Consider the following 54,981-nt stretch of genomic DNA (forward strand, 5'->3'; position numbering starts at 1 on the left):
ATTAGGTACGATGTACTCTTTTTTAGAATTAAACACATCAATAAACCCAAAATAGAGATCTGACTGATCATTATGCTGCTTTTGGCTTTTAATTAATGATGAGAATTTGTGCCCACTCAAGAGAGGTGGCTGTACATTTCATATGTAAGCAAAGGCAAACAAGAGTTAGGCAAGCTTCAAAACTTTAATACAGAAAAAAAAGACACTTCCAAAAATAAATGTCACACAAATAAAAGGTTTTTAAAATGTGAAAGATATTCATGAAACAAAACCCTTTATTATCAAAATATACTAAATACTTAAATTTAATGATGTTGAGTGTTCAAATTCTGGGCCAACATAGCTTATAATAACATAGTAAAGTAGTGTTTTTCATGATAAGGCTGTTTTAAGACATCACATAATATAGTTACTTTTTAAACCTATGTTTTCTTAAACATCCATTTCACAATTCATTTACTTATTTTACATTCATTTGTAAAAACACATTTTCTAACACTGGGTTATCTTGTGCTTTAATAATAATGAACCATGGTAAAATACTTCAGTGATTTAAAATCTTTGCTAATGACTATACCCATCACAGATTTTTTGGACACATACAGCTACTGCAATAATCAGAAGAGCTACAACTCTTCTTAAAAATGACACTCAAGTTTGGTAAGCATGCTAATAATTAGAGATGTATTTTTTTCTAAGTTAAATCATCAGGATTTTCTAGTTTTCTTTAAAATCTGCAAAGATAATCTGCTCATTTAAGTTACTTTAAACTGACAAATTATAAAACAGAGGAAAAGTGTCATTTTAGAATTTTCTTTATAATTTCTATGGTTAAAACAAGGATGTCCTCTTTCAAACTGTGATAGCACTAAAATTCTATTTTTGAAATTCTAGACTTTAAAATGTTAAGAAATACAATGCTAGTTACATCTAGAGGGGTATTTTAATGAATTGACCTAATTATTCTTCAGGTCTATAAAGACTTTTCTTCAGTGTGGGTGACATTGCCTTATATTCATCTCAGTACTCTAGAAAATAATTCATTTTATATGTGATCCAAGACAAACCCCGACATATTCTAAATTCTCTTCTATAACAAAGGACTAATGTATATCATCCTTTAGATTGACAATTTAGTAGACAGATACAAATCTAAAGCAAAATTTATATAAATAATGATGCTTAAGTTGGACACAACTGAGAGACTAAGCACGCACTCAATGCCAAGTATAACAGACTTCATCCTCAGAATATAGAATTAATTTTCATGCAAAATTTTATATAGAGTATTGATCCTTACTTGTAGATAAGGCAATTTTTTATCTTTCAAAGTAATCAAGACAAATAGTAGAAAAAGCATTTTATTTAAATGGAAAAAGCTACATTAAGATCTGTAAAAGGTGTCAATATAATATTGCCTATACAGAAAAAAATTCAGATGTGAATAGCAACAAATAAAAGTTATACATCTTTCTACTTAGCAGTGCAATTAATTCACATTGTAATAAAGTTAAGTCAAGTATAACAAAATCAAAACAAGTGTTTCTCCATAATCAGTATACTGAGAATTACAGTGTAAAGATCATTTCAGGTTTAAGAAATCTGCAGTCAATCTACAGAATACCCCAAGACAAGGGAGACAGTTAATTCATTTCATTATCAGCTGTTGGGTTTTTTCAATACTGTTCACAGGAAAAAAGTAACAAGTTGACATACATGTAAATAGAATATATTTAGTCTATACAGTAAAAAAATACAAATTATAAAGTGAGCTAACAAAGAATGAAATCTGAATACAGATTTATAAAACTGACAACATCTTAGATAACACATACAGTATTTTTCATGTAAAAACATCTAGTTTCAGCAAAAAATAATTTGGTTGCTTTTCAGATGCATTGTAGATCTTGTAAGCTGAAGATGCAGATGTCCAAGTATCTTAAAAACCATAATAAATGTCTTTCTCAATGCATACAAAATGATAAATGCTCTCATCACAGTCTCAAGAATATTTTTGGAAGTTTGTTTTGTCTTGCTTCAGAAATACATTTAAAATGGGTAAAAATCAAAGGATTTCATGGTACAATGAAACAGTAAACAGTGCTCAATTTACTGCTAATGTTGAAAAAACCTAGATTTTACAGTACTCTGGTATATATGAAATATTTTTTGATTTTACATTGCATATTTCTGAGTCCATTCTCTTGCATGTCTGTTGTATCTGTAGATATACAAAAGGGATACAGTAAAAACATACAAATTAAATGTTTTAGAAGATCTGTCTATGTAAAACTGTTTAACTTTTTATATTTAATCACAATAATCATACATATACCAATTACTGGGTCAATGTGACTGTAGTTCATACATAAATAAAACAGAAAACATAAGGGATTTCTTAAACTAATAGATCTCTTTACAACCTATATGAAAATGTACCTAAGTTATAAATAACAAAATAAAGAAGTCAATTTCTAATACAAATCTATAAAAGTCAACCCTGAATGGTCATTATCTGTAAAATGCAAATGAATCAATGGTACCAGCAAGATGTAGGTCAGTTTAGGGGTAGTTAGGGATAACTTCTCCTCCTGGGAGAAAGTAAGGAATATGATATTCAGTACTTTCCAATTACCAACTTCTTAAATTTTAAATTTACTATGTAGAATCAAAAAACATGCATATTATGCAAAGGCAAAATAAGTACTATTAAATAGTAAAGGATGAAACAATAAGTGGGAAGGGGTGAGATTTTTTTGTAAAAAGAGTAACAAAGTTTAAAAAGAAAAAGATCTACTCCTTTGGAAAGATAAATTTAACAAAAATAATAAGCTTAACTAAATGTACTTAAATACACTGATAATACTTATGTTTTGGCAGACTACATAGAAATGCACAGAAACCAATATAAGCAAACACTTACTTTTCTTTGTCTGATTTATAGATTTGTGCAATATCTGGTACTAAGGGATCATCTGGATTAGGGTCACAAAGCAGAGAACATATGGACAATAAAACTAGATTTAAAAGAGAACACCATATTAGGTAATGAGTTTTCTACTTTATACAAAAGTACATATGTAAAAATAATTTTAATGAACAGACGATAAACTTATAAAGAAAAAAAGAAAAATGAACACATTAAATTACATTTGAGATTAAAACACACAGACTCCAAATACACAGCTGGAAAAAATTAGAATAGCATCCTAACCTCAGATGTTTCTTAGAGATACTTTTTTACTTTAACAAGAAAACTGTCCACTTTTTATTCTATTTTAATGCAAAAAATCTGTGTTCGAATCAATTCAAGGTAAAGCAATCAAATTATAGTTAATAATTCAAACTATTTTGGGAGACTGAGCTCATGCACTTTTTATTTGGACTTAGACCTAAAGGGGGAAGATTTGTAAATTATTTTCAATGAAATTTTTTATTACATGTACATTATTGCATCAAATGCACTTAAAAATAATATGTGCAGCTATCATTACATAACTTGTATATTTTACAATGTAAATTAAAATTGAAAAAATATAGTAGCTGTCTCTTGCCATGTTGAGTCCAAATACTAATGCAAATAGCTATACTTTAAAAAGGAAAAACAAACAAACAAAAAACCTAAGTATCTGAAAAAGAGGGGAACAAGGACTCTGGCTCCTCATTTGTCTGCTTCCATGCCACCACTTACAAGGGGATACATGGAGTCTTTGGAACAATCTTCCATCTTCACCTTCCTCTACTATGTTCCTTTATCTTTTCCTACTGTTACACATCCAAAGGTGAATTTATAAGGCAGAGGTGATCCTTAAATGACCTGGAAAGGTGGCGATAAGGGCTAAGAAAAACTAACATTTCATTCCTCTTTTATCTTCCATCTACCCAATGACATTTTAAGTCTGTATATTAAACAAACAGGGTAAATAATCTGGGCTCATGTCTCCAGAAAGTTTCCAAACTGAACTCATGGTAAAAAGTGAAATAAAACATTAAAAATATTAAGAAGTGAAAAATGAACACATATAAGGAAAATACAAGCTACTTTATAAACTAAGCAAGAGGGAGGTTCCTCATCTCCCCCCTCCTGCTAACAAGAACCCTGTACCCTGATTTCACTATTATGCACACAAAACAAATGTTTAAAGGGAAAAGGTAACAGTAGTTAAAGTTCATTTGAGGCCACAGGACTGGAAAAGGTCAGTTTTCATTCCAATCCCAAAGAAAGGCAATGCCAAAGAATGCTCAACTACTACACAATTGCACTCATCTCACACACTAGTAAAGTAATGCTCAAAATTCTCCAAGCCAGGCTTCAGCAATACATGAACCGTGAACTTCCAGATGTTCCAGTTGGATTTAGAAAAGCCAGAGGAACCAGAGATCAAATTGCCAACATCTGCTGGATCATCAAAAAAGCAACAGAGTTCCAGGAAAACATCTATTTCTGCTTTATTGACTATGCCAAAGCCTTTGACTGTGTGGATCACAACAAACTGTGGAAAATTCTGAAAGAGACGGGAATACCAGACCACTTGACTTGCCTCTTGAGAAATCTGTATGCAGGTCAGGAAGCAACAGTTAGAACTGGACATGGAACACAGACTGGTTCCAAATAGGAAAAGGAGTACGTCAAGGCTGTATATTGTCACCCTGCTTATTTAACTTATATGCAGAGTACATCATGAGAAACGCTGGGCTGGATGAAACACAAGCTGGAATCAAGATTGCTGGGAGAAATATCAATAACCTCAGATAATGCAGATGACATCACCCTTATGGCAGAAAGTGAAGAAGAATTAAAGAGCCTTTTGATGAAAGTGAAAGAGGAGAGTGGAAAAGTTGGCTTAAAGCTCAACATTCAGAAAACTAAGATCATGGCATCCGGTCCCATCACTTCATGGCAAATAGATGGGGAAACAGTGGAAACAGTGGCTGACTTTATTTTTCTGGGCTCCAAAATCACTGCAGATGGTGACTGCAGCCATGAAATTAAAAGACGCTTACTCCTTGGAAGGAAAGTTATGACCAACCTAGACAGCATATTAAAAAGCAGAGATATTACTTTTCCAACAAAGGTCCGTCTGGTCAAGGCTATGGTTTTTCCAGTAGTCATGTATGGATGTGAGAGTTGGACTATAAAGAAAGCTGAGCGCCAAAGAATTGATGCTTTTGAACTGTGGTGTTGGAGAAGACTCTTGAGAGTCCCTTGGACAGCAAGGAGATCCAACCAGTCCATCCTAAAGGAAATCAGTCCTGCGTGTTCACTGGAAGGACTGATATTAAAGCTGAAACTCCAATACTTTGGCCACCTGATGCAAAGAACTGACTCACTGGAAAAGACCCTGATGCTGGGAAAGATTGAAGGCAGGAGGAGAAGGGGATGACAGAGGATGAGACGGTTAGATGGCATCACCGACTCAATGGACATGAGTTTCGGTAAACTCCGGGAGTTGGTGATGGACAGGGAGGCCTGCCGTGCTGTGGTCCATGGGGTTGCAAAGAGTCGGACACAACTGAGCGACTGAACTGACCTGAACTGAGTGCTTTACTATGTGCTAGTTGCATAGTGACCATATGTGGTAACACTATCATAATTCTCATTTGACATATGAGGAAACTAAGGCTACGTGAAACTGTTTCTGAAGGACAGCTTCTAAGCTACCTAACGAGAATCGACTGTGCAGCACAGGGAATTCTCCTCAGTGCTCTACGGTGACCTAAACGGGAAGGCAATCCAACAGAGGGGGGTACATATGTATGTAAAGCTGATTCACTTTGCTGTGAAACAAACAGCAGAAACTAACACAATACTGTAAAGCAACTATACTCCAACAATTCTTTTTTTTGTTTCTAGAAGGTGACAAAATGAATTGTTTTTTATAAAAAGCTACCAATATCAGAGGGTGAGTATTTAACACCTAGCAGTCTGCACTTTCTCTAATAAGTATTTAGTTGCATAGTTCACTCAGTTCAGTCGTTCAGTTGTGTCCAACTCTTTGCAACTCCATGGACTGCAGCACGCCAGGCTTCCCTGTCCTTTACCAACTCCTGGAGTTTGCTCAAACTCATGTCCATCGAGTCAGTGATGCCATCCAACCATCTCATCCTCTGTTGCCCCCTTCTCTTCCTGCATAAGCTAACTGAATTTCATTTTGTGATACTATTCCAGGAAAGTTTATTAATTTGAATAACCTTATGACAGTTACTTTTCCTATATCTAGTATATAACAGTTATGTGAAAGATTTTTTAAAAAACACTAGAATCTACACAAACATTTTATAGGGACATTTTAGGTCAGAAAAATTGCCATTCATAGATACCTAAATGATCCGAAGGGCTGTTACTTATCTAATACTTGAAATAATCATGGCTGTGGACACTGTTCCTATAAAGCTTATCAATTTTTACACAAGTTATGTAATCAGGTAGCATTTATTTAAAAAAAAATGTTAATGATCATTGATTCTTCCTCTAAATTCTTCAAGAGAAATAGTTTTCTTAAATTTTATGAAAAGGGAAAACTACCAAGTTACTTTGAGGGGCAGACATTTCTAAATCAAAATAGTAACTCAGGCTCTCTTATGTTAGAGACAAGACAAAACTAAGAGGGTGACAAAGCAAACAGCATTAGTGAATAAAACAAACAACTTCAGATGCCCTATATACACATCTCATAATTTAGCAAAGAATAATGCTATATTATATAACTGTGAAAGTTGAGAATCTGCATGGAGTATTTATCAGTCCATACAATGATGCTATTGATTGCTTGAAGTTTAGACTAACATGCTACATGTACTGCATTATTCTAAAGTGTGAATATGTCTTTCACTTTTTTTTTTTTTTGGCCATACCATGAGGCTTGTTCCCTGACCAGAGACTGAACCTGGAGCCGTTGGCAGTGAAAAGTCTGGGTCCTACCCATTGGACTGCAAGGGAATTCCTATCTTTTTAAATTATTTACTTTATCTGCCTGGTTTGCCATTACTTCTTAGATGAAGTAAAAGAGAGGTAAAGCTTTATTATGTCAATAAATAATTCCATTTAATGAATGGGACAACTGGTCCTAAAATCTTACTTTCACTTCTGTATGTGTATCTCTTTCTGAGTCCCTGTCTGTTTTTAAAGATAAAGCCCAAACTAAAGGAATGAAATGTCAACAGTCTTATCCCCAAATTTCTAGTTCTACCATTTTAAATTTCTCTCACTTCATCATTTAGATCAGCCCATCAACACCCCCAAGCAAGAGTAATATAAAAGCTATGAAAGGAAAGCAAAAGCAAAGCAGAAGAAAACACAGTAGATTGGTTTTTTGTTTCAAACTTTGGTCCCTAAGACATTTTTGCTGTATTTTTTCTGTCTCACTGTTATTAACTGTTTTAAATCTGATAAATGAAATTACCTTTTGACACAGTCAGAGCTGGTGACCACTGTGACCTCAGGATATCAAGACAAATACTTCCATTACTGTTTATGTTTGGATGGTAAATTTTTGTTGTGAAAGCAATCTAAACATAAAACAAAACAAAACTGTTGATAATCCATGAACTATGAAAGCAAACAGAACCAATTTGCTCTAGGGTAAAATGTCCTCAATTTCAAATAACCTTAGAGGAGAAATGTATTCAACGCAAACTGGATGAGCATCTACTTTATCCAAATGTATCTTTAGCTACTGATAATGTGAAAGCAAATAAATTCAGTTTCCTACGCTTCCTAATGCCAAGCAACTGAGAAGTATTTTAGAAAGTGTAATAAATAAGTCTGTACTAGCTGGTATGACTAGTTGAGTAGCACCTGAGACAATTAACCATGGCTTTCATCACCCCTCAAAGTGATCCTTTCCTTAATTTGATTATCAACTGAAACCTGGGTCTAGAAATAGAATGCTGACCCTATTCTGGAGGAAAGTTGAGGGGCCCCAGCTTATTACCTGTCCTAAGAAATCTACCAAGAATTCTAATCTTTCACAAGAATTGTTATGTCATTTCATATATAAAGTTAATCAGATGTTTTTAAAAATCTAAAGTAATTATCTCGTGAGTGACAGGATTTGTTAATGATTCGCTCCCTCACTGACACCCCATCATCTGTTGGTTTCCTCTTTAGAGCTAAGCTAAATTTAATAAGAATGTGTTTTAATCTTTGCTGTTTTTGTGCTGAGTTGCTCAGTTGTGTCCAGCTCTTTGTGACCCTGTGAACCGCAGCTCTCCAGGCTCCTCTGTCTGGAGATTCTCGAGGCAAGAACGCTTGAGCGGGTTGCCGTGCCCTCCTCTAGGGGATCTTCCCAACCCAGGGATCAAACCCAGGTCTCTCACATTGCAAGTGGATTCTTTACCTTCTGAGCCACCAGGGAAGCCCAAGAATACTGGAGTGGGTAGCCTATCCCCTCTCCAGGGGAACTTCCCAGCCCAGGAATCAAACCGGGGTCTCTTGTATTGCAGGCAGTTTCTTTACCAGCTTAGCTAGCTACCAGGGAAGCCCTTAATCCTTCCTATACTAAATATAATAAAAGGACTGTATCTTATTTATTATATTTTGTATTCCCCAGTGCAACAGCATATAGTAGGTGCTCAATAAATGTTGGCTGACTACTTAAAAACTGAGAAAGAAAGATCAGCCTTGGAAAAAAAAATCCCCTGAAAGGAAAAGTCTAATTCTTGACTATAAAAACTTCCAAACTACACATATGTAATGAGGAAGGTAAGACAGGTTAGGGAAGCTAATTTCTAACCTAATAGATACTGCTTTTTGTTTACAGACATAGTAAAATATTTGATGAGGAAATATATTTTAGATTCAGTGGCTTTATATAAAAGTTTGGACACGCCAACCCACCCACAGTCTTTTGACATCACGAAAATATCTCTGGATAGAGAATAAATTCTCTGACACAGGGGTGACATCAATGATAAAAATAAAAATACCTTTGGTGGTTTAAAAGGATAGTCTGTCGGAAAATGTACAGTGAGAAAGAAGACTCCACCTTGATATGCGCTATCAGGCTGAAATTACAAAACAATTATATCAGTGTCTGACTGCTATATTTGTTAGTAATCCAAGATGATTCCCTCCAAATATAACGGTTTGAAAAAGAAAATGCCATCATTTTGTCGTAAGTTCAAATCATTTACCTTGAAAACAGGTTTCTCTTTGTAGGCATGAAGGAGGATTTTCCAGCAATCATGCCGAAATCATAGTTTAAAACAAAACAAAAATAGGACACACACAGTGGAGTGGTGTGATTTGCCCAAACAAACCTGTTTGTGAGAACAGATTGTTAAAGGTAAGTATACACACAAGACTGTGAGAAAAGAATGATGATTCGCAGCAGTAATCAGTATGAAAGAAAAGGGCTGAGGCTAGTATATTTCTTCTGAATTATAAAACCTAAGTTTTTGTGCTCCTTCCCTTAAAGGGGCAAGAATAGAGATAAATTGAAATGACCAATTTATGAAAAGAAAAGGCTAAGTGACACTGTTACATAATTTAAACCTCAAATCTTCACTTAGTAACAGTTTACAAAATAATGTGGAAAATGCGAAAGAGCTGCAAATGAAACTAGAGAAATTCAATTTCATAGAATTATCAAATTAGGAATCAACTTTACAAGAGGAATTTAAATTTGGCCATATGTCTTTATAGAAATTAGGAAATATTTATGGTACAAGCAAGAGAAAAAAAAGGATGATTTAAAAAAGGGGGAAAGGGGCAAAATAGCAAAAATACCTTTAAATTCTATTTTAATTCATTTATTTTAATTAAATGTATCATGCTATACTCTGTCAACATGTTGGTAAGAACAGAAGGCTATCATTGATTCCTCCTTAAGTTTCTACATAGATATTAGAGGACTGTACTGTATAATTATTCTTACTATGTACATTGTTTAATTCTAGTTTAGAAAAAATTATAAGGAATGTAGAAAATATAAGTTAATTACAATCAACAGATATGATCTTCTGAGATACTCAATTATACTATACAGCAGCATATTTACATTACTAAAATAAAGACGGGTATGAGTAACATAAATTGCTACATGTGATTCACCTGAGAAATATTTGTGGAGGGCTATAATTCATAAGGGTGAGAGGTGATATTATTTTGAAAGTTCTTGGTAAGCAATGAAAAAAGATTCCTATCAAAGTAGTTAAATAAATATGTTGCACTTCACCCTTTAAAAAACTAACTTAATGTAACAATTTAGTGATTTAAAACATTTGCCTAGGACTCCTGCTCTGAAAATTCAGTAACTGGTATACGTTTTAAAAGTTAAGCATGAGGCAATATGATTAAAAACTCTATGGCTTCCTGGATAAAGCTCTTTCAAAGGGGGGAGGATAGAATGATGCTCATGGAAACATGTTACTAATATACTCGTATCCAGAAGCAGACCTGAGCTGTCAGTGCCCATTCTCACACAATCACATTTTTGCCCACAAAAAGAAAAGTCACAACTGCTTCTCAGGTGTAGAAAGAAATAATCTTAACAAAGGCAGTAAGTATAAAGAGAAGCCAGTTACAGAACAGCAGGTGATTCTGAATTCAGGACAATGCAACAAAAGAGGCAAGCTCATGAGATGGCAACAGAGCCGCTGCAAAGTTGAATCTGATCTGTCACACCGTGATGAGACACTGCAATGAAACTTACTGCTTGTTACTTGTAGGAGTTCCATTATTGGGTTAATTAGACTTATATCTAACCTACTAAAACGTGGAGAGTAATTATGCTTAGTTCCAAACAACTTTCTGTGTTTAAAAAAAGATAAAGCAAACACAAAGCCTGGTTGCAAATTGTGTGTGATCCATTATTATGCATAATGATCAAGGATTTGGCAAAGCACTGTAAATGTGCTTTGCCACCAGGGCTCTGGAAAATCATCATAAATCCTTTACTTGTATTTTGCTTTCTGAGTGACTCAGAGTACAAGAAAATTCAACCCTAGCCACAAACATCTGATCAAAGATGAAATGGTAAGAATGAAGGATGGCCGAAGGGATTAATTTCACATATATGAATCATACTTACAGGCCCCATAATAGTTGCTTGCCAGTGGAACACTGAAACAAACAAAGGAGTTTGGAGTCATTAACAAGAGTTCAAACCTGTACTACTAATGGTAGCAAAATCCTAGCAAGAGAGTAAAGCTTACAGTCATCTCCCACAGGTCCAGCCGAACAGTGAGCAGGTGGGTCACGTTGTAGATCACTTAATTCCTGAAGCAAAGCAAAAATACTTCGGATTAATTCTTTTTCAGTGAAACAAGCCCAATAATCCATGAAGACACAAACAATTCATTTAAATATCATTTTAGGCAGTTCTATTCAAAATATGGACACATAACATGTACTATGTCACTAATGGATAGAAGAATGTGGAATAAGGTATTAAATTCCTTCATAAGACAGCTCCAAACTTTAAAAAAAATAAATGAATTAAAATACTGTTTTTCTTTAGCATCCCTAATACAAAATACTTTTGAGTATCTACTGTATACAGGGTAACTTAGGATTTTTTTCCCCTCAAATCTATATTATGCCCCTAGTGCTTATATGGGTACTAGGTGTATGCTGCTGCTGTTGCTAAGTCACTTCAGTCGTGTCCAACTCTGTGCGACCCCATAGACAGCAGACCACCAGGCTCCCCCGTCCCTGGGATTCTCCAGGCAAGAACACTGGAGTGGGTTGCCATTTCCTTCTCCAACGCATGAAAGTGAAAAATGAAAGTGCAATCGCTCAGTCATGTCCAACTCTTCGCAACCCCATGGACTGCAGCCTACCAGGCTCCTCCGTCCATGGGATTTTCCAGGCAAGAGTACTGGAGTGGGGTGCCGTTGCCTTCTCCAACTAGGTGTATAATATAGATTTAAAAAAAAAACACAGATCCTACTTCAACAAGTTTATAATCTAATTTGGGAGAGTGAAGGCTCACAGACAGATGGATATTTAAGGAACAACATGAAGGTCAAATGGAAAGAAAGGAGAGCAGCTGGGCCATATCTTAAAGCCAAGCACATTGATTCATATGCTCTTTTCTGCTTTCAAGGAAGCAAAAGATCATGGAAATGGCACAGTTGTAGCTGGTCAGCCCTAGGTTCGCATTCCAGTTCTACCATAACTAACGCTATGACCGTGGGGAAGTAATTTACCTTCAGTTGGGAAGGAAATGACCACCACTAACTATGAAAGGTGTAAATTCAATACAAAAGATTGTAAATTAGGACTGAAGAACCTAATTTAGTTAGGCAATCAGTTAGGGAATGTCTTTGAGAAAGTGACATTTCAGCTTGAATCTAAAGGGATGAGTAGAAGTTAGTTTCGGGAGAAGTGAGTGATACTGTCAGGCATGGCAGCATAAGATGCACTGATACAGCAGGCAGAGGCCAGGCAGAAAACAGAACAATATACACCATATGAAGGATTTGGGGCTTTATACCAAGTGCATTGGGAGGGGTTTTAAGAAGTGGCATAATCTGATTTAAAAGATGGCTCTGACTATGTACTGAATGGATCAGAGATGGGAAAAAGGGGAAACTACAAAATTAACTGCTACAGGCAATAAGAGGGGCTTGGACTAGAGAAGAGGTAGGTCAAAGAGGATGGATTTGGGATATTGTGAAAAGACTACTTATGACAGGATTGATGATGAATTATGTGTATAGAGAAAGGAGAAAAGTCATAAATATATATGATGAAAACAAGCAGCAGCTAATATTTACTCAATGTTTTATCATCTTAATAATCCTGTCAGGTAGGTGTTGTTATGCTTCCCATTTTACAAATGAAGAATAAAAGAGACATGGTTCACTCTGTGCTCAGAGAACTAGTATGGGGGGAACTGGGGTTCAGACCCTGGCAGTAGACCTTCTACAGGTGTAGACACCATTTACTGAGATGTGGGAATGTACTAGATTATGTTGATCTGGAAAGTAGATACACCGTATCTGTGATCCCTGAGATATCAAAGAAAAATTTATTCAATATACAAGGCTACAGCTTAAAAGAGGATGATACTGGAAATCAGAAAATCATTGTATATACTCTGTATTTGAAAACTTTGGGGATGATGTGAACAATTTCATAGGAACACATGTAAATAAATACTGCACTCATCAAATCTAAGATGCTGTCAATGGTAAATCACATCCTTATAAATCAATAATTAAGAAGAAATGTTGCTGATTAATTTTAAGACACCATCAATTACAAGACACATCCAGATTTTAGAAATGTTAAAATGAAAAAGATGGGCATCTTAGCATCATTGCAATGAGTTTAGTACTCTAATAGAGACAAACAAGAAAGAGGATGTGGTAAGGAAAAGCTTTCCTAAGAAACTGATACATGAACATCAGCAGATGAATGGATAAGGAAGCTTTGGTACATATACACAATGCAATATTACTCAGCCATTAAAAAGAATTCATTTGAATCAGTTCTAATGAGGTGGATGAAACTGGAGCCCATTATGCAGGGTGAAGTAAGCCAGAAAGAAAAACACCAATACAGTATACTAATGTATATATATGGAATTCAGAAAGATGGTAACGATAACCCTATATGAAGGACAGAAAAAGAGACACAGATGTATAGAACAGACTTTTGGACTCTGTGGGAGAAGAAGAGGGTGGGATGATCTGAGAGAATAGCACTGAAACATGTATATTATCAATTGTGAAACAGATCACCAGTCCAGGTTTGATGCGTGAGACAAGTGCTCAGGGCTGGTGCACTAGGATGACCCAGAGGGATGGGATGGGGAGGGAGGTGGGAGGGGTTTCAGCATGGGTGGTCAGGATGGGGAACACATGTAAATCCATGGCTGATTCATATCAATGTATGGCAAAAACCACTAAAATATTGTAAAGTAATTAGCCTCCAACTAATATAAATTAATGAAAAAAATAAACAGAAAAAAAAAAAAGAAACTGATACATGAGCTAAGTAAGTAACCAAGCCAAGTGCAAACTCAGGTCTCCTTCCAAGTTTCCTAGTCCCTTCCAGCATAACTCGGTACTTTCCTTTTTGTTCTTGTTGTTTCCTCCCCACAGCTTGTGCTGTGCTTCTCTTCCTAACAAGAATTAACTAACAGAGTTAGCAGCTTCTTTGGTCCCAGTATAGTTCAACGATAAAGTGGAAGATTTCAGTGATAGTGTTAAAAAAACAAGGCTTTGAAGTTTTCAGTACAGACGGGGGAGCCTGGTGGGCTGCCGTCTATGGGGTCGCACAGGGTCAGACACGACTGAAGCGACGCAGCAGCACCATCAGTTATTTGCCACATGATTGTGGCAAAATCTCTTTTTCCCTCTACAAGTAGCTTGAGGAATCAGTTCCCCATCCAGGGATCAAACTTGGGGCCCCAAAAGTGGAAGCACAGAGTCCTTACCACTGGACCTCCAGGAATTACCCATAGCCTCATTTTAGAATGACTGCTTTATTTAACCATTTTCTAATTTGGGCTTTTAAAGGAGATTGCTTTTAAAAAGATTCATCCCATTGAGTTTTCTAAACATTAGTGTAAATGAATAAATGGAACTTCTTGGCCCTTATTTTAACTAGAAAACTAGTTAAATAAAAAATTACAGTGTCTTATGAAACTGAAATAGAATCACACACATAGCTGGAAGAGGGGTGGAATGGGAGGTTGGGGTTAGCAGATGTAAGCTTTTAAATATAGAATGGATAAACAACACAGCCCTACTGTATACCATAGAGAACGATATTCAATATTCCTATCATAAACCATAATAGAAAGGAAAATATACATAAGGATGTATGTGTGTATATGTATATATACATGTATAACTGAATCACTTTGCTGTATAGTAGTAATTAACAACATTGTAAATCAACCACACTTTAATTAAAAAATAATTTAAAAAAGAAGAAAATAGCCTCTAATTGAGATTTTAAAAACTGTTAATGATTTGCATGTATATATTTTACAGAGTAATGCATATGTGAATAAATCATACAGAAATACATACAAATTAATTTTGTTTACTAACAAAAAACCCCAAACCATATTTTACTTGGAATAGCCTTGAATAGTGTTCAAATTTCAAATGTTAGATTGCTCTTTCAAATCCCTTCAAAATAGTATATAAAAATAGTCGTTATCATGTTCTTAAATTTTTGTGCCCTGATTCCACCTCCTGTTGGAACTGAGAGCTAAGGATAAGAAAGATAAAATCTCACAAGTGAACTCCTGCAAAGGTCAGGTTCTTAAGCTGTCTATTTAAAGCTGACATTATAGGAAAGCTCACTTATTATAGAAAAGAAGCAGCTGATGGTACATCAAACATTCGTAACAGTCACATCAATCATTAGTTACTACTAAAAACTACACAAGTGCTTTGGTGAGAGACTTACACATCCTAGAATTTTTAGGAGGGTTTTGAGAGTCCCTTGGACTGCAAGGAGATCCAACCAGTCCATCCTAAAGGAAATCAGTCCTGGGTGTTCACTGGAAGGACTGATGTTGAAGCTGAAACTCCAATACTTTGGCCACCTGATGCGAAGAGCTGACTCATTTGAAAAGACCCTGATGCTGGGAAAGACTGAGGGCAGGAGGAGGAGAGGGGATGACAGAGGATGAGATGGTTGGGATGGCATAACTGACTCAATGGACCTGTGTTTGGGTAAGCTCAGGGAGTTGGTGATGGACAGGGAGGCCTGGCATGCTGCGGTTCATGGGGTCGCAGAGTCAGACACGACTGAGCGACTGAAATGAACTGAAATTTCTAATGTTCTATCCCTTTATCAAAATATGTATCTGGAAATATGCCCTGTTACACTGTTTGGAAATATGTTACTGAAACTATGGTATATATGCACAGACAGAGTGACCAACAAAAAACACTATATATACCCTCCCCTGCCTGCAAAAAGACAGCCCTCAAATTTGAGAAAGGAAAACTTCTGAGATATCCTAAGGAGGTGAAAATATAAAACAAAAAACTATAACCAGACATATCAAAACTGCACCTTTTTGCTCTAAGTCTATTCAGAGGCCAGTGCACTTTAGATAAACACAAAAAATCAAAGACTACTTATACTTTTCCCATTTGATTTAGTTTACTCAAAGTTTTCCAGAAACTGCCCTGTTACCTGATTTATGCTTTCTCTATCATAACTGGAATTCTTATGTATCTACTTCAAGCATTGCAGCCACATATGGAGTATTAAAAATAATTTAATGATTCTTATTTTTAAAGGAAATGCCAGGGTCAGTAATCTCTTCCTTTGCTCTTCTCTCCACTGTTTAAGAATAAATACTGAACTACTGTCTTGTGAATTATACAAGTTGCTCAAGTCCATAAGATCCTCATAAGATCCAATGTATTCCATGCTGATCAAAAGCAAAAGATCTCAAAGACAACGCATTTAGAATCATTCATTTTAATTATTGTGTGTGTGTGTACAAAAGCAAATCAAAGCAAAATAATGCTTTGTAGGGAAAAATAAGATAAAGCAATGCATAAACTGTGAGACACCCATAAGGTTATTACCCAAATCAAACCACTATCACTCTATTAGAATAACACCATTATGACTGGCAGGAAATAAGCATGTCACTTGCTGCTGGAGGGAGCATAAGTTGAGATAGTACTTTCTGGAGGGAAATTTAGCAATAATCATCAAAGTGCAAAATGCATACAGTCTCTGATCCAGGAGCTTCACCTCATAGTAATAATCATCCACACAAAGATACGCATATAAAGATGTTTAGTCAGGCATTTTGTATAATTATGAAAAACTGAGATAACCTAAAGGCCCATCACAAAAGGAATGGTTCCATGATACAGCCATATTATCAGATACTACAGCTGTTAAAAAGAATGAGAGAGGGATTTCCCTGGTAGTCCAGTGGTGAAGAATATGCCTTGCCAAGCAGGAAACAAGAGTTCAATCCCTGGTTGGGGAACTAAGATCCCATGTGTGGAGCAACTAAGCCCACATGCCTCAAGGAAAGGTCCCAAATGACTTGAGTGCCACAACTAAGACCTGACGCAGCCAAATAAATAAATGTTTAAAAAAAAAAAAAATGAGAGGACTTCCCTGATGGTCCAATGGTTAAGTCTCTGTGCTTTCACTGCAAAGGGTATAGGTTCAAATCCTGGCCAGGGAACTAAGATCCCACATATTACAGAGCCCCCCCCCCCCAAAAAAATAGGATGAGAAATGTATGTTGACATCAAACAATGTTGTGTGAAAATAATAGTTTTTGAGTGAAAAATATACGTGGCAGAAGTATGCCCAAGAGATTCCATAATACTATACATGCATAGAAAATAAACTAAAAGAACATACACCAAGCTCTTAATAGTAGTTATCTCTAGGGGTGGTTTGTCACCTTTTATTTTTTTTACATTGTTTTAAATTTTTACAATAATTTTTCAACTTTTTTAAATTTTAAAGATAACTGCTTTACAATATTGTGTTGGTTTCTGTCATACAACACGAATTAGTTATAATTTTTATATATATAATAATATATATAATTTATTATATATAGTAAATTTATATATAATTCATATATACATAATTTATATATGTATAAAATTTTACATATATATCCCCTCCCTCTTGAGCCTCCCCTCCCACTCTCCCTAATTTTTCAACTTTTTAGAGGAAAAAAATGCTGTTTTACTCAGCTCCTTACGCATTTTAAGAGAGATTAAATGACACTTTTCTCCCCCACTACATATAAGCATCTTCTTTTTCTTTTAAGGTCACTAACTTCTTTGTTTATTTGGTTGCCCTGGGTCTTCGGTGCCGTGCACCAGCTTTCTCTAGTTGAAGTGAGGCAGGGCTGCTCTCTGCTGAGATGCGTGGGCTTCCCGTTGCACTGGCTCTTCTTCTCATGGAGCACAGGCTCTAGGCACACAGACTTCAGTGGTTGCAACATCTGGGCTCAGTAGTTTGGTGCATGGGCTTAGATGCTCCCTTCCTGGATCAGGGATCAAACCTGTGTCCCCTGCATTAGCAGGCAGATTCTTACTCACTGCGCCACGAGGGAAGTCCTCCTGTCATTTTTTTTTTTTTAATTAAAAATTTTTACAAGACAAGGAAAGGCTGAGGAACTGTCACAGATTAAAGTACATACAAATACACACACACAAAGAGGGTACAACAACTAATCCTGGGATCCCAGATTGGATCCTGGGACAGGAAAGGATCCCAGACTGGATCCTTGGGCAGGAAAACAACAGTGAAAAACTGAATGGTAAAATCTGAATTAGGTCAGTAGTTTAGTTTACAATATTGTATCAATGTTCCTTTCTTTATTTTGATAACTGTACTGTAATTAAAGTGAAAGTTGCTCAGTTGTGTCCAACTCTTTGTGACCCCATGGACTATACAATCTGTAGAATTCTCCAAGCCAGAATACTGGAGTGGGTAGCCTTTCCCTTCTCCAGGGGATCTTCCCAAGTCAGGGATCAAACTGGGGTCTCCTGCACTGTAGGCAGATTCTTTACCAACTATGGTTATGTAAGTTGTAAATAATAGGGGAAATTAAATGAAGGATTTATGAGAACTTTCTGTACTAATTCGGCAAATTTTCTATAAGACTAAATTATTTCAGAATAAAAATAATGAAAAATATTTTTTATATATTCTAAAACTTAATTCACAATTTTCCTTCCCAAGCTTCCTTCTTTTCATGTGTTCCCTTTATTTATTAATGGAATTATTAGTCTCCTAGTCACCAGGCTCATTTTGACTCCCCTTTTTCTTGTTCACCTTGTCAGACAAACAAAATAATATATTCTACCCCAACACCTATTTGTTGCTGTTGTGCAGTCACTAAGTTATGGCTGACTCTTTTGTGACCCCGTGGACTATAGCCCGCCGGCCTTCTCTGTCCGTGGGATTTCCCAGGCAAGAATACTTAGGTAGGTTGCCATTTCCTTCTCCAGGGGATCTTTCTGACCCAAGGATTGAACCCTGCTTGGCAGACAGATTCTTTACCACTGAGCCACCTAGGAAGCTCCCAGTAACTATTACCTCAAAAACCTATTACAGTTCAATTATAATTGCTTCTCAATACTCTATGAATTACTTGTATAACAGTCTTCTAAAAGCACAGTTCGATTTATTTCATTTTTCTATTTAGAAAATGTCAGTGGCTCCCTACTACTTATTAAAGACCAAATTCAAACAATGAAGGTCTTTTCATTTTCTAGTCCTATCCCTACTCTTTCAATAGAGTTCCCATTCACAAACATGTCCAATAATTCTCCAAAGAATGCCCTTGGGTTTTCTAAAACATGTTCAGGAGATCCATGAAGTCAAAATTAATTTCATAATAAGACTAAAATATTTGTATTTTTCACTCTCAGTTATCTCATGGGTATATAGTAGAATTTTCCAGGTTAAAGATAAGTAATACTGTGACAGACTGAATGCACGAGATATGAGAATTCAACTATCATTTATAAGCCTGACTATAATGAGATCTGAACATGTATAAAACAGTGGCACTTTATTCTTGCTGTTGCTGTTTTCAAATATATAGTTATTTTTAATAAAAATGTTATTTATGTTAATACATAATGTTCAGTTCAGTTCAATTCAGTCGCTCAGTCGTGTCCAACTCTTTGCGACCCCATGAACTGCAGCACGCCAGGCCTCCCTGTTTATCACCAACTCCTGGAGTTTACCCAAACTCATGTCCATTGAGTCGGTGATGCCATCCAACCATTTCATCCTCTGTCATCCCCTTCTCCTCTGGCCTTCAATCTTTCCCAGCATCAGGGTCTTTTCAAATGAGTCAGCTCTCTGCACCAGGTGGCCAAAGTATTGGAGTTTCAGCTTCAATTTCAGTCCTTCCAGTGAACACCCAGGACTGATTTCCTTTAGGATGGACTGGTTGGATCTCCTTGCAGTCCAAGGGACTCTCAAGAGTCTTCTCCAACACCACAGTTCAAAAGCATCAATTCTTCTGCACTCAGCTTTCTTTATGGTCCAATTCTCACATTCATACATGACTACTGGAAAAACTATAGCCTTGATTAGACAGACCTTTGTTGGCAAAGTAATATCTCTGCTTTTTAATATGCTGTCTAGGTTGGTCATAACTTTTCTTTCAAGGAGTAAGCGTCTTTTAATTTCATGGCTGCAGTCACCATCTGCAGTGATTTTGGAGCCCAGAAAAATAAAGTCAGCCACTGTTTCCACTGTTTCCCCATCTATTTGCCATAAAGTGATGGGACCAGATGCCATGATCTTTGTTTTATGAATGTTGAACTTTAAGTCAACTTTTTCACTCTCCTATTTCACTTTCATCAAGAGGCTCTTTAGCTCTTCTTCACTTTCTGCCATAAGGGTGGTGTCATCTGCATATCTGAGGTTATTGATATTTCTCCCAGCAATCTTGATTCCAGCTTGTGCTTTCTCCAGCCCAGCATTTCTCTTGATGTACTCTGCATATAAGTTAAATAAGCAGGGTGACAATATACAGCCTTGATGTACTCCTTTTCCTATTTGAAACCAGTCTGTTGCTCCATGTCCAGTTCTAACTGGGTGAGTTTATTGTTATTTTTAAATTGCTAAGTATTTTCATATTTCTGTTTTAATTTCTCACGTGGTAAATATTAATAGATACAGCCTATACAAACAAAAGCTCATTGAGGCACTCAATGCTTTTAATATAAGGGGGTCCTGAGACCAAAAAGTTTGAGAACCATGTAGTCAGGTCTGGCCTGAGTACCTGGATGTTCACTGAACATGGCTAAGTTTTCTGGCCTTCAAAATTTTCCCTCTCCTAAAACAACCTTCTATCTGTCTCCCTATGCCCAAATTTTACCCCTTCTTCTTAACAGTAACAGTGGCTGTCTTCTCAATGGGTACTTTAAAAACAAGAGGCTTGGAGTCAGATCTGGCCTTACTACTGACCCTTACTAGCTATGTGACCTGAGGCAACTCCCTTAACCTCTTGCTCAAAGGCCTCACATGAGGACATCACTGGAAGAATTATATTGGGAATTAAATGAAAACATGTAAGTGAAGAAGCTTAATGCCTAGCATGTGTAATAGAACCTTAAGAAATACTAATTTCCTCCTTCCCTCTCCTCTTCTACCAGAATATTATTTTAACACTAGGAATTTTTTTGCATTTATTCATGATCTCCTCCACCATACTTAGCACAATGCCTTTCATATAATGTGCTTGATATTGTTTGAGTTAATACAGTGGAAGAAACAGTGTGATCAGCAAAGCATAGATCTCTCAAATTTCTATTTTTTTCAAAATGCAAATAATTAGATTTAACAACAGAATCAGAATCAATACTCTCTTTTGTAGATTGCATATAATAAAAAAAATCTTAAAAACAGGTATTAGAGAATAGTGCAGGTCACTTTAAAAGGCTGGGGTAGCCTTTTAAATAACATATAACAACATCTAGAAATGCATCTCTAAAGAATATTCATCATTAAGTTATCAAAAACATATGCTGCCGTGACAACTATTTTCAATTTACAGAATGTATGATATTCTAGCAAAGTGTCTAAAGCCACACAAAATTTCTGTTAGACATTTTCTGTTGTGGTTCTTCTGATTTGGAAGACCTCAAAAGTTTAAATATTCCATCCTTATTGTTTATTTAAGATGCTGCTGACCTACTTTCAGAACATAGCTTTGGGCTGCCTTTCCAAGATGAGTTAGGGTTTGTGCTGAGCTGACCGAGTCTCAAAGTTGCCAGTCACCAGTGATCCTTGGTGGCGGAGATACCCATAGACAGAGCTGCAGTCTGCGGCACCGACAGAGGTTTTTTTTCTTACTTGTAACAAGCTCAATTTAACCAGCTGAACTTAACCCAGCAGGAGTGAAGCACTTCCACATCCTTCCTAACAGGGGTCATGATTCTGACTTTACATTCTCATCCCAACTCCACTCCCAATGTTTTCAAGATTTCTTTTAATGGTATAAGATTATGATGTTAATAAAAAAAAATCCTCACAAGTCACTGGTCAGGCACATTTGCTGATGATTAAAACCAGGGCATGAAATTTGAGGAGAACTTATTTGTGGAGAAAAGTAACTTCATTAGATATAGCTTAAAAGATATAGGAAAGAGTTCCTCTGGAACCTTACATGTCTCCAGGAAAATACTTATAACAGCAGCTACAGGCCCCAAGGGTCACCTCCTGAATGTGTCCATTAAAGTTTCGATCACTCAAGGGAGTCCTGGAAAGTTTCTCCTAGGACAGAAAGTGTGATCTAGAAAGGAGCGGGTATAAAATATTTTGGCTGACACAAACTGCTTTCTAGATAAAAAATAAACTCAAATGTGAAACATTAAAAAAGTTGTAAGAGCTATCAGCTCAGAGCTTTGTTTGCTTTTTTCACTCCACTTCTTTAAAATTGTGGCACACCACAATACTTGAACACAAATGACACCCATGTGTTAAAAATGTGGATTGCTGGAGCACACGAAAAGGTAATGGTTTTTCTTTTTTAATTTGCCAGTTACTAAACACAGCACTCAGGGCTGCTGCATTCTGCCCCACAGGCCCTGTGCACCAACTCTAAGCGGCACCATTCACATAGATTTCAATGTGAATGGAGTTCCCCAGGGCTCTGCAAAACTTCACTACAGAAAGCTGCACGTTTAAAAACTGGAAAGCGTATCTTTCAGACCCAACTTCGGATATGATCTGTTTTGAATAAACAAATAACACTTTTGATGTAGAAGCAAAAGAGATGGTGTTTGACATCTGAGTGGTACTACTAGCACTTACTTTAACTTCAACAATGTGCTGAAAATGGAAAGAAGATAGCAAGCTTGGAATTCAAAAATTAAAAGTGAAGACAGTGACATTCTAGTGGAGGGAAAAGGAAAGTTTTTTTTGCTAAGTGCTGCCAGGTCAACTGGGGGAAAAAATGTAGGGAAAAAAAAAAAAAGAAACTTGATCTCCTCCACTTCAAACTTATCAAAAAAACCCAACCAACTGTAAATAGATCATAGATTTAAATATGGAAGGTAAAGTAGTAGTGCTTTAAAAAGAAAACATAAAATGTATTCATGACCTTGGGGGAGGCACAGATTTCTTAAATAAGACACACAGAGCATTAACCATAAGAGAAAAAGAGAAAAACGTGAACTTGATTAAAATAAAGAACATCTATCTGTTCATAGAAAAGACACATTAAAAGTGTGAAAAGGTAAACCATGAAATAAAAGATATTTGTAATATATATATCTGACAAGAGGCTTGAATGCAGAATGCATTAAAAAAAATATTCCTACAGATCAATTTTTCAAAGACAGACAAATAAGCACATTACAAAAGAGAGTATCCAACTGGCCAACATGCACCAGCTTCATTTATCATCGAGGAAATGCAAATTAAAACAAAAATGCTACGTCACTATAACCCTCAAAGGATGGTGAAAATAAAAGTACAAATGATACCAAAGATGCGAAGGAACTGGAACTCTCATATGCCACTAGTAAAAAAGTCTGACAGTAACCATTAAAGGTGAACACAGGAATATACCATGATCCAGAATTCTACTGCTAGTTACAAAGACAGAAATCATATAATGTAAAAGATGGTCATCAAATAATGAGACTATAGCTGTAAGTCTATATATGAAAAGAACTCATTATAGTTAACAGACTGTGTATACATATATTTTGTGTGTGTATCTTTCAATTTCATTTCTGGTGGCTTTTTAAATTGAAAACTGAAATACATAGTTTCAACTTTTGTCTTCTTTGAGACAAAGTAAGCGTAAAACAAACTAATGTTATATTTAAACAGAGACTATGCAATAAATATCAAAGTGGTGAATGTACACCCCAAAATAGTCCATGTCGATGAAGCATTTTTCTATTCCAATCTGACACTCAAATTAAAAAAAAAAATTAATTAGGGTATTTAAATTTCAAAAAAAATACAAGATACAGTGATGAAAGGCAGATTACAAAATACTGTTCCTGTATTATGACCACCACTATAAAAGCACTATGAGTCCACAAAAACATGTACTTAATGAATTTATATAGCCTTACATGGCTAAGCGCCTCTACTTTAGTTCAGATTTCTATATCCAACCAGACACAAAGAGAAGTACTGAGCGGCCTGAAGCTGAATTTTAAATTGGCACAGATGGCATGTTTATAACATCCCTACAATATGCTGAGTGTTCTCCATAAAACCAACCTAGACACAGTCCCTGCCTCTAGGGGACTTAAAATCTAAAAGTAGATGAGGCAGCCTAATTCAAAGAGAGTAAACAAATAAAAGGAAACAAGGGAATGTAAGAGAAGAGAAGCCTCATTAATCTCTCAGCTCCCAGAAGGGTAAGAGCCCAATCTGAACGGTGGAGAAGGAAAGCTGACAAGTCAGAGATTCCTTATTTACCATCATCCTTAATATGGCAGGATGCAGTAAATATTCTCCAACCAATTGTGCTGACCAGACTGAAAATGCTTTGTTGTTCTCCAGTCTCAACATTCAGAAGGTCTCAATCTCCATAATAGATAAAATATATACCCCAATGGGTATGCATAAAAGACATTAGCAGCCCATGCACAGGAACTGATTTACAGTCCAAAATCTAAATTACTGAATCCAAAGCATATGAAAATGTTATTTAAAAAATCCTGGCTCAACAGGCAATTAATTAATGTGACACAACCATCTTTATCTCAAAACTCCGAAAACAAGACAGCAATTCTTACTGGATTGCATTTTTGATGTTGTCTCTAAAGGGATATATGAGCTATATTTGGTTTGTCTGTAAATAAACATTTCATGGGCTTACAGTTCAGACTCTGATCTCCTTATCCAGTTGACTAGAGCTATTTCAATAAGGAGATGTCAAACAATTCTCAGAAATGTCTCTGAATACAGAACCTCTCTAAGCCCTTGAATTAAAAAGAAAAGAAAAAAAAAAGTATTTTAGACCATGAAAATTCCTTCTGGAAGACTTCAAAATGCTGATGACATCCAATTAATTAAGTTAGAGGAACCAAATTCACTTCAATAAAAAGGTCCTGGCTGCTTCACTGTCTCTTTGGTTCAGGTATCTCTGGCAAAGACTGTCTATTAAAAATGATGATATCGCAGCCAAACCCCACACAAAAAGATGATGAAGAAAGAAATGACACTATTGACTTTGCTGCATCAAAGTAATATTGATTGAGTCTGAAGTCCTATAAAGAGCACAGTTTAGAATAAATGTTGGAGGTCACTTAGGGACATTATCTAGCCAGTGTCTCAAATCTGTAACCACTTTCCCCCAGTGCTCTCCACAGTACCACAATATGATGACTTTCAATTTCCCAAAATGTTATTTTGCCTCTAGTTTAAAACATGACTTCCTTTTAAAGAAAAGACTCAAAAATCTCCCTTTATACATAATATTTCCCCGGTAGCTCAGCTGGTAAAAAAAAATCCACCTGCAATGAGGAGACCCCAGTTCAATTCCTGGGTCAGGAAGATCCGCTGTGTAGGGATAGGCTACCCACTCCAGTGTTCTTGGGCTTCCCTGGTGGTTCAGCTGGTAAAGAATCCGCCTGCAGTGTGGGAGGCCTGGGTTCCATCCCTGGGTTGGGAAGATCCCCTGGAGAAGGGAACAGCTACCCACTGCAGTATTCTGGCCTAGAGAATTTCACAGAGAGCGGAGCCTTGCAGGCTCCAGTCCACGGGGTTAGAAGACCGGGACATGACTGAGTGACTTTAGCTGAGCGACTTTCACTTCATACATAATACTTCCTCAGGAAGATCTCCTGGAGAAGGGAATGGCAACCCACTCCAGCATCCTTAACTGGGAAATCCCATGGACAGAGGAACCTGGCAGGCTACAGTTCATGGGGCCCTGAGAGTCGGACACAACTTAGTGACTAAACCACCACCATATGTAATATTTCCACCATAGGACTTACATAAATAAAAATATATCTTGACAAATTCAAGGTATCCCAGTAAAAATTGTGTTTGAGTCCATCTTATGAAGATTATGGTAAAAATGCACTTATTCCAATAACTTGAACTCTAAACCTTGGGATCACCATGATTCCTTCCTTCCTGCACACCCTATCCCCCTCTACACTAACCAGTAACAAGCTGTTCAGATTCCCCTTTAGTCCAAATCCTCCCACTGAAAGGGTCCCAGGAGGAGGCCCATCATGTAGAAAAACTGAGGTCCAAAGGGCAGAAGAGTCTGAGAAAAGTCAGAGAGACATTTCAGAATAACAAGCCAAAGGTTTGAACCAGGGAGACACTATTAAAGACTCTGGGATCAGACTGGGCAGTAGACCAAAGAGTCTGTAGAGACTCTAAGGCCCAGAGCCTGAGATGTGACTTGAAGGGCCAAGCACAGAGGGGTGTGGTGGGTCAGACCAACCCAAAAAGGCCAGGTGGTACAATCATCCTACAACTCTTCTCATATACCCCTCTTTCCAAATGTCCCCTGCCATCAGGCTAGCTCAGACCCTCCTGGACCTCACTTGAACAAGTGCAATAATGTCTTAACTAACCTATTTCTCTACCAACACTCTGTGGTCAAAGTATCTGAAAGTACCCTGTCAAACCTTTTCAGTGTTTTTCATTAGCCTTAATAGAAGATTTACAAATCCGTAAAATGACTTTGAACATCTGTCCCTTCTCTAGCCCCACATGTGCAACCACTTTCCCCCAACCATTCTCTGTATCAGTCATAATGACTTTCACTTCCCCAAAATGCTGTCTTGTCTCTAGTTTCAAACATGATTTCCTTTTAGACAGAAGACTCCTAATCACACCCCCCACCACACACACACACACAGTCACTTTGTCTCATCTTAAATATCATTTCCTTAAGGGGGCTTTCCCTAAAGCCTCTAAAGGGTCCCTGCTATATTCGCAGGGGACTCTATACATCCCTTTTTGTGACAAATCTATAAACGGTAAAGAATCTTGTGTTCTATGAGAGCAAGAGCGTATATCTAGCAATAGGATTAAGAATGTTACTTCCTTACTTAAAAACCTTCAATGGTATCCCCCAACTTCCGCATTAAGAACACATTTGTCAGCATGGTGGCTCAGAGAGTAAAGAATCCACATGCAATGCAGGAGACCTGGGTTCGATCCCTGGGTTGGGAAGATCCCCTGGAGAAGGGAATGGCATCCATCTCAGTGTTCTTGCCTGGAGAATCCCAGGGGCAGAGGAGCCTGGTGGGCTGCAGCCCATGGGGTTGCAGAGTCAGACACAGCTGAGCGACTAACACTTGTCAGTACAGGTATTCAAGGCCTATCCACAGTATGAAGTCTTAAGGTCGTACTATTTTCTGACCCCCCAAAACAGGATTATCTGTTCCTTTCCAAATAAGTCATGTACTTTCCAGATGCTTGCATTTCTGTAGCTTTCTCTATGAACCTGCTTTCCATGTCTTTGCTACCCAAAACCATCACTCCACTCTTTCTTTTTTTAAAAATATTTACTTATTTATTTGGCTCTTAGCAGGTTTAGTTGTAGCATGTGGGATCCAGTTCCCTGACCAGGGAATGAACCTGGGCCCCATGCATCGGGAACATGGATTCTTAGCTACTGGACCACCAGGGAAATCCCATTCCACTCTTTTTTGGTCTGCAGTTTCTGAATTTTCTACAATAAACGTGAATTTCTTTTATAATAGGAAAAAAAATGCTACCCAATCTTCCAAACCTATATCTAATTCTATCTTCTCCATAGACTTCTTCCTGATTTCCCGCAAATAAATTTCGCCTCTCCCACCTTTGACTCCCTTCATGCTCAAGTATGGTGTATTTTCCTTAGTATACCGAGTTGTTGCGATACATCTCATATCTTTATTAGTTTAAGAGTTTTTAGATAATGCTGCTTATACCTTGCTTTCCCATACATCTTCTTATCATATTTTGCATATGCCTTATATACATAAGGTGCTCCATAAATGCATTAATTTGAATCTTAAAAAATCTACTAGATGTAAAGCAGTTGTGCAAGGCAGTTGTCTAAATGTATGGATAGTCTTATTTTTTTTTTTTTGGTTGTACTGGGTCTTTGTAGCTGGTCGCAGGCTTTCTCCAGTTGCGGTGAGCAGGGACTAACTCTCTACTTGCAGTGCAGTTTGGGCTTCTCATTGCACTGCCTTCTCTTGGGGAGCACAGGCTCTAGGTACAGGGGCTTCTGTGGTTGCAGCCTGTGGGCTCCGTAGTTGGGGCGCACAGACTTAGCTGCTCTGTGGCATGTGAAATCTTTCCAGACCAGGGATTGAATCCATGTCCCCTGCATTGGTAGGAGGATTCTTATCCACTGTACCACCAGGGAAGTCCTAAAATTATCTCTAAAGTACAAAAGATACCTGTGAAACAGATGGGTGCTAAATGGAATGAGAAAATCACACTATGTTACCAGTATAAAAAGGGAAATAAACCTTATCTGCATCTCAAATAAATGCTCTTTAATCAAAAGGTACTATATCTTTAGAGACTCATTAGTTTTATATTATACATTAAGAGGCCCACATTTATTTCAATTCTGACAATTTAAAATAGGATTTTAATTCAAGTTTCATGTAGCAGCAAAACAGTACCACTGCTCCATATTTATTTTTGTGAGCATTTTTGCTGTTTGAGGGACAAAAGGAAAACAGCACATAACATTAGTTAAGTGTGCTGAAAATTATGTCAGAAAAGGCCACAGTAGTTACCTAGTTCAACCCATTAAATTTCTAGATAAAGAAAATAAGGACTATGAGTTTCTTGGCCAAGGTCACAAAGCCAAAGCCAGGACAAAGGCTCAGACCATCTGACTTCCACTGCAGCGCTCTTCCTACCTCAAAACAACACTCATCTCAAGGCTGTAATAACTAGAGCACGTTATTTTCAATCGACACTGAAGCCAACAATGCTCCAGTACTGAATTAAGGCCATTTGCACATTTTCAGTCATGCTCAAGAGAAACCAAAGTGTGACGAATGAAGGAATGAAAAGGAATTCTTATTATCTTTTCCCAGGAGGCTTCTACCTTATAAACGGATAGAAATGAACACTACTTCACAAGCTTTGACAGGGTCTGTGTTCAGACACTCTGAAAAGCAAGAGAAACATGATAGGAAACTACATACATAATAGAATTTTGACACATGGTGGAACATGCAACACAGAGCATTTTAAATGCTACATTATCAAAAGTTACTATTTATTTCATAGTTACCAAGAAAGATATGCTTCAAGGAAAAGAAAAAAAGGCAGCAGCCTATTTCTCAAAGCCTACTTAAAACACAAACCTATCTACCAATATTTACATTTTTACAATTTCATCCCTAATAACTGGCACATAGTAGGCACTTCAGCATTTTCATAATAAGGTAATTAATCTCTCTTAGCATCACCCAGTACTGTTCTTGAATACTACAGCTGTACCTCAGTGACTATAAAATGCTGCTACTTGTAGTAGAAAATAATGAGCATTGACAGTTTGTATCAAACAGAAATGTTTCAAGACTAGAACATTTTATGTGTTGTGTACGTGTATGTGTGTATAAAGGTTCATTTGCTTTCTCTCTATATATACGTACACATATAGGTATATGTATGAATATATGGTAGGCTTCCCAGGCGGCTCAGTGGTAAAGAATCAGCCTAGCAATGCAGGAGACAAGACATACAGGTTTGATCCCTGGGTCAGGAAGATCCCCTGGAGAAGGAAATAACAGCAATCCACGTCATTATTCTCACCTGGGAAATGCCATGGACAGAGGAGCCTGGCGTGCTAAAGTCCATGGGGTCACAAAGACTGAGCAACTGAGAATGCATGCATGGATAAATATATGGCATGTATTTCTGACAACAGTGATCTTACCTAAAGATCTTATGCTATGGGACAGTGATTTTCAGACTCTCATTACAGCAGTTACTAATAAAAAAAGGATTATACACCACAACCTAGTACATGGAACACACATGCACAGGAACACACATACACAACTAAAACTAAGGTCTCATGAAACAACACCACTACTATATCCAAAGCACTAGTATTTTCTATTCTATTTTTAAAACTGCTGTTTGTGATCTACTAAACTGATTTTGTCACCCCTGTTCTGAAAGCTCATAAAAGTGCAAGAAAACACTAAAATATCAGCAAGGTGTAGACTTTAGTTTTGCATTCATTCCTTAGACATAGCCTAGAAGCCAACCAGACACAGGCAAATGAAGACTAGAAATCCCTGGTAGCTCAGATGGTAAAGAGCCCGTCTGCAACGCAGGAGACCGGGGTTCGATCCCTGGGTCATCAGGAAGATTCCCTGGAGAAGGAAACAGCACAACCAGTATCCTTGCCTGGAGAATCCCATGGACAGAGGAGCCTAGTGGGCTACAGTCCATAGTGTCACAGAGTCAGACACAACTGAGCAATTAAACAAAAGATGCCAACCAGAGATGGGCAAAATTAGGACTAGAAATCACTAAAACACTATTCATTCAAAAGTCTATGTTGAATGCCAGAAGGATGTTATTATTGTGTAAGTAAAAAATAAAGACCATATTCTTGGCCATAAAACAGGTCAAAAATTTTAAAGGCATCAAATAACAACACATTATGATCACAATGGAATTAAGTTAGAAATCAGTAACAAAAAGCTCTGTAACATCCCAATTATTTGGAAAATAAATCATGTTTTTTTTAAATAACTCAAGGACCAAAACGGAAATCAAAAAGGTAAATTAGTATTTTTAACTAAATGAAAATACAACACATTAAAACTTGGGGGAAGCAAAAAAACACCCTCAACAGTTTCACGGGTTTAGAGAAGAACAACAGGCCCAGGTCAACACCTCAGCTGGGTTCCCTCTCAGTTCAGTCACTCAGTCGTGTCCGACTCTTTGTGACCCCATGGACTGCAGCACGCCAGGCTTCCCTGTCCATCCCCAGCTCCCAGAGCTTACTCAAACTCACGTCCATTGAGTCGGTGATGCCCTAGAACAATCGAAACTGCTCACAAAAGGAGGGTGGCAGCCTGGAGGGAAAACCACTGGGTTAATTTTACAGGTAACAAAGGTGAAGGAACCAACCCCTACCCCTCCCCAGATGGAAGGGCTTTCCCCAATCTGAAAAGAGAGTAGGAATCTAATAAGCTGTCAGTGAGGGAGAAGAGCCACACAAACAGGGTAAAATGAAGAGAGAAGAGAGGGGACAACAGCCAGGAAAAGGCAAGACAGGAAGCTGCAGAGAATGGTGGTGGTCCGACCCACAGTGGTAGATGAAGTGTTTCATGGTGGTTCCCCCCCAGTACTGAGGACAGCTCCTGGAGCCTATCTATCACTCCTGTCTAATGTAAGTAACTCAACCTTCAGATTCCTCCCAGAACCAAGTTAAATTTGGGAGGAAAAACCCTCAGCTTCTCAAGAGGCCATCTAGACCAACAGAAACAGAAACTGTCTTGCTTTCAATTGTTCTGAGGTGCCCTGAGGGTCCCTCCAACACCCAAACCTGCAAATCTGGATTATATTAAACATTCCAGAGTGGTTTTTTTTTTAAGATATATTTATTTTGGCTGTGCTGGGTCTTTGTTGCTGTGAGTGGGCTTTCTCCAGTGTAGGGCGTGTAGGGGCTACTCTTCATTGTGGTGCGTGGGCTTCTCATTGTGATGGTTTCTCCTGTTGCAGGCACTGGTTCTAGATGCACAGGTCTCAGCAGTTGTGGCAAATGGGCTTAGTTGCTCCAAGGCATATGGGATCTTCCCAGACTAGGGACTGAATCCATGTCCCTTGTACTGCAAGACAGATTCTTAATCTCTGGGCCACCAGGGAAGCCCTATCCAGTATTTTTTAAGCCAGCATACAGGGTTAAGAGGAGACAGGATAAGTATTTAAATACTTATTTTTAATTAAACATACTCCCAATCTATCCAGTGTTTAAAAGGGGGGAGGGGAGCCAATTCATTATAGACAACCATTAACTCAGTTTGATGGAAAGTATTACTAACTGATCATTCTGATGAGTGGTGTTCATTAAATATGTTTTCTACATGTATTTCGGGGAACTAAAATGAATAAGGATGCTACTTTGCTTTGCTGGAGGCAATCCCACATCCTGCTAGGTTTAGTTTTTATATGTGCCTGGCTTCCTAAAATAGGCATAAACTGCCATATTTAGATCTATGCTATTTATTTCCACAGAGAAGGAACCTCAGAACTTTTAAAGTAGGATAGGTTATCTAATCTTTTTACACTTTTGTTGTGAAAAAGGAAGAAAAATACATGATCCTGGAGGCAAAAGAAAGACTGAACTTAATAACAAAGATTTAAAAGCAGAAAAATTCATACAGTGTCTTTTTAGAAAAAGAACATTTTCTTCCTTTCATCTCAAGGCAAACCATTTATCTACCAAGAAGTACAGATACTGTGTTCCTTCTTTTTAAAACTTTTTAAGTCATATCCTTTTTAACGGAAGGAACCTGGAGTCTTAATCTCATAATCTGAAAGTCTTTCTAACATATCTGAACTGTTGACTACTTTTCAAAGCTATTATGGGAACTAATAGCTAGATTAATTCATATACCATTTTCTCAAATAAAAACTTCACAATGAAATTTTCTTTTGACAGGACATTTATGAATTACAGCCACTGTTTCCTAAATCCTTTCAGAGGGGAAAAATTTAAGGTGATGGAACAAAGATAAACAAAGTTATATTATTCTTTTACCATGTTAACTGATCTAGTGCACATCACTTTAAAGCAGAAATTTACAATGCATAGTCAACACACTGAGTGATGTTGTCTATGAAGATGATTAAATATGCCAAGGTATTAATTATAATGCCACTTTACATTTGTATAGAATGTTCCAGTTTGCAAAACATGTCTATAAACTCATCTGACTCTATGTCATTCAATTTAAGTACAATAGATAGAAGATGTGAGTTCATCTGGATATACCGAAATAGTTAAGAGGAGGGATTCTGGAGCCAACTGTCTGGGCTGGACTCCTAGCACTGCCACTTACAATTACAGAATGTGATTCTGAGCACATTACTCAACATCTTTGTGCCTTAGTTTCATCATCTGTAAAATGGGGATAATAATTATTTCTACCTCATGGGTCCACTAATGAGTAAATCAACTAATATATGTCAAGCACTTAATCCAGTGTCTAGCAGAGAGTAACCATTACATGTCATACATGCCAGTTTTACTTATCAGCAGCATAATTGTATGGATAGGGAAACAAACTAATAAGTCACAGAGCCAGGAATAGAAACCATAGCTTCTTCTCCTATTTGATGTTTCATCCACAAAAGGCTGGGGTTTTGTTGTTGTTGGGGTTTTGTCGTTGTTGCAATTTTGAAGTATCAGAAGGTTTTCTAGACTGACATAAAGCAGTCTAATGTGAAACTGTACAAATCAAAAGATTCAACAGCTCAAAACACTTATAAAGTTGTATTTTAACCTATATTATATATATATATATATTTTAAGTTAAATTGAAATTAAAAATATAAATATTCCATTTTGTTGACAAAAGTATACACTGAGGAATAGTCATCTATGTTGCTATATTTGCAAAGCAAAACTCAAATCTAGAAGGAAAATACTAAGATAATAACTGTGTTAGAAATTCCTTTTTTTTTTTTCTGGTTTTCAAGACATTTAGGACTATGATATTTGTAATTTAAAAAATGATTTCCAAAATATGTTTACATAAGTTGGTATTGATAGGAGAGAGAGAGTGAAGTCGCTCAGTCGTGTCCGACTCTTTCTGACCTCACGGAATGTAGCCCGCCAGGCTCCTCTGTCCATGGGATTCTCCAGGCAAGAACACTGGAGTGGGTGGCCATTTCCTTCTCCAGGGGATCTTCCCAACCCAGAGATCGAACTCTGGTCTCTCGCATTGCAAGCACTTTACCATCTGAGACACCAGGGAAGCAAGCCCCACTGATAGAAGAAATACTTGAAACAAAAGAAAAAACAAGAAGAAACACTTCAGAATTAATTCCACCTGAAAAACTATTCTCTTTTTTCAGACATGTTTGAGGGTATCTTTTCTCAGACTTTGTTCGAATTTTTTCCCTTTAGTGATTTAGGTGACTGTGGCAACATCTTCCACTGTATCTAAAAATAGGGAAAGAGTGTGTGAATTTATGAGCTGAAACACAAAACTGGCACTGGGTGTCTAAATTAGAGTATTAAATCACTTAGCATACTCTTAGCATAGAAATATATTTTAAGCACTCACATCCACATGCTTTGTATATTCATACAAATACATTTAATTCAACCATCTTTCATCTTTTCCTATGAAGTGAAAAACTGTGAAGTCATGACCTTTTTAAAACACGCCAAATCACTTCTTAAGAGATTAACTTGGACAAAGCACTCCACTCCCAACCTCAAGCTCCTTCTCTGAACAACAGTGAGTAGACTAGAATGTCAGTCAGTAGTTCATGACCTTTTTCCACAGCAGCCCATCTGAGGGACTCAGCAGCATCTCTCCATTTACAGCAGTGGTTTGTTCAGTTCAGTGGCTCAGTCGTGCCCAACTCTTTGCAACCCCATGGACTACAGCAGTGGGGATGGTCTGAAATGTCCCATGGATGATTCTGATGTACTACCCTAGAAGCTGTTCCCCTGCCCTTCACTCCTGAAAGTTCTTTAAGGTTCTGCACAGTTCCAAAGCCTGCCACTCTAGGCCCAGGAAAATCGCAACCCAATGACCTTACCTGACAGTGTTACTTTAATACATTTTAAAAGAAAGGCCAAAAGTTAATAACATGTATTCTTTTGTTGAAGCACCCAAGATTCAAAAAGAACTTATATACTGACGATATCAAAGAGGGCTCTGTAATGTAACTGCTCACATGGCAAACAGCACACCTCCCCTGGAATTCACTTCTCATCAAGAAGGTAGTAAAGAAAGAGAAAATGTGCGGAATCAAACAAAATACTTCCTAAAGTTGAGAGTGGTCTGAACAAGTGATTAATGGAAAAGAGATCTGTACAAGTCACTTTTTTTGGTAACAGAGAAGGGAAGCCAAAGACTGACACACAGAGATGGGATGTTATGTCATCCCCAATTTTTTTTTACCAGACAACTCTGTTATAAACTAAAAATAACTAATAGTGACTAAAAATATGATTTGGATATATGCCATATTATAAATATAAGCCAAACACATTGGCTCAGCAAGGAGACTGATAAACTGCCCAGAACACTTAACAGTGTCCATTTTCTTTGAATGTTCACTTACTGTCGACAAATTTTACACTATTTGAAGCTACTGTACATGCAGTCTTGCAAAAAACTGTCACAACTAGGGAAGAAGGAAATGGAATTTTAAGACTTCCTTGGAAAATGTGTGTTTACCTCAAATGTGAGCCAACATTACATCATCACTTAAAAGTACACAAGGCATGGCAAAGATGCTGAGTAGGGTTTCAAAATCAGAATCATGTATATGAAAAAAAGTATGTAACTGCATTCTCTTCAAATCAGAAAACATATTAATCAATACGTGCTGATTATTAGCTATGTGCTTTACTGTGAGAGTAACCTTAACAGGCACAAAAAACAACAGGATTTCTCAGATCTATCATTTGAACCCTCCCCTTCACCACCACCAAATTGGCTGGGTCACAAAGTTGCTGTCCTCTGTACCAGAAGATGACATCAATGGTGACTGAGAATACAATGTATACTTCCCTATCACTGCCCTATTGATTCGTGCCTGAAAAAGTTGATAAAAATTTTTTTTCGGTAGTATTTCTTCTGAAATCCTTTACAAAACATGCTGTCCATTGCTGGCTTAACTTGCTGAACGCACTTCCCATTAAAAAGGAAATTCTCAGTGTTCTCCATGTGAACCATAACAGTAAAGCCTAAAACTTGTATCAGTGAACAGACCAAATAACCCAACAAGAAACAAAAGTAAACAGAAAGAAATCGCCCCAATCTCAGGTTTGTAAGATGTTCACGTTACAGACTGTAGCAAAAAACATTCAAGAGAAAACAATTCTTTACACCGAGTTGGGAAGGATACATATTTGTTTAATAAATATACACATTTCTTCCTCATTCTATACCCATGTGTGAAAGCATGGAACAATTTGATTTGTGACAGTTTCTGTTGTGTCTCAAACTTTACATATAAGTTTATCACGGCGAGGAAAAAAAACAAAAAACAAAAAAACCTGCTTGGCTTGACTCACCATGAATCACAGCCAGGAGGTCATCTTGTTGTGTATCAGCAACTATGTTTTCACTACAGCTATGTGACCTCAAGTGGCAGCAGCAGAGGCACCAAAATAGAAGGGGCAGGAGGCTTCTCCTGGTTTCTCGGCCCCAAATGGGCTTTCCCAGCCCATTCGGGCATCTGAGCAAGAGCCAACCGCAGAGGAGAGAAAGAAGAAACCCAACAGCTCCGCCGAGGAAGGCTGCAGGCCCACCACACCTTCCATGCCCTCCCGGGAGCACGGGAAGGCAAGATCATAAAAGAGGACAGGCTTCAGAAACAGCGTGAAGAAAGCAGCAGGACAAGGGCCAAAGCTAGCCGGGTGTAAGGCAAAATCCAGCAGTGACGGAGCGGCACATATTCCGGGAAGGTCTGGAGACAGAAGAGGCTCTCCTGCCAGGGATCGCCCGGCGCTGCCCCGGCGCGAGCGCACATCGGTCCCCCTACCTCCAAGCACCTCCAGCACCCGGGACCTGCCTCTGATCCCACCTCACCTGTCGGGTGCCCGCTGGCCCCGCCGGCGTCTCTGGCCCCCGGTCCCCGCCCTAGCCCATTCTCCCTGCACGTTCCCTCCCGGCGCGTCTCTCGGGACCACCACTGGGGTCAGCGTGGGCAGCGAGCCGAAGCCCGCCCCGCTGCCCCAGGCCCGGCCCCGGCACTCACTTTCTGAATCCGCTTCAGCGCCATCGGTCAGGGAGGGCGGCGGGGACACCGGCCAGCGGGAGACGGCTGCAGGGCTCGGGGGCGTGGGGTAGTGCGGGCTCGGATCGCCGGCTGCTTGACTGGCTCAGCCGAGTGGGTCCCCGGCTCGCTGCTGTCTGGCTCGCTCTGGGCGCGGGTGCCTGCTCCGAGTGCGCCCGAGCGCTAGTGTGTGCGAGTGTGCGGGCGGGGACGCCGGCGAGACTCTTTTGTTTCCGCTTTTGCTTCTGGGAAGGAACCTGCGGCCGCCCGGCCCCGCCCCCTCCCGCCGAGCATACAGGGAAATGTAGTTCCTGCATCCTACTCGGCGGCTGCCTGGGTCGGAGACCTTCACCCACCGTCTGGGCCCAGAGGTGCCAGGTCTGGGTTAGTCTTCGCAGGTGGATTTTGATCAAGTAACTGAAACTGGAGTTCTCAATCTGTAAAATAATAACAAATTAGCTCGAAAAACATGTACCGGATTCTAAGTGTGCTACAGCTCATCTTGTAATTTTTTTTTTTTTTTATCTTCCCTTTTTCTGTTACCAAATCCTCTTCTCAAGAGTTAGAGTACCCTGGAGTTCCAATCTCAGACCTCTCGCCATTAATATAAGGTCTATCTAAACGATAGACCTTGTGTCGTCCCATAAACTGGAAGGCCACCCAGCATAGCTGGAGGAACGTGGCCTTTGTGGACTGACCCCTCTCCTGGGATGGAATCCAAGTTCTGATCCCTATCCACTGTGTGACCTTGTAGCACTTAAGTTCTCTAAGCCTCAGTTTCTGCTTGTCCAAAGAGAAGGTAATCTCCATATATTATTGTCAGAATTAACTGGTATTAATATAATGTGCCAAACACACTACCTATTGAAAGTGCTCTATAAAAATTACTTCCTTGTTTTTATGTATATGACAATGATTTTAAAATCTCTTTTTCCAGCCAAACTCCTACCCCAGTTTCAGCATTTTATGTCCCAAAACCTCCTGGACATGTGCACCTTTCTTCGCTGTGGCCAGGAATCAGAATGTGTTACAACGTGAGGGTTGGAAGAAAGCTTTGCAGGAAACCCTAAACAATAGCTACCATACCATCCCAAATGCTTACAAAGGGCAAGGAACAAAAATCCGTAACTTAAAAGAAAACGTTCAGGGAAATAAGATAGTGAAAGAATGATAGAAATATTAATAGAATCTGAAACTTAATTTAGAAGCCTCTCATTCTCCCTTCTCACCACCCCCCACATCCAAAACAAATATAAAAACTAAAACCAGTCTGGAGTCTAGCTCCTCTCTTAGTTTCCTTTTCCTGAGATCTTGGTTCTCTCTGCACGCTGGCCCACCATCCTTTTTCCAGCTCCCCCTTAACTTCTCTTGTACAGGGTATGAGCTCCCACTACCCTTACTCCACTTTATGACACTCTTCAAACAAACACACTGCAAGCACTCTTCACTGTTTCTGCTGCTAAACGGCCAAGCCTTTTGGTACTCCCTATTTATCTCCCTAAAGGGAAGAATCCCATTGACACAACTCATCTTTTTACTTCAGACTGTGCATTTTCAGCTAGTGAGCAAAGTATAGATTGACTATTCTTGAATTAGTTTGACAACCATGGTCTAATCAGCTGTGGGAAATTTGAAGTACTTTGGGGCAAACAAGTTTCTGAAACACGCCAGCAAGGTCATATGATCCTGCAGAAAGGTGTACTGGGGCGAGCTTGATACAGCGTCTTTGGGCTCCTGAAAGTGGGACCCTACCAAACATTGCTCTTCCTTTTCATAGGGCAAGTGTGAGAGTGTCCTTGTAAATAGGGGAAAAACAGTCTGGGCTTGGGCACCGTCTGCTTTGGAGAGTTACATTCCCAAGCTGATAGTATTTGGATATAATGCAGCCAGTGAGGCTGTCCCAAGCTGCTCCCACTACAGGGAAGCACTAATTCCAAGTAAGTGCTCATTACCAGGAAAGCCCTCCAGTGTTATTAAATGGACAGTCCTGATAAGTCAGTCTATCACCACTCAATAGATAAAAACACTCACTCAGTCAGAGACGACAATCAGGGCAGTTTCATTCAAAAAAACACTAAGAGTCCAAGACACTGGCATTAATTTCTCCCTCTGCAAGACTATCATGTGTGTGTGTGTGTTCAGCTGCTAAGTCATGTCTGACTCATTGCAACCCCATGAATTTTAGCACACCAGGCTTCCCTGTCCTCCACTGTCTCCCAGAGTTTGCTCAGATTCGTGTCCATTGAGTCGGTGATGCTATCTAACCATTTCATCCTCTGCTGCCCCCTTCTCCTTTTGCCTTCAATCTTTCCCAGCATCAGGGTCTTTTCCAAGGAGTTGGTTTCCAGGTTACCATACATACTACTAAAAGACACACTGATCATATCACTCCACTGCTTAAAAATTTCTATTGGTTTGTATCATGGAAGTTCAATGCCTAAGTGTACTGAAAAATACCCATCCCAATTTGTCCCTAGATGCCTCCTTTTCATCTTTTAGCTCACAAATGGTCATGTATCTTTGCACAATGTATTCTCTTTGCATAGAATGACCTCCCAGCTTGCACCTGACAAACACATCCTTCATGACCCAACTCAAATGATACAGACTTTATGAGAGCGATTGTGCTTACTTTCAGAAACTCATATTTCAGGATATGGAACTGTCATTCTTAGCATTTGGAATATGGAATGGTTGCCGGATGCTGCTTATGAGGGAAAAAGCATAATCCTGGAGAAAGAAACTGAAATAAGGAATTAAACCATTTGGAGAAGTCTCTGGAGAGGTTTGCTTACTGAGTAAAGGAGATGAATGAAGAGCTTCTTGGGACCAGGAGGAGAGTGCTGACTCTTGATAGAATCAGAGCAACAATCTGGGCAGTTTAATGAAGACCCTAGAGAAACGGACACATTGTTCTCACCAGAAATTTTCAGAGTAGAGTGAAAAGGAAGGGTTTGATGAAAAGATTCAGACATTCTTTTTGTTGTTGTTTTTTCTAGGCTGCTCTGTGTGGCATGAGGGATCTTAGTTCCCAAGTCAGGGACTGAACCTGTACCTCCTTCATTGAGAGCGCAGAGTCTTAACCATTGAACCCCCAGGGAAGTCCCTGAGATTCAGGCTTTCTTGATGAGTGTGGCATGATGGAACAGGGCATACGTCAGGAGTCCAGAGTCCGTAGTTCCTGAACTTAACCATGGATAAGTGAGGCAAGCGGAGTGACTGCCCTACTAGGAATACCACCACCAGCTTTGCCAATCTGGAACAGAAGTTACCTGTTTCCTAGGCACTGCTGTGAACAGTCTCTGATTGCCAATTTTGCTTCTCTTCCACCTGTTCTCCATGAAAACACATTTGTCTTTGCAAATATAAGAGCTCCTTTTGGTTTCTTCTTTGTGCCTCTTTGTGGCTGTGCTGTCAAAAGTCTTTGTAGGGCTTCTCTGGTGGACTAATGGTTAAGAATCCGCCTGCCAATGCAGGGGACATGGATTCAGTCCCATGTGTGGGAAGATCCCACGTGTTGTGGAGCAATGAAGCCTATACACCAAAACTCCTGAGCCCATAGTTCAGTAGAGCCTGGGCCCCGCACCAGGAGGAGCCACCAGGATGAGGAGCCGAAGTGCTGCAGTGGAGAGGAGCCTCAGCTCTCTGCAGAGAAAAGCCCATGCAGCAGTGAAGGTCCAGTGCAGCCAAAAGTAAGTGAAAAAGTAAAAGTCTTTATGAAGGACCTCCCTACTCAAATGCTCCCCTTTCCTTTGACCTCTGCGTGCTCTTTTGGGCTGATGAGACCTCTCATTCGTCCTAGGACAGTCGACCCACAGTATGGTCTTCAGACACAGCAGGGCCTTTTTCCCTTGTGAGTCTATTGTCCCATAACTGAAAACCAGAGCCACCAGGAGGTGAAACTCAGTCAGGAGAGTTGGGATGGCTCAGAACAGGTGTTTGGCGCACATGTAATTCAAGCATTCTTTCTTGAATACCTTTAAAAGTATTTCCAGAATATCTGTCTGGCTTGTTGGCTCACAGATTCTATCCTTACACCCTCCCTCCCTAACTCTGTCTAGCCTCAGGCCAGAAGATTCAAGGGGACCATTCCCCAGCTGGCGCTTGGGCTTGAAGCACAAACTTCCTTGTGCGCTAGTAAATTTCCATACGGTCAGAACCCAGTGTGGACTAAGCATCTGCTTGAAACTGGGCCAGAACCATGGATTAAGAAGGGCACAGTGCAGACAGCCTTGAAGGTTGTGAAGTCAACCATAGACTTTTCAGGAGTGACAGGCAGGTACTTCCTTTATGGGTATTTTCTCTTACCTGTGGGGCTTATGTGTCCTTCAAAACTGTTTTTGTCCATTTTTTAACCTATTTTTTAAATGGTTAATTAAAACCAGCTGAGTACTGAACAGCAAGCACAAGAATGTTTAAGTATTTTTTGGTTTCTGTTTGATGAGGTCTGAGAAGGAAAGTGTTCTGTGGTTCCAGTCATAATCTATTTTAATAAAGTTTTGATCAGCCCTGTGTATTAGGCAGGACTCTCAGGAGAATCAGAACCAATAGGGTATATGGTAGATAGATATGTAAGAGGAGATTTTTCATGGGGATTGTCTTACATGATTATGGGGGCTGAGATATGCCATAATATGCTGTCTGCAAGTTACAGAACCAGGAAATACAGTGGTGTCCAAGTCTGAAAATCAAAGAAGCCTATAATGTAACTTTCAACCTTAGGCCAAAGGCCTGAGACAGAGGAAGGAGAGAGAGGGGTATTGATGTAAATTCTGGAGTCTAAAGGTCCCACATCAGGGACTCTTGTGTCCTCCTATGTCCAAGGGCAGGAGAAAATGGATGTCTGAATTCAAGAAGAGAGAGAGAGAGAATTTGCCCTTTCTCAGCCTTTTTGTTCTATTTTGCCCTCAAAGGATTGGATGACACCTGCCCACATTGGTGAGTGTGTATCGTCTGTATTTTTATTTTATTGGAGTATAATTGCTTTACAATGCTGTGTTAATTTCTTCTCTACAGCAAAATGAATCAGCTTTACATACACACATATCCCCTCTTTTTTGGATTTGCTTTCCACTTAGGTCACCTCCAGGAATTCCCTGGTGGCTCAGACGGTAAAGCATCTGCCTGAAATGCGGGAGACCCGGGTTCGATCCCTGGGTTGGGAAGATCCCCTGGAGAAGGAAATGGCAACCCACTCTAGTCTCTTACCTAGAAAATTCTGTGGATGGAGGAGCCTGGTGGGCTACAGTCCATGGGGTCACAAAGAGTCGGACACGACTGAGCTCTTCCCTTAGGTCACCACAGAGCACTGGGTACAGTTCTCTGTGCTATACAGTCAGTACTCATTAAGTGAAAAGTGAAAGTGGAACTCACTCGTTTGTGTCCGACTGACTCTTTGTGACGCCATGGACAATACAGTCCATGGAATTCTCCAGGCCAGAATACTGGAGTGGATAGCCGTTCCCTTCTCTACGGGATCTTCCCCACCCAGGGATTGAACCCAGGTCTCCCACATTGCCTGTGAATTCTTTACCAGCTGAGCCACAAGGGAAGCCCAAGAATACTGGAGTGGGTCGCCTATCCCTTCTCCAGGGGATGTTCCCGACCCAGGAATCGAACCGTGATCTCCTGCATTGCAGGTGGCTTCTTTACCAACTGAGCTATCAGGAAGCCCCCCGCCCCAGTTCTCATTAGTTTTCTATTTTATATATAGTAGTGTATGTATACAGGACTTCCCAGGTGGCGCAGTGGTAAAGAACCCTCCTGCTAATGCAGGAGATGCAAGAGATATGGGTTTGATCCCCTGGGTCAGGAAGATCCTCCAGAGAAAGAAATAGCAACCCGCTGCAGTATTCTGCCTGGAAAAGCCCATGGACAGAGGAGCCTGGCGGGCTATAGTCTACGGGGTCGTAAAGAGTCAGACACGACTGAGTAACTGAGTACACACACACACACACACACACACACACACAGAGTGTATATATGTGAGGGTGGCTCCTCTTTACTCAGTCTAGTGGTCACTGTCACACACTCATCCAGCTGTGTGGGCATCCATTAGTTCAATCAAGTGGACACATAAAGTTAAGCACATCTGGGTAGCTAGAACTCTTCTTAAACAGAGCAGCTGAGTCACCTCATTCTTCAGCACAGTGTCCAGCAAACAGGCTCCAGACTGTTCTCTCTGAGGCAGAGCAGTGTTTCACTGAAGTCCCAGAAGCTAGGACTCGGGTTGTGGAAAGCAGGACAAAACAGGGGTGAGGGCAGATGGGTAGATGAGTCTCTAAGCCTGGCTCCTCTCAACCTCAAAAGGAACTGGAGCAGTTCAGTATGTACCTGTTTTTCTAAACTATCTTAGTGGACGTGGGTAAGTTTCCTCATATAAACATGGGTTTAATAGCACCTATCTCATATAATCAAATGAGGTAATGCATGTGATGCGCTTAGCACAGTGAGGGGATCATGGCACTTTTCAAAAAATGTTAACTGCTATTGTGTTTGGATTCTACTTTAGACTTGGTTAGATTAGCTTCTGTGTACTGGAAAAACAGGTTTGGGGCTCATCAATGTGGCCCTCATTAAAAAAGTATTTTGATAAATTATATAAATAGTACATGAATTCATTTGTGTAAATTTTTTTAAAGAAGTAACAATGACCTTTCAGCAGTCTTCCCTCATGTTTTCTTCTCTAAAATGAGAAAAAAAAAATCTCTGTAAGAAAATGTCATGAATTAACTCAGTTCAAATTTTTAATGTAAAACAGATTAAGGCAGTGAGTCCTAAAGCAGAAAGCTATATGTAGAATGTTATTCCCTGATTAGATATGCTCTACTCTTTTGCAGAATTCTTCCTTCTCAGATCTCTCTCTCTTCTTTGCAATTCCATTTACCAATTCTCTCCCTATGCCAGGACATCTCTTGCCTCTCCACAAGTATTTTCATTAACTTAGGTTTTTTTTCATTCTTTGATACAACTTGTTATATTAGACTATGATATAAATATTATGGATGGAGCCTTTTATCTTCACCCCCACATTTCATTGCTCTGAGAATTTTCGTTCTATGTTACAACAGTTGTTCCTTTTCCATTTTATATTACCATGTAGTGGTAAAGATTATTCTTTAGAGGCAATATATGACTACCCCACTCTAAATTCTCCAAGTAATCCAGGACAATTAATGACAGTTTACTGAGAAAGGGATGTTAGTAATTTTCCTCCCCAGTTTAAACAATATTAAGCACATTAATGCTATAAAAGTTGTGTAACATGGACATCACTGGTGGTCCAGTGGTTCAGAATCCATCTGCCATTGCAGGGGACACCAGTTTGATCCCTGGCCCAGGAAGGTTTCACATGCCACGGGGCAACTAAGCCCACGTGCCACAACTACTGAGCCCAGGTGCTGCAACCACTGAAGCCCGTGAGCCTAGAGCTGCAACTATTGTAAAACTTAAAAGTAAAAAGAAGTCAGCTGCTTGGCAAACAGTGAAGAGAAAACATATCTGTCCAGGAGAAAAAAGCCCGAGACTTTTATTTGTGAGAGAACTCCATCCATTGCTGGAGTTCTGCAACAAGAGAAGCTGCTGCAATGAGATGCCCATGTGCCGCTGCAACCAGAGAGTTGCCCCTGCTTGCCACGACTAGAGAAAGCCGGCAAGTGGCAATGAAGACCCAGCACAGCCAAAATTACCTAAATGAATAAAAAACAAATTTTTAAATAGTTGTTAAACAAGTCTACATGATACAGCCCTTTAACAAACAAACTCATTTCCAGGTGCCCTGAATCATGGCAGGATGTGCTTTCCTGCAAAGTCTAACAGGATCTAATTATGGGCAGTAAATGCAAACCCAACTGAATCATCAATTTAAAACTGCAAGGACTCCAAAAATCAGTCTGACCTGGAAGACCTTTATATATATAAATATATATTTCTGCCTTCTGAAAGGCAGAAAGGGGATTACTTCTGACTTCCCAGGGGAGTTTGGTGGTTGAGCTTACCTTGGGCAAAATGGGATAAAGTGTGTATTCCTAATTCCTTTCTGTACTTCTTTCTCCTTTTCAGAAACTTTCCTCTGGAGTATCCTTCTTCTATCTTCCTTCCTCTTTTCCTTCTCTTTCCCCTTCCCTCCCCTGTACTTAAGACTGCACAAGAGACTTTGCTTAACCCTCAGGATGATAAATGCTCCTCAGCCTTTAAAAATCCATGCCTTCAACCTTAAAAAAGAAGGAATAAATCTTGAGGACATTATGCCAAGTGAAATAAGCCAGCCAGTCACTAGAAGACAAATATTATGTGATTCCATTTATATGAGGTATCAAATTCATAGAAAGAGAAAGTAGAATAGTGGTTTCCAGGGTATAGTGAACAAAAAATAATAAAAGAAAAGAAAATATAAAGTAAAATAGACCTGTCAGAAATCCTAAATGACATCCCAATTGTAAATATTTAAATTAAAAAAAAGTCCACATTTCAATTAAGGAAATAACTTTTAGGCCCTTTTTACATATATAGAAACTAAGATTTAAAGAGAAAGAGTTATTTTGTGAGGTCACATAACCTGTAAGTAACAGAGCAAATATTCCACGTTGTCAGCCATGGCACTTCAGTCCCTTCCACTGCACTAGAATACACTTTTTCTAAATGTATAATACATGCTCTCTCAAAAAATAACCCCCCTCTCTTGAGAACAGTTGATCTTTCAGTGTGGGATGTGGCATTCACTCTGCCAACCCTTCTATTAGAGAGACAGCAGATGGGTGACTCAACTCAGAGTCAGTCCCTTTTGCACACAGTCTCTGGCTTTTATTTGTGAGAGAACGCCATCCATTGCTGTCCTAAAGAAAAGAGACATACTCTATCATTAGATGATCAGGAAATGCAAGAGATGAAAAGAGATTGAAAACGAGGGAGCAATCTACCTTGTAAAACTTAAAAAGAAATAATCTGCCTGGCAAACAGTGAAGAGAAAACATATTTGGAGAAAATGTGCAAGACTTTGGGCAGTGGCCCTCTGTTTGCTAGGAGACAACTGTGATGTTTTGATGCTTGCCTGTTGGGAAATCAGTTCAGTTCAGTTCAGTTGCTCAGTCATGTCCAACTCTTTGCGACCCCATGGACTGCAGCACACCAGGCCTCCCTGTCCATCACCAACTCCCGGAGCTTACTCAAACTTATGTCCATTGAGTCGATGATGCCATTCAGACATCTCATCCTCTGTCATCCCCTTCTCCTCCTGCCTTCAATCTTTCCCAGCATCAGGGTCTTTTCCAATGAGTCAGTTCTCCACCTCAGGCGGCCAAAGTGCTGGAGTTTCAGCTTCAAAATCAGTCCTTCCAATAAATATTCAGGACTGATTTCCTTTAGGATGGACTGGTTGGATCTCCTTATAGTCTAAGGGACTCTCAAGAGTCTTCTCCAGCACCACAGTTCAAAAGCATCAATTCTTCAGCACTCAGCTTTCCTTATGGTCCAACTATCACATCCATACATGACTACTGGAAAACCATAGGGAAATGGGAGAGAGCAATTGTAGAGAAATGGGAAAATGTCTGGCTTTTGACAAAAACATCCCGTAAAGGTGCACTTATATAAGTGACTGCTATTTGGTTAATTTCTTAAGTCTCCCCAGCCAACCATTCTAGTAGGGGATGGGAAAAAACTGAGTCACCTCTGAACATTAACATCCCACTCACCCCCAAATAAAATAAATGTTTGGCATCTGGATTGAAGTTTCTTTTGCCTTTGCAGGAAAAAGGAGGTGGAATTAGTGAGGATGTAGGTGTTGTAGTTACATAGCTGCGTAGCCTTCATACCTTAAAAAAGAAAATCACCTTATTCTTCTGGTGTTAAAATGTCTCAGAAAACTGACGGGTTTAAGAACATTAAGCCTCTTGGAATAGTTTTCAGATATTTCTAACACAGAATGCTGGGGAAGGGAGAGGGAAAGAGAGAGAGTGTGGGAGAGAGAGCCAGGAACCACAAGACAGAAAATTCATTATCAGAGGCAGGGAAACTGCAAAGTCATCCCTGAATGTCATTTAATACTAGATTCCACAATCCCCTGGATTACTGTGTGGTTTAGCATTTGGGCAGCCATAATACAGCTGCCCTGAGTTTAGAGTCTAAAGGAGTCAAATTTAATGACAATTACATTACATAGAATTATGAACACATGAATTGATGCAGTGGCGTGCCAAGTGAGCTGTTCACCCTGGGTACAGACTATATGAGGCTCATTGTAGAGAATTTAAGAATAATATAAAACTGCCAGTGATAAAATTCTCCTACCCACGAAAATCTTTCATTGATGTAAATTCTAGACTATTGCTGCATCTCCTTTTGGGTTTTTAAAGGTGTCTTTACTGTGATATAATCCACCTACTATAAAATTCACCTGTTTATACAATTCAATAATTTTTAGTATATTTGCAAAGTTGTGCAGCCATCACCACAATCTGAGTTTGGAATATTTCTATCACCTGTTGGGTTTTAGTAACACATATGAAAGCTTTTAATTAGCACATCTTTATTACTAATCCTTAATAGCTGTGCATACTACATAGAGGTTAATCTGGAGAATTCCAAATAAACTGTTGACTTCTGACCCAGTAGAATTTAGCTACATCCATTCATTTGGAAAATAACTTCATAATGATGAAGAATTGTTTCAGGTCTCTGGGTAGTTTTTGCCTCCAACCTTTGTAATTTATATATTCTTAACATTTTAACTGCAGATTCAAAATAAGCAACAATAGATGCAAGTATTTTTTGTTGTTGTCTTTTTTCTGGTGTGAAAATTTTAGATAAGGTTAATCAGATATGAAAATACTTGCGAACAGTGAGAGCCAGACTTGAATATCTGATGAAATACCACGCCTTGAAATTGCTCCCTGAAGAGCTGTGCATAGAAATTGAGGAGTAGGCTATACAACAACAAAATGTAAGGAAATGGTACATTTACATTAAAAAAAAAAAAAGAATAAAAGCTCAAAGAATGCCAAAAGGAACAATGAAAGATTCTGGTCTTACATTGCTAAAAGAAATCAAAAGTCAGTGTTTGAATCCCAAGCCCTGGACACCCATTTTAAAGCAACGAATAAAAATAAATGCCAATATTTACTATTATTCGTTCATTTTTTCAGATTTTTTATGAGATACAAAATGTTGGAAGTGTTTACTAAATTACTGAAAAAGTAATCTCTGATAAAGAAAATATTTTAATAGAAAATTTTTGATTGTGGGGACATTTGAAAGCCTCTAGAATCATTCGTGAAGACAAAGACATGAAGTATATTGCAATTTCTGGAATTTCTTGTTAAATCTTATTTTTATAACTCTGCCAAATTTATCCTCATGTTTAAGCCTTTCCCTAACTCTTTGTATGTCTGTTTTTTTGTGTGAAAGAAACTTGTCCAAGTTAAAATTATTAAAACATGTTGTTTTCTCTAAAGATAGATTGACGAATCTATTGAATGTGAAGATATGAAGAAGGTTTGCTTTGATGAAGTCACTGACAAATTTCTCTAAGTCAACACCCCAGAACAGAAAATGTAATGTTAATTATTTCCGTCACAGACAAATATGTACATATTTTTCTTTCCTTTCAAGAAATACATGAATGTAATTTTAAAACAATGCTTATTTTTCCTTTATTGTACTGAAATATTTTCATTTTAGTTTTTTTACCAGCATGCTTTTATATATATATATGAGGCTAAATAAAACAAAAATTTCTCCATCTCTATTTCTTTTCTGGCCATTATTGTTATTTATTCCCTTTTATAATTTTACTGGGGGCTTCCCAGGTAACACTAGTGGTAAAGAATCCACCCGCCAAAGCAGGAGATGTAAGAGACTCAGGTGAGTTCAATCCCTGGGTTGGTAAAATCCCCTGGAATCGAACATTGCAACCCACTTCAGTATTCTTGCCTGAAAAATTCCATGGGCAGAGGAGCCTGGCTGATTACTGTCCATGGGGCTGCAAAGAGTCTGACACGTCTAAGGGACTGAGCACACACACAACACAATACTGCTGAAGCTAATTTTTTCTTGGAGAATAGAACGTGTTTAAAAGCAACAACAATAAAATAACCTGTCAGGTAAGCAAGCTATTTGATCACTATGTTTATCATCTTTGAAAATTACTTTTACGTTTGGCTTCTTTCTTTTTAAACCTATGTTATCATAAATAAAGATAAACTAAGCTGGGAAATTCCTGGCAGTCCAGTGGTTTGGACTCTGTATTTTCACTGTCCCATGGGGTTGGGGTGGGGTGGGGTGGGGGGCATGGGATTGGTGGGGAGATAACACTAATGACTTCCTGAAAGGACATCTGTTACTCACATGTGTGAGATGCTAAGACAGTTTCTCCTGTGCTTGAATCAATCATCCCAACTCAGTGGGGTAGGTCTTACTGTTTTCAATTTACAGATGAGGTTTAGAGAGGTTTAGCAAAGTAAACAAGGTTACATAGTAAGTAACATGTGCTTTCTAACTAGTGGATTTGAATCCAGGTCTACTTGGTTGAAAGTCCTTGTGTTGTTGGTGTTTACAGCCTAACTGGGAATTCAGAACCCATAACTGGAGATTAAAAAGATAAAATAATATAAATAATACATGCCAAGTGCCTGACCAACAACTTTACTGAGTCAAAAAATGGAGCCATTAAAAAAGAGAGGAACCATCACTAGGAGCTCTTGCAGTTGAGAAGGTTTTGTGGGGAGAAGATGGAGCAGGGCCTGGAGGGAGTATTTATATACAGAACTATAAAAGAAAGAGGAATCTGCCCAAATATACACATACAAAATATACATTTTCACAGAAAAGATAGCTATGGAAAAAGCACATGCATATTCTTCTGCACCTTTTTAAAAATCAAATATCAGCACATAGAGGTCTGCCTTAATTTTTTAAAATATTTATTCATTTATTTTTGGCTATGTCCAGTCTTAGTTGCAGCACATGGGATCTTGCCTTGTGGCATGTGGGCTTAGTGGTCCCTTGACATGTAGAATCTTAGTTTCCCAACCAGGGGTTGAACCTGTGTTTCCTGCAGTGGAAGGTGAATTCTTAACCCCTGGACCACCAGGGAAGTCCTGAATTTTTAATTTTTAAAAAGAGTGACAAAAATTTCCTTCAAGGTTGGCATTAACAGTTTTTAACTTACCTAGAAGCAAATTATTTTCTTGTAGAAACAAAAGATTGATCCAGGCTTTCCTGGTGGCTCAGTGATAAAGAATCCATCTGCCAATGCAGGTGACACGGGTTCGATCCCTGGTCCAGGTACACTCCACATGCCGCAGAGCAACTAAGCCTGTGTGCCACAGCTATTGAGCCTGCATTCTAGAGCATGGGAGTCACAAGTACTGAAGTCCATGCATCCTAAAGCCTGTGCTGGGAAACAAGAGAAGACACCATAGTTAGAAGCCCAAGCACCAAAACAAACAGTAGCTCCCCCTCGCCACATCTAGAGAAAAGCTCTTGCAGAAATGAAGACTCAGAACAGTCGGGGGTTGGGGGGTGGGGCAGGGCAGGTGGAGGTGGGGGTGGGAAAGATTGATCCATTAATGTTTATACTGTCTTCTGGGTCCACTAAGGCAACCTACCATGAAAGTGCAGTCAATTCATTTCAGTCCATATTTCTGGAGCCTGTGCTACACGCAAAGCATAACTTAAAATAATGAGAAAAAAAAAAAAAGACTGAGGGGGAGAAATGGGAACATATTGTAAATACTAAGAGAAGAAAAAGAAATCCTTCTTTACCAAAAACACCCACTTTCACACAGGTGGAAAGTACAGAGAAATCTTGAAAGAAGAGCCCTTTTGTGTTTTTTTCTAAGGCCCCTCTCACAGCCTTGAGAAGTCTAGGACGGGTAAGGTGGGGGCTTGGCTGTCCCAGTCTTCAGACAGGCAGGAGACTCTGGCAACAGAGGTCAGGCTTGAGTAAGTGCGCTGAGAAAAGGGATACCATCAAGGTGATCAGCTAAGAAAAAATCTGGGTGGTTGGTGGTGGAGAGGAGGCAGAAGCTTTAGAAGGGGAACCAGTGGGGAAGAGGGATTGGGCCTCTTGAGAGACAAAGAGGAAAGAGGTTATAAAGGAAAAGGTAAGGGGAAAGGGTTTGTTGAAAATAGGTTTATTATAATCCCTTTCCTGCCATTATCTCTTAAAGCTGCTTCAATACCAACCTAGACTCAAGACCACTGTTTTCCTTCCATTGAGACACAAACCTAAGCATCTGGTGGCCTCCTCTTCCTCTTCTTGCCTCTTTCCTTCTCTGTACCAAATGGTTGGTGCAAACCCAGGCAGATGGTTACCTCCTTTGTAAATGGGATCTTATCCCTGAACTCCTTACCCACTGCGACAGACAGGATACGTAATGTAGGGTGAATCAATTATCTGAATGCAGGCAGGATTTGCTTTGCTGAAAAAACTCTGAGGTCTTTCTATTTCCAATTCCTTCACCAGGTCCTCCAGAAAAGATCCCCTCATATATCAACCTCAAGAAGAAAATACAGATAAGATGCTAGTGGGAACTAAAAGTTAAGTAAATTTATAAAGTCATAGACTGGAAGTTTGGAAAGAATGTTAAAAGGTCGCTTGGTCCCATCATTCAACAAATATGGGAATTTCCAGACCAGTGCTCTCTAATGACAAGAAACTCTAGTAAGTTTGGGAACAGACAGCTCCTGGGATAGTTTCATCATTAACACTTGTCTTTACAGTAAGTCTAAACTTGATTTCCTTGTACTATTCACCTTGTAATATCTATAGTCATGAAATAAATTAACTTCTCATTCTTTTGAATGCTTATAGTACTTATTGTCTATGTCACTTCTGTAGGACTTATTATAATTTATATTGAGATATTTAACATGACAATTTATCAGGGAACACCTATTGTTGCTCTATAATGTAGCAGGCATTTGCTTACATCCTGTTATTATTTTAATGACTAAAACAGGTTCATACCCTCAAATCTGGAAGTATGTAAGACCATAAACAGATAATAATAATTGTTAAGTGCTATCTCTACTAGAGGTTTGAAGAAAATACTATGGAATAACAAAGGAGGGAATAGTAGAACAGATAAATGGAGAACCATGAAAAAACACTTACTTCATCATTAAATAAATATTTGATGTAGGTTTTGAAGGTTACATTTGGCAGGTGAAGGAATGGGGAAATGATTTTAGGAGATGTTGGTTTCAGAGATTTCTTTTGGGCTTATGGAAAGGCAAATTAGAGCTTGGAGACCTACAATTCCTTGCTCCTTGTGGTGGACAGGCTTTAAAGATGGCCTACACTGATCGTTGCCATCTGGTATTGATGCAATTGTGTAATCCTTTCCGTTTTATTGTGGGTGGGGTCTGTATTTTGCTTCTAACCAACAGAACATTGCAAAGGTGACAGTCTGTCACTCCTGCAATTTTACTATACAAGGAATAATGCCCATCTCAATGGCATTGATGAAACAAAGGCCGTGTTGGGAGGCCTACATGGTAAAGAACTAAGGGTGGCCTTTGGCCAGCAACCAGCCAAAACTGAAGATGGCATCTGCTGATAGCAAGAAACTGAAGATCTCAGAACAACTGGCCACACAGAACTGATCTCTGCTAACAATCACCTGAGTTTGAAACAGGTCCTTGCCCAGTCAGACCCTGAGATGAGATGAAAGACTGGCCACACTTTGATCTTGGCCTCATGGGGCCCTGAAATAAGGAGTCATGACCCAAAGAAGCTGTGAGATAATAAGTGTGTGTTGTTTTAAGCTGCTAAATTTTTGATAATACTGTTATGTGCTGCGTAACAGTATTGCTATAGATAAGTGATACCCCGATGCATTTTCTCTTCCTGTTCCTTTTCTTCTTCTTCATTATCTTCCTTTGTTTTAAAGCATCTCCTTTCTTCACTCTTTCTTTCAAAGAGAGGAACTAAGCTGACTTTTCTGCCAGTCGGTCCAGAATGTTCTCTCTCCTGTTTGTTTATTTGGCTACACTGGGTCTTCGTTACTGTGTGTGGGCTTTCTCTAGTTGCGATGAGTGGGGGCTACTCTTTTTGTGGTTCACCAGCTTCTCATATAGCGGCTTCTCTTGTTGGAGAGCACAGGCTCTAGGTCTGTGGGTTTCAGTAGTTGCGGCACTTACTTTAGTTGCTTTAGTTACTCAGCAGCATGTGGGGTTTTTCTTTCTGGACCAGGGGTCAAACTTGTGTCCCCTGCATTGGCAAGCAGATTCTTATCCATCTGGGGGAACTCCTCTCTCTTCTTTAAACACAGCTAGTAATAACTTTAGCATTCATCTTTATCTGGGAGTGAATGGAAAATGGAATTGTGCCATTGGGTTTGTGGAGTCAGAAAGATTTGGGTTTGAATCCTGATCCATCCACATAACACCTATATGAACTGAGGCAAGTTATTCAGCCTCTCTGTGCTTCACTTAAAGTAAAATGGGCATGAACTTATTGAACCAGGGTGGAAGATTTAAATTTTAGAAATTTCCTTGTAGTCAAGCTGCTTCTTCTATGGGCATCTCTAAATACTATGCATTCAATTAAGCAGCAGAAGCACCAGTAGCTAACAGTTCTCCCTAGCAACACCAAGAAGCATTAACTAATGTCAAATATAAAATGGGTCCTGGTTGTACAGGAGTCCTTCACTCTTTTATCATCTGGGAAAAATACCATTAGATATTAAATTTAAAGTCCTGGTTAGTTCTTATAAAAAATGTACTTATTCATCTGGGGATGAGAAAGACTTTGCATATTTCATTTAATCTATTGAAATAATGGGAGATTTTAATTTTGCTTTTATTTTACCTTTATAATTATTTAAACAGAGACGACCCCACTTTAGCAGTCTCTGATAGAACACACACCATTCACATAAAGGGTATTCTTAGTGTCTATTTTGGGCAAAATGCATTTTAAAAAATTCACCTATCCTAGAAATGAGAAAATATTTTATAGAGGAAAGTAGTCAAGTAAATTAAGGAAAAAGAAACCATCCCTTATATTGTTTAAAAAGAGAAGAGAAGACAGAAGAGAAGTGACTGTATTCCTACTCCCAACAGACACAAGAGATGAAAGGACACTTTAAAAACCAGGTGTCCAGAATGTCCTGGTCTCTACCACAGGGCTTGGCAGTCCCTGTATTTATAGCTTCTGCGTAGAGGAGAGAAACTGAGGAATAAAAGGAAGAAAATAAGGCAGAAATGAGAGGACAGGAAGGAAAAGGACTGGGAGGACCACAACATTTTTTTTTAGAAACTTCACCCTCCTTTTTTAATTCAATCACTCTCAAGGGCTACAGAAAATAATCCAAGGCCTTCAAGAAACAAGATGAAGCTCACATGCTGGGCATTTCTCAAATAGAAGTCTTAGTCTCACCAGGGTCTTAGTCTCACCAACATTATCTTGAGACAACAGGCTGGGTGGAAGTAAGTGTAGGGAGAAACATTAAGTGTTAGCTACTTCTCTATGGGAAGTAGAAAAGGGAGAGGAACGGAGAAGTTTATCCTGTAGGAGAGGCTATAACAGTGTTTGAGAAAGGATGCAAAAGCTAAAGGAGAGATAGTAGAAACTTTCTTCTGGTCATTCACTCCTTTGGACTGTAATGTTGGAACAGGACTGTGGAGGCCCTTTCGTTGTTGGGTTACAGGGAAGTAGGTAGAAAAGGAGTCTGGGAGAAGATACATGAAAGCTGGGGCAGCACTTGGGGGGTCATCTCTGGGCAGTAGCCATTTACCATCTGGTTCAGAGGAACTTCAATAATTTCACATCTTGAGTGCCCATCCTGGCGCTTCCTGGCCTGAGCATCAGCCCTGCCAGGGTCCCTGCCCAGGAGCCCCTCAGGTTCTTAACTATATTTTCCTGGGATCAGTGAGGCTAATAGCTCAGCCATTGGGTCGAATGCCCCTATTCTGTTTTCTTTTCTAGTTTTCAGTGCCCTGGAATGAAGTACTGAAGTGCTATCATTCCAAACAACAATACCACCACCATACAGGTTTTAAAGGAAGTTCACTCTATGGTAAATCTTCATCCATTGTTTGCTTATCCCATATAAACACTTCACAAGGACCTTCCCAAAGTTACAAACTCCGGAAGCAAA

General features: G+C 38.9%; 1 protein-coding gene across 2 annotated transcripts; it reads right to left on the minus strand.

The window, feature by feature from the left end:
* Positions 1 to 257: 257 nt before the first annotated feature.
* UBE2D1 (ubiquitin conjugating enzyme E2 D1) lies at positions 258 to 37,113 on the minus strand. Of its 2 annotated transcripts, XM_020903721.2 has the most exons (7): positions 36,860 to 37,111; positions 11,158 to 11,221; positions 11,034 to 11,065; positions 8,929 to 9,006; positions 7,404 to 7,509; positions 2,924 to 3,017; positions 258 to 2,221 (listed from the first exon to the last, which is right to left on the minus strand). In XM_020903721.2, exons 1-7 carry the CDS (start codon positions 36,881 to 36,883, stop codon positions 2,176 to 2,178), a joined length of 444 nt encoding a protein of 147 aa, XP_020759380.1. In that variant the 5' UTR covers positions 36,884 to 37,111; the 3' UTR covers positions 258 to 2,175. The 2 variants fall into 2 exon arrangements, with proteins under 2 accessions (XP_020759380.1, XP_070326656.1); XM_070470555.1 differs by lacking the exon at positions 8,929 to 9,006 and having other exon boundaries at positions 36,860 to 37,113.
* Positions 37,114 to 54,981: the final 17,868 nt, after the last annotated feature.

Source organism: Odocoileus virginianus, chromosome 7 (genome assembly GCF_023699985.2).
Source record: "Odocoileus virginianus isolate 20LAN1187 ecotype Illinois chromosome 7, Ovbor_1.2, whole genome shotgun sequence".
In the NCBI taxonomy this organism is placed as follows: Eukaryota; Metazoa; Chordata; class Mammalia; order Artiodactyla; family Cervidae; genus Odocoileus; species Odocoileus virginianus.

Bases quoted from the DNA above. Each gene is read 5' to 3' on its own strand.
- UBE2D1 (XM_020903721.2), bottom strand. From the start codon at position 36,883: ATGGCGCTGAAGCGGATTCAGAAA. The intron at 11,222-36,859 runs GTGAGTGCCGGG...GCTTTGCTTCAG, and splicing joins CGCTGAAGCGGATTCAGAAA to GAATTAAGTGATCTACAACG. The intron at 2,222-2,923 runs GTAAGTGTTTGC...GTATATCTACAG, and splicing joins TATAAATCAGACAAAGAAAA to ATACAACAGACATGCAAGAG.